Source organism: Curcuma longa, chromosome 7 (assembly GCF_044706935.1).
Source record: "Curcuma longa cultivar G26 ecotype Majalengka, Jawa Barat chromosome 7, ITB_CL_G26_1.1, whole genome shotgun sequence".
NCBI lineage: Eukaryota > Viridiplantae > Streptophyta > Magnoliopsida > Zingiberales > Zingiberaceae > Curcuma > Curcuma longa.
The window spans coordinates 2,561,808-2,626,305 of record NC_133867.1 but is presented as its reverse complement, the minus strand read 5'-3'; the positions used below and the strand labels follow the sequence as shown (position 1 = coordinate 2,626,305).

General features: G+C 37.6%; 2 protein-coding genes and 6 non-coding genes across 8 annotated transcripts; all 8 read left to right on the top strand.

The window, feature by feature from the left end:
- The first annotated feature begins 8,382 nt into the window (after window positions 1–8,382).
- Window positions 8,383–20,608, top strand: LOC141831341 (ABSCISIC ACID-INSENSITIVE 5-like protein 2). Its single transcript, XM_074718698.1, has 3 exons — window positions 8,383–9,027; window positions 9,112–9,183; window positions 20,528–20,608. Exons 1-3 carry the CDS (start codon window positions 8,383–8,385, stop codon window positions 20,606–20,608), a joined length of 798 nt encoding a protein of 265 aa, XP_074574799.1.
- A 6,361-nt stretch (window positions 20,609–26,969) lies between these two features.
- On the top strand, window positions 26,970–27,071 carry LOC141832691 (small nucleolar RNA Z101). The gene has a single exon (XR_012602129.1). It is a non-coding gene; the product is annotated as a small nucleolar RNA Z101 (small nucleolar RNA).
- Window positions 27,072–27,142: 71 nt separating this feature from the next.
- LOC141832692 (small nucleolar RNA Z102/R77) lies at window positions 27,143–27,230 on the top strand. The gene has a single exon (XR_012602130.1). It is a non-coding gene; the product is annotated as a small nucleolar RNA Z102/R77 (small nucleolar RNA).
- A 119-nt stretch (window positions 27,231–27,349) lies between these two features.
- On the top strand, window positions 27,350–27,488 carry LOC141832694 (small nucleolar RNA snoR74). Its single transcript, XR_012602132.1, has one exon. It is a non-coding gene; the product is annotated as a small nucleolar RNA snoR74 (small nucleolar RNA).
- A 7,286-nt stretch (window positions 27,489–34,774) lies between these two features.
- TRNAF-GAA (transfer RNA phenylalanine (anticodon GAA)) lies at window positions 34,775–34,847 on the top strand. Its single transcript has one exon. It is a non-coding gene; the product is annotated as a tRNA-Phe (tRNA).
- A 639-nt stretch (window positions 34,848–35,486) lies between these two features.
- TRNAF-GAA (transfer RNA phenylalanine (anticodon GAA)) lies at window positions 35,487–35,559 on the top strand. The gene has a single exon. It is a non-coding gene; the product is annotated as a tRNA-Phe (tRNA).
- Window positions 35,560–45,928: 10,369 nt separating this feature from the next.
- Window positions 45,929–46,700, top strand: LOC141832436 (calmodulin-binding protein 25-like). The gene has a single exon (XM_074719939.1). It carries the CDS (start codon window positions 45,947–45,949, stop codon window positions 46,547–46,549), a length of 603 nt encoding a protein of 200 aa, XP_074576040.1. The 5' UTR covers window positions 45,929–45,946; the 3' UTR covers window positions 46,550–46,700.
- A 7,591-nt stretch (window positions 46,701–54,291) lies between these two features.
- On the top strand, window positions 54,292–54,364 carry TRNAF-GAA (transfer RNA phenylalanine (anticodon GAA)). Its single transcript has one exon. It is a non-coding gene; the product is annotated as a tRNA-Phe (tRNA).
- Window positions 54,365–64,498: the final 10,134 nt, after the last annotated feature.

Here is a 64,498-nt window from a genome sequence, read left to right as displayed (position 1 = left end):
TCTAGTAATCAATTTAAGTGATTGATTGGGTAGCTTTTAAGTCATCGATTGGTGACCATCAATCGATTGCCATGAATCAACAATCGATTGATGAGTTATATGTTGACACCAAGGGTTTGGTTGATTAGCAAGATTGATTGAACACTCATTAGCACTCATCATTAATCAATAATCTTGAAGTCGCATATAGTAGACTTTCAAATCGATTAAGGTAATCAATTCAGTGTTAATCGATTGCCATATGGTATTAATCGATTGAAAAGTCTAGTGCTTTAAGCTATTAAGGATGATCAAGTGCTTATCTATTCAGTTAAAGTTTCTAAGAATCTTTTTGGGTTTATTTATACACGTGTTACTAAATTAAATTATTATGTCGGCCCAAAAGAAGACACATTAGATAGGTTTAGTGTATTTTGTGTCAATAGATGTATATCTATGCTAAAAATAATTGACCCAAAGAAAAATTACTTTTATATCAAATATATGTTCAAGGTAGCTTACAATTATAGAATAAATTTATTTTGTTCAAATCGTGCACAAATATATCGGCTTAAAAGCATAATGAGTCAGTCCAAAGGAAGGCTCATTATGTGGTTAATTAAAGTTTGAGTTATATTAGAGAGTACCACTAATAAATTATATTTTAGTCTAAAGAGTAAAATACAATGTTATATTTGATATCTCATAAATAATCCATTTATATGCTTTATTTGCATGTTTTATTATATATTTATATATATATATATATTCTTGACATTAATTAAATCGTGATCTTACATTATTTTCTCTCTTTTATTATTTTAGTGCAATCAGTAACTGCTAATCTTAATAACATTCCCACTCTAACTGATTTTAATTTTGCTGAATGGAAAGAGTACATTATCGTAGTCTTGGGTTGTATAGACTTGGGCTATGCATTGAGACATGATCGCCCGCACCCCTAACTAATGCTAGCACCATAGAGCAGAGGGTTGAATTTGAAAAGTGGGAGCGATCAAACCGCATGTGTCTAAGTATCATAAGGCTTTCCATACCGTCACCGATTAAAGGTTCTATTACTGAAGGAGAAGATGCTAGAAGTTTTCTTAGCCAATTAGCAGATCATTTTGTTGCAAATGAAAAGGTCGAGACTACCACACTTCTTTCGAAGTTGGTAACTATGTGGTATAACGATAAAGAAAATATGAAATAATACATTATAAAGATGTCCAATATCGCCACGTCTAAAAGCACTAAAACTCAAAATGTCTGAGTCTATGTTAGTGTATTTAGTCTTGATGTCTCTGCCTGCACGGTTCACTACTTTTAAGATTTCATATAATACTCAAAAGGATAAGTGGACATTAAATGAACTTATAGCTCAGTGCGTGCAAGAAGAGGAGAGATTGAGGCATGAGACACCTAAAAGTGCTCACTTAGCATCTGGTTCCCAAGGTTCGAGCAAGAAGCGAAAAAGGATCAATAACAAAGGAAAGGGAAAGCAAATTGTAGATTTTGAGAAGTTTTGGCCATAAAGAGCACAAGAAACAAGATATGGAGTCCACTTGTTACTTCTGCAAGAAGAAAGGTCATATGAAGAAAGACTACCCCAAATATGTCAACTGGCGTAAGGTAAACTTTTAAACTTTGTTAGTTCAGAAGTCAATTTGGCTATCATACCCTTTCACACTTGGTGGATAGATATTAGTGCTACTACTTACATAAGTATCACTATGCATGATTGTCTCAGGAATCGTCTTCCGCTTGATGGTAAAAAATACATCTATACGGGGAATGGAGAAAAGGCTAAAGTCGAGTCGATTGGTGTTTTTAGACTTTGTTTAGAAACTTATACTCTTTTGGATTTAGAAAATATATTATTATATCACCTTTTCAATGGAATTTAATTTCAATTTCTTATTTAGACAAATCAGGTTATTCTTGTTCATTTGAAAATAAAATTTTTAATATTTTCTATAATTCAGTGTTGATTGGCAATGATTCCTTAGTTGATAAGCTTTATAAATTAAACACCATAACTTCTATAGTTGACAACGTAATTATACATAGGGTACAAAATGCAAATTGACTAATGAGAATTCATCCATGTTGTGGTATAGGCATTTAGGACATATATCCAGACAACACCTAGAAAGGTTAATGTCATATGGAATTCTCAATTCCCTTAACATGACAAACTTTGATGTCTACATTGAGTGTGTTAAGGGGAAGACAACTAACAAAAGAAATAAGAGGGCAAGTCATTGTAGTGATGTTTTGGAGCTAATACATACAGACATTTGTGGACCATTCCCTAAGGCATCTTGGAATGGACACACATATTTTATTAGTTTCATAGACAATTACTCTCGATTCAGCTATCTGTACCTCATTCATGAGAAGTCACAATCTTTAGACATATTCAAAATTTTCAAAGCCAAAGTTGAAAATCAACTAGGTAAGAAAATTAAAGTCGTCCGATCCGATCATGGAGGTGAATATTACAGTCGATATGATGGATCAGGTGAATAATGTCCAGGACCTTTTACGAATTATATTGTTGAGTGTGAGATTGTGCCTCAATATACCATGTCTAGTACTCCCAGTCAAAATGGTATAGCTGAGCGACGCAATCGTACCCTAAAAGATATGGTAAGAAGTATGATGACTTTCACTTCTTTACCTGAATCTTTGTGGGGTGAGACACTCAAGACTGCGGTTTACCTACTTAACAGAGTACCAAGTAAGGTAGTAACTAAAATCTCATTTGAGATGTGGATGGGTAGAAAGCCTAGTATTAGACATTTACACGTCTGGGGTTGTCTAGCTGAGGCTAGGCCTTACAAGCCTAATGAAAAGAAATTGAACTCAAGAACTGTGAGCTACAATTTTATGGGTTATTTTGAAAAGTATAGAGGGTATAAATTTTATGATCCCTCTAACATATCCCTCTTCAAAATGAGAAATGTCAAATTCATTGAGGACAGTAGGAGTGATAAAGTTAGGAAAATATTTTTTGAGGAAAGCGTAAGCAATCCTCCTATAGTTATTACTAGTGCAATTAATAGTGGTATGGTTACTATCGCACATCATGGATATTGCAAATCCAGAGAGAGTAGTGAACCAAGATATTCCTATGATATCTCCAATACAATTGAAGGGTCCCTCCACTTAAAGTGAGATATTACCACATATTGATGAACAAGTACCTCAACCACCTCAAGAACAAGAGTCTTTAAGGAGATCTACAAGGGAACGGAGATCCACAATTTCTCATGATTATGTTTATCTCTAAGAGTACGAGTTTGACATTGGGATGAAAAGTGATCCTGCATCTTTTCAAGAAGTCAAACAATGCTCTAACCTTGAAAGGTGGATTAACGCCATGCAAGAAGAGTTGAAGTCTATGACAGACAATGGTGTTTAGAAATTTATTGAATTACCCGAAGGTACAAAACTCGTTGGTTGTAAATGAATATTTAAAATCAAGAGGGATTCAAGAGGCAATGTCAAAAAGTATAAGACTCATCTTATTGTCAAGGGATTCACTCAGAAGGAAGATTTTGATTACAAAGAGACTTTCTCACTTGTATCAACGAAAGACTCTCTTAGGATAATCATAACACTTGTAGCTCATTTTAATTTGGAGCTATATCAAATGGACATAAAGATTGTATTTCTCAATAGAGATATTGAAGAGTCTATATATATATATGGTGCAACCAGAGAACTTTTAGTCTGAAGATTTAAAACACCTAGTATGTAGATTAAGAAGTCCATTTATGATTTAAAATAGACGTCCTATCAATGATATCAAAAATTTGATCAAGTGGTCATCTCATTTGGATTTAGAGAGAACCATGTTAATCAGTATACATATGTCAAGTTCAGTGGGAGTAAGTTTGTTATACTTGCCTTGTATGTGGATGACATATTATTTGTGAGCAATAATAAAGGTCTGCTACATGAAACCAAGTCATTTCTATCCAATCATTTTGAAATGAAAGATCTTGGTGAAGCATCCTTTGTATTAGACATACAGATATGTCGTGATCATTCAAGAGGCATTCTTGGACTTTCACAGAAAAGCATATATTAAAAAGGTGCTTATAAGGTATGACATATAAAACTATGCACTTGATGACACATTAGTATATAGAGGTGACAGATTCAGCCTATAGTAGTCTCCACGGATTGAACTTGAAAGAAAGGAGATGAACTAATTCCCTTATGCATCAGTTGTGGGAAATCTCATGTATGCTCAAGTTTGTACACGACCAGATATAACATTCATAGTAGAGATGTTAGGCAGATATATAAGTAACTCAAGACCATCGCACTAGAAAGCAGTAAAGAGAGTGATGCTAATATTTGCAAAGAACTAAAGGATATATGCTCACGTATTGGAGGTCAGATCACCTGGAGGTGATTGGATATTCAGACTTCTATTTTGCTGTATGCTTGATAGCAGGAGGTCCACTTCAAGCTTTATTTTCATGCTCGATGGAGGGGCTATATCTTGGAAGAGCGTCAAGTAGATACTAGTAGCCACTTCTACTATAGAAGCAAAGTTGATAGCATGTTACAAAGCATCCAATCATGGGATTTGGCTGTGAAATTTCATCACAGCATTGTATATCATTGATAGTATTGATAGGTCATTGAGGATCAACTTGTGATAATAAAGCCATAGAATTTTATGCAAAGAACAACCATAGTTTATCGAAGTTCAAGCACATCGACATCAAGTTTCTAGTAGTTAAAGAAAGAGTTCAGAGTCATCAGGTGATAAAAAAGCACATCAGTATAGATTCCATGTTGGTAGATTCACTCACCAAGGGTTTGGTGCCTAAGGTGTTCCGTGCACATATTATGGATATGAGAGTTCTTTTTATGGAAGAAGAATTCATCTAGTGGGAGTCTATATTTATTTTATTGCTCTATATTTGTTAATAAAGACAGACATTTTGATTTTGATTATTGTATGTACTTAAAGTTTAAAATATTAATGGATATTTATATGTTTGTTTGACACTCTAAAATAAAGTATCATAATTTACTACTACAGTTTAGCATTTGATATTTGTAAATATGATACAAATTCCTTTTAGAATCATAAGGCTAGGATCATGATTTGTTATTGTAATTTAGCATAAAGTATTTATAAATATAATCAAACTATTTTAAGTCATTCAGGACCAATTGAAAATTGACATGTACTGATCACATTTTATATAATTTTTATACTATATATCCACATCTTAATCTATGTTATTAATGACATTAGTATTATCATTATTGTTGGAATTTATTATATGCATATATATAGTAGTTATGACCTCTTTAGTCCTATACCAATAAAATTAATAGATCAGATTATTTATGGGGGTATTTTGTACCTATAGAGTTTGATATTAACTGAAGTTATAGTCGTATATCATATACATATCACATGTAGCTCAAGTGGAAGATTGTTAGATTTAATCTCTTAAGATAGATTTAATTATAATTTACATATGTGGATATGAAACGAAACTCATTTAAGTGATCTAACTAAGATTTATTGGATTTCAGATTATCGGATGTGGATTAAATATGTAGAACCTATTAGCTCGATCCGTTATTATATATGGGCTGATAACATATCAGATTTCTATGCATAGGATTGGTCCCTAAGGGTTTAGATAGGGTTTAAATAGGGTTTACTTGACATCTTACCTTCGTTCCCCATTAACGAAGATTTTATGGTGGTGTCATCCTAATTCCTTTGGAAGATCATCCTTTTGCTTCCGCATTGCACATTCTTCCACAGAGATTGAGCAGTTGATGTTGCAAAACAAAGACAATGACTCTCTAATCATATTTCTTTGTTGTTATTTATGTATTTTAATATGTTGTGTTATGTTAATCGTTGAAATTAGATTTATATTCTTGTATTTTTAATTATCTGAGTTCTTATTCGATTTATAGACTTTATGTGGATTAGGATTTACAAGTTCTATCATACTCAATTAAGAGGATTAAGACTCGAATCTCAACAAATATTCTAGAGGTCGGCTTTTATCTTTTCATCTTATAGGTGTCTATCCATTAAAAAAAAGCATCAATCTAGCTGTGTTGGACACAAGGACTATTGGAACTTGCCATTCGTGGAAAGCGCACCTGACACTTTCTTCATAAAGCACGCTTCTGATCTCTCTGAGTGTACATGTCTCATGGCAGGGATTCCATAGCCAGCCTCGTCCAATAACTAATTAAAAGCCTTGCTATCTGATTAAGAAAACTGAAACTCCCACCTTTGGGAAATATACAAGCAGGGGCAGGGCATACCATTCATCATAACCACCATACGCTTTGGTTCATCACTACCTTTAATTATTCCCTCTGAGGTTAAACTAATCTCCACTACCTTTCATGCACTAGCTTAAAGGAAAGGTTGAAGGGATTAATCTACTGAAGGCATGCAATTCTCTCAGTGACACTTGCCTTATCCCTCCCCCATTAATATTTCCAGCACTACATTTATTTATTAGCATATATGCATTTGTGCTGTCTATGATGTTTAATCTACTATTGCTAACTTTGATCAGACATTAAGCTAGCTAGCTATCTATAATAGAGTTAATTAATTAGTTGCAACTTGACCTAACTAGATTCCTAACTAGCTTCTGGTGTTTTGTTTTTCGACAAATTAGAGGAGCACGAGGACATGCATGGAAACTAAAGAGATCGCAACCATAGTTTAGGAGCACATTGGTGCATAGATAGAGCAAAGAAGATAACGATTATGATGATCGCCTTGCTTGCTTTTATGTCTACACAAGGGACATTGACCAGTGGAATAACTGGAAGCCAGAAATGCTGAATCTGCTGGAGCTGAACTACAACTCTGAAGGAGCCCTTGTTAGATGGGACTTGGAAGGCAAAATCCAATTGGGTGCAATAACGATGAAGACAAAAGGTTTGTGTTTGTCTATGTCAAATTATAGGCGATGTAAGCCAGTCGTTGGGAGTGCTTCGTTCTCCTCGTCTTCCAAGACGAGAGTGTGGTAAAAATTTCGGAAGTATCAAATGATGAGGACAGGAACTTGTTCTTTTCACCTTTCAAGGTTGACCCTCCTTATCTACGAATGAGAGGTTTCTCGAGAATTAGGAAATGGAATTTGATGGCAAAGTTGTACTTGTGTGTTCCTGTTGGAAATTTGAATGGAAAAATAAAATGGTGGAAGGAGGAAGCTCCTTTGTGAATGGGAATTTAGTCCCACATTGGAAGTTTTAAGGTATAATTGTTGGTTTATATTGTTTCACAAGAATGGATGTTGTGAACAAATGCTTAGGGTGTAAATCCAGGGCCCGGATTGCACTACATGCGAGGCAACTTGTGTGCGAGCGCGACCTGCGCACATCGAATGTCGGACCGGTCAGGACAAAATTTGTCCAAGCGAATAAACCAACATTTTGCCACTTGAAAATATTTTTATGCAATTTAATATTGCATGAGCGTTGATGCAATTTTATGCATAAACGTATAAAATGCATTAATGGCATAAAAGTAACGTCTAGCATGAAAGTAACGTCTAGATGAGAGAACCTATATAAGACTCCTAGTCTTAAGCAAAGGAACTCAACTTGAAGTGAATCCACCTCTAGTCCCCTCTTTCTTTCTCTCTGGTGATAGCATTCGGGTACTATCTCAGTTCGCCGCAATCTGCCTGTGCTTGGCAGTTAACGCGGTTCTGTCGTTGTATCCTGGGAAACAGACGTCCGTCGTGACCTCTAAGCACCGCCGGAGGGGACGAATCTGTTTTAAGGAAACTGCGTTGAACGCAGGCCTCGACTTGACTCTCAGCACTTAGCCTCTTGTCTCGGCTCTCGGCGACTTAGTCGACTCGGCTCTCAGCACTTGGCATCTCGCCCGATTCGGCACTCGACGACTCAACCATTCGGTTGATTTAGCACCGGTGATCGGGACACACCAACCCTTGTTGGCAGCTTGAAATTATCAGTTCAAGTCATCTCTACAGATAAGTTGAATTGTATTGTAATTCAATAAAATATAAATCTCTCCGGCAAAGATTGTCCAACAGTTCCCACCTAAGCCATATACGAGCCAATAATCTACACTTCCTCTCTCTTGGGACTCCACCCACCAATTAGCACATTTAGTGCCTACCAAGTGGTTTTCCATTGGGAAGATGGCTGCTTCTTGTTTCGCTTTGTTGCTGCTGCTAGATTCTGATCTGGCACCGTCAGGTGTGCCATACTTCTCGTTTCTAGCTTGATTCCTCCTAGACAGAGTAGTGAAATTGCACTGGAAAGTACTGTTATCTTGTGGGAAAATTTTAAAATCCTCAGTTGCAACTTAGACCAGGAGGAATCGAGTTATTCGAGCACCGGCATCGAATGGGCATGGCCATGGCAACTCAGGGCGCCGGCGGAGCTCAGCAAGATGCGCAATCCCAGAGCTTGTGCAGGCAGGGCTCAGCCTGCAAGCTCACCCTCGACCAAGTTGAGGACCACCTCGGCGGGCCCTTGCTCAGCATGAACCTCGAAGACCTCCTCCGAAACGTCTTCCCCGCCGACGCCGGCGCCGGCGCTATGAGAAAGAAGGCGGTGGACGAGGTGTGGAGGCACATCCAACGGGGGAAAGAGAAGGAGAGGCAGCAACCACGTCTAGGTGAGATGACCCTGGAGGACTTCTTGTGCAGGGCCGGAGTGGCCAGAGACGAGACAAAGGAGGGCGGTGGCAGTCAGATTGTGTTGGCGCCGAAGACGCACTGGTTGCACCACTGTCATCCTCAGCAGCAGCAGCAGAAGGAGGAGCAGACCACCACGGGAAGCAGCTACGTGTGTCAGCCGCCTGCGCCCCAGCCACAGGCTGCCGTCAACGAGGGAAAAGGAGCCAACTCCTCGACGTTTGATCAGCAAACGCCGAGGAGGCGTAAAAGGGGGCAGTCGGAAGATGTGGTCAAGAAGAAGGCGGAGCGAAGGCAGAAGAGAATGATCAAGAACCGGGAGTCAGCTGCCCGTTCTCGAGCTAGGAAGCAGGCAAGACTGCAAAATTATGCGTCGATCGTTAATATCTTTTGTATCCATCGCATCGTTAATGCTTTCATCTATTTTCACTCTCAGGCTTACACCAATGAATTGGAGAAGAAAGTTTCCAGCCTCGAAGAAGAAAATCAAAGGTTGAGGCAGCGAAAGGTAAGTCGTACAGTTGCTATGTAAAGGTTGATCTTGATGGTTTAGGAAGTAGTAATTGGTTCTGTCGGTTTGAGATCATGTGTGAATCTTGTCTAGATTGAGTTTGGCTCGATTTGGATTCAGTTTGATTGAGTTAGAGATAAACCAAGTTAGATGATTTGGGTCTAATTAGGTGTGTCCTTGAGTTAGTTGGTGGTCTACAGTTGGGATTTATTTATATGCTATGCTTCCCTATCCATCGCATGTGCTCACGCCTTGTCTCGGTTCTCGTTTTTGGGTTTTTTTCTCTCTCTTGATCTCCCTCTACGAATCTTCTCTCTCGAGCTCTCCCTCTTTCACTCGATTTCTCATTTGCAAATGCCACTGTGATCGAGCCATTGTGCCTCCTTAATGTAATAGGGAAGGGTGTCCTTCCTGGGGCTTTGATATAGTAGTCATGATTATTCGATTCTCAACTATACAGATTTATCAAAAAACATAAATACAGAAAAATCTTATCAACAAACACCAATTGAGTTGACTATTCCAACATTCAATCAATCCAAACGTCTAAAACAACAAGCTTATTTATCAATAACTTGTTTGTTAATCAACTAAGAACCTCTCTAGACAACGTCTCAAATCATTTCTAGTTAATTCCAACAATCATGATAGCAAGTTTATCCTCTAACTATAGTTTTCAATTAATTGAAGTCTTCTTTAGTCACTTTAAGATTACCTGATCAACTAAATAGCTTTAGATAATTAATTGCTTTCTCTAGTCAAATAAAACTTTTCTATTTCTTAGCAGAATGTTTACCATTGACTCTTGAGTTAACTCAACATTTCAGTTGATTGAGAATGACCTTCAATCAATTGAGTCTACTTGAATATTCCAACTTAACTTGAGATCAAGCTGAAATATCAATTACGACCCAAAATCCATTGTTCCTTAGTCGTACAAGCCATTAGGTTAGTCATGTTAGAATCAATCCAATGATATAGTTGGCTACTAGAGGGGTTGAACTCTCAAAGAGCATATGGATGAGATATCATAAAAAAAATTGAGACGTGGCCAAATCAAGTTTAACGTTCTTTAGATCCCAAGTCCGACTCCACAACCTATCAAGCATGGAAAACCTACTATAAACGAGTCTACTTCGTAGGTGAAAAAATCTCGTACAACAAAATTACTTCTCTACAAGAAATATACAATGAAGATGTGAGAGAGATGTTTTATCTTCTGCAAAGAAAGGTGGAATCCGCCACCTTAGCGGCCCCACACGATCGGTCCCACGACCATTTGTGAGGAGGTAAATCGAGAAACTACAGTTAGTCATGATGCAGGAGGGTATTGCCTGACTTCACCAGAGAGAGATGTTTTATCAAAGCCTATAGAAGAGGCCTTCTATAGTCCTTAGTGACTAAAATGTTTGTTCACAAATTTTGAGAATAAGTACAATCATTGCTTATATAAACAATTCTCAAATTGTTGCACAAAAGGTTACATTTCAAATTGCTTTAGTAAGCTAAAATCAACTTTGGTCAACTGAAATTGAAAATAAGGAGTCATTGTAAACATCTCTATGACTTTGTCTACTTGCCTAAAAGCCTCACTTTGGTGGCTTTCAATGCCTAAAGGCAAAACCTCCAAGACTTCCTCTGCTAGCCCAAAAGCTTCATTTTGGGATTTCATCATTTTCCCAAAAGCTTTGCCCCTAGGATTTTCGGTCCATCAAATATCTCATACCATCTTTCGTTAATATCAACTAAATTATGTATGTAAATTATCAAGTTCTTGCAAACTCAATGCACATATAGACTCATAAACAAATCTAATTTAAATCCTTTGTCATCTATTAATACATCTCAGTCAACTTGACAATTTAAGGCATGATTGCACCGATAAATCCTATTCAAAAGTACAACTCTATGAAATGATTTTTTTCATTTCAGAAGTACAATATTTCCTATTTTATTTTTTTCACTTATGAATTTCCTTGTAGCACATTCTCCCTGAAATTATATCCTTGCTTCATGTTTAGATGTTTTATTAAGGATTCAGTCTATTTGTTTTCTTATATATATTAGTTATATCTGAATTTCCAACCTTTAGCATTCTTTTGTAGCACCTTCAAGGAATTGTGTTATCTTATTGTGGAATTCTTTTCCCTTTTCAATCATACAATAGAATTTCATCTAGACCTCAGTGCTAAACATAGTAGCAATGCATTAGTTAATCTTTTTGCTCAGTCCTCACTATGTTTAGAACATAGGAATATGTACAAGTTGAACCTAATTTACTTGGAAAGGCTACTAAAAGTGAAAAGAGGGAAGGGAAAATTTTCAGATCGATGTTTATCCGCATTAGAATCAACCTGATTTTTTAGGATATTACAAGAATAATATCGTTCAGCTAAACCAAGAAGTGGAAGCTTACAATTGTTGTCTTCTGAAATATAGAAATATTATTGGATAGTCTCTTTATTTTAAACAATCTTCTTCAAAGATTCTAAGGGATATTTGTCGGAGTTACAAGAGAATATACTGAATTGAAAAATATAAGAATTCAAATTCAAATTTATCTCCGTTAAGATGGCCTTGTCTAGTCTCCAAATCAGGAAGATTGGAGGCTGACATTGTCACCCGAGTGCAAAATCAGCCAAGTTGCTGCCTGTCCAAAGCTGAGTTGCCGACTGTCGGGCTTCCAAGTGGACTTCCTGAGTTCGAATGGGATGTCGCCAAATGAAGACGAGTGCTCCTAAGTGCCTCTAAGTGTCATGAGGTCCGAGCTATTCGAGTGCTTCTTGAGCTCAAGTGGGAGGCCGAGTACCAAGTCGAGATGTCGAGTGCTGAGTCGATATGTCGAGTGCCAAGTTGAGATGTCGAGTGCCAACCTGGTCGAGTTCCTAGCTAGGCCGAGTTTCAAGCTGGCCAAGTGTTGACTTGGACGAGTGTTGAACTAGGTTGATTGCCGAGTCGATCAAACTGTTGAGTGTCGAGTCGGCTGAGCTGCTGAGTGCTGAGTCGATCGAGCTACCAAGTATTGAGTTGAGAGAGTTGCTAGTTGAGCTATCAACTGGCCAAGTATCGAACTGACTGAGATCAAGATTGAATTGAGATGCCAAGGTATGCATTTGACACAGTTTTCTTAAAACAGATTCATCCCCTCCAACGATGATTCAAGGTCACACTAGACGTTTGTTTCCCAGGATACAATGACACAACTGCATGCACAACCAAGCATTAGTTGTTCATGGAGAACCAAGCATATACCCAAATCCTATCACAAAAGTCTATCGAGCGAAATGATGCACAGTAGAGAAAAAGAAACAAGGGGAGATGAAGGTGGGTTGATTTCTACTTCTGCCTCTCTGTGTCTCTCTTTTTTTAGCCTTTGGTTACAACCTCCTTTTATAGGAACTCAAACCTTTGGCAGCATTAAATGGCCAAATAAAGGTCAATTATCGCCTTTACTTGCTTGGTTTGAAATGTTAATCGTAGACTATCAATGGTGGATCGTTTCACTCAGGCGATTACAGATTCGCTATTAATGTCGATTGTTTCATATTTGCACATTAATTCATCCGTTATACAATCGAATAGGTAGCAAAAACTATTTTGGGTGGCAAAATGTAGGTTGATTCGCTTGAGTAAATTTTACCCCAACCAGTTTAATATTTAACTTGTACAGATAGAGCTCACACAAGAGCCATATGGGGTTAATGCAATCCAGACCTTAGATTTGCACCTCTCCTGTAAGCATGTGCGCGTTCACAACTTCCACAGTTGTGATTCATTATAGATCAGTCTTAATGTCACTTTACTCCTAATGTGGGACTAATATCCCATTTAAAATGGAGTCTCTTTCCATCTATCATTTTTTCCCATTCATATTTTTTCAACAATCCTCCACATGAATGGAAATAGGATATATGATGATAGTATTCAGCAGTTAAGTCCTGTATAGGATAGGTAGGTTTTACCCTTTAAAATATTCCCTTGTGAAGACATGTCTACTTACTGGCTGACCAGTAGACACGATATTTTTGAACTGTTCTGTCATTTGTATAAGTATTTACATATCTCACCTAGGTCTCTCCCTAATAAAGCTCAATTCTCATGGGTGTGTTTGTTCTTGTCCATGAACACGCTTAGTTCTATGAGAAGTTCTAAGAATTGTATCTTTAAATACTCTTCGAAACGGTCTTCCTTCTTTCTCACATAGGTGATCTCAAGAGTAATCCACATTATTTGACTAGATCATTAAAAGTTGTACACTTAACCTCCATCATTTATGATTATCATTTGTCCATTAGGTAGTCCTCCAAAGTAATTTACTTAGTTGGTACAGTTAGATTGTTCTATTGAACCTAGTTCTTGAGATCTCAGATCAGCATAGGATGGGTTTCCTTTGCACCAACATATTCCATAAGCATCACTCCTATTCCTCGTGATGAGATGTAACTACCTCTCTATTTAACTCTTTGGTCAGCAGATCTACTAAGTTATCCTTTGACTTTACATAATCAACAGTGATAACTCCTGTTGAGAGTAGTTGTTTAATGGTATTGTGTCTATGATGTATATGTCTAGACTTACCATTATATAGATGGCTTTGTGCCCCGTCCAATTGCTGATTGACTATCGTAATGTATGCAAATTACTAGCATAATTTTCGACCATTTAGGAATATCTTTTAAGAATTATCGTAGTCATTCAACCTCTTAACTACATTTGTCAAGGGCTACAAATTGATATTCCATCATGGATTTGGTTATTATGATTTGCTTAGAAGATTTTCATGAAATGGCTATACCTCCCAAAGTAAATAAATATTCACTTATAGACTTTGAGTCTTTCATGTCAGATATCCAATTTACATCATTATATCCTTCAATCATAATATGATATATTATATAGTATTGTCTATAATCATGAGTATATCTCAAGTACCTCGATACTCTCGTTATCCCTTTTCAGTGCTCAACATTGGGATTACTCGTGTATATATTTAGTTTACTCACTCGTGGGCTAAGTCTGGCATGTACAACTCTCAAGTACATCAAACTTTCAATCACTTTATAGTACTCTATTTAAGATATACTCTCTTCTCGATGTTTCGATACATATTGACTCATATCTATCGAAGTTTGTGCTAACACAATATCACGATTAGTGAATTTCTCTAGAATCTTATCCATATAATGAGACTGTCTTAGAATAAATCCTTTTGATGTCCTAATAAATTTGATTTCTATAAGTACATCAGTCAGACTCATGTCTTTCATGTCAAATCTTGAGTTCAACATATCTTTAGTGGATTTGATTATTCTATCATTGCTCCCAATAATAAGTATGTTATCTACATAAAATCATAAGATGACATAGTCATACTCTATGTGTTTAACATAAACATATTTGTCACATTCGTTGATCTTAAATCCACTTTCCTTCATGACATTATTAAATTTCTCATGTCACTACTTTAGACCTTGTTTCAAGCCATACGACAACTTCACCAATCTACAAACCTTATTTTCCTGTCTTGGTGCAGAAAACTCTTCAGGTTGCTCTATATATATTTTCTCTTCTAAATCTCCATATAGAAAAGTTATCTTTACATCCATTTGCTGAATTTTCAAATTTCATAGAGCGACGATAGCCAACAATACTCTAATGGAGGTTATTTTCAATACCAAAGACTACATATCAAAGTAATCAAGGCATTCATGTTGTCGGTAACCTTTAATTACCAATCTAGCCTTTTACTTATCAATCGTATCATCTGATTTTTATTTTCTTCTTGAAAATTCACTTACAACATAGTGGTTTACATCTCAAAAGAAGATCCACAAATTTTCAAGTATGATTTTGAAAGATATAGTCAATTTCAAATGCAATTGTCTCTTTTCATTGAGGTCCCTCAAAATAACTTACAACTTTTGAGTATCTTTGGTTTTCCAGCATAAATGTGATAAAATCCATTCCGAAGGATTTTCCACCCAAACATTTTTACTTCATCTAAACTTAACCTCAACCAATTCATCTGCTTCTTCTTGTCCTTGTTGTTCCAATGCCCATTTTGAGGAACTTGCTTCCTCTAGAGCTTATAAGAAAACACATGTTCAAAGAATAAGATATTTTATGATTCAATAATAGAGTTTTTGTATATCTTTGGTATTTAAGACTCATATATAAGAAATCGATAAGCACTGCTGGTATGTGCATATTCAATAAATATGCAATCAACAGTTTTTGGTCTTATCTTAATCTTTTGTAGATTAGGTACCTAAATTTTTGCAAGACACCCCACACTCATAAGTATTTGTAGGATGATGGTCTTCCATTTCATAACTCATATGGGTTCTTATCTAATTTTTTTTCAAGATATCTTATTTAAAAGGTAATTAGTTATTAATACTGCTTCCCTCCACATGTACTCTAGCAGTCTAGAGTTTAATAGAAGCAATGGCGTAGTCAGGATCCTTAACTGTCCTGGGCTAAATTATAAAAAAATGCATATATATATATATATATAATAAATATTTAACAAATATATAATATTTAAATACAAATATCCTTTTACACAGTTCAAATTTCTATTGGCCTAAATACAGAAGGAGGTTATAAATCGGAAGTAGAGGATCCAACTGTTGGTTTCAGAGGTATATCACATTGCAATTGATTATCAAATTCAGATTGTTCATCTCTCTTCATAAAAAATGATAATAATATTTTTGACTTTTTATTTGAAGGTTGGTGTTCCATTATAACCTAAGGACAAAAAATAATTAAAAATTAATTATTTATAACTTAAGAAAAAAAATGACTACCAATCAATTATAACAAACTCAAACACAGTAATAAAGCATACTTCAAAACTTGATGCGGCGGCTATAACTGAGAAAATAATTATAAAATAAAACTTGATTGCTAAACTGAAAAAAGAACAGAAAGGATAATCTTGGACCTATGATATTGAACAGCTTGAAAAATAGATCCCAACTGAGCGGCCTCTGTTGTCGTTATGAGACTGAGCGGCTCCTTGATGCGTCAAACGACAAATAAAAGAAAACTCTTTTTTTTCTTTCCATCAAACCATGTAAGTAGGGTTTTTATTAAATTTGAGTTGTATTGGCTTTAATTATTAGGTTGGATTGGACTGTTATATTGGGTTAGATTGTATATACTTGGACTTCGATTATTGGGTATTGGCTCTCGTTGTAGAAAGAAAAAAAAGAGTTCCACAATCAAGGAGCCCATTTTACTAGGTATTGGCTTGGCCACCCTTTTTTTTCCATCATCGGAGCTCGACTCGTATTTTTTTTCTTTCCATGTTACTAAGTATTAGCTCTTAATGTTAGTAGCTCTTAATGTTAGTAGTGACCTCATTGTGGAGCTGCACTGGGCTGCAGCCCAGTGCAGCCCAGCCTTGCCTACGCCTCTGAATAGAAGAGTATTTATTATCTTTTTTAGAGTGTGATTCTTTCGCTCAAGGATATTATTTTATTGAGGAGTATAGGGAGCTATTGTTTCATGTCTAATCCTATGTTCAGCACACAACTCAGCGAATGATAATACATATTCACTGCATCAGTCACTTCGCATCACTTTAATCTTCTTATTAAGATGATTTTCAACCTCATTCTTATAGAAAATAAATTTCTCTGTAGCTTCATCCTTACGTTTGAGAAGATACTCACAATAATATTTTGTGTTATCATTTACAAAGGTGATGAAGTATTATTCCCACCACGTGTCGATACCTCTTTTAGGTCCTATATGTCAGTGTGGATTAGGTTGAGTGGTTTATTTTCTTTCAACATGTTGAAAGGATGATCTTTTCATTTTTCACTTCAACACAAGTCTCACATTTGTGTTGCAAGTCAAGGTGGAATATAGATATGCTTTACATGTTAATTAATATATGCAACACATCATAGTTAATTTGTTATAGTCTACCATGCCATAGAAATGAACACTCAAGATATAAATAGAAGAACTTTCTTTTTTTATTAATCTTAGGCATAATGCCCATTACACTAAGCTTGAATAGCCCGTCAATTACATAGCATTTTCCTATAAATATTTCATTTTTGGATAGAATAATTCTATCTGACTTGCCAAACAATGTGAAAGTTATGCTTGCTCAAAAGTGATCTTAATATCATATTCTTTTGAATCTCTAAAACATATAACACATTATTCAGAGTCAACTCCTTTCTTAAGGTCATCTTCAACACCACTTTTCTTTTGTCCTTGATGTCTGAGGTTGCTGAGTTCCACCAATCTTTGAATCCATCAATGTCTTAGGTTTAAATCCATCAGGTTCACTTCAGAGACTACAACGGAAAGGTCCACTAGGTTGGCCTCGCGCTTCTTCCTCGGCTTCTTGCATTCCAAGAACTTGTAACCAAGTTGGTCATAGCTATAGTATTTCCTAGAGAATTTCTTCCTGATGCTTCCTTTGGGTCCCACTTTAGCCAGTTTGGAAGATTTGAGGTTCTTCCATTTCAAGTTTTGATTGTGCTCGTCCACATTAGCTTTCACAGTAGCCTAACAGAATAATTTCTTCTCTGAACTTTGTTGTCTTCATCAATGTAAAGTCTAACAATGAGTTCCTCCACATATATTCATCATCTTTTGCTTGTGCTTCAAGTAGTTCTTGACGTCCTTCTAACCGAGAGGCAGCTTTTCGATGATAGCTACCACATAAAAGGTTTCACTTAGCATCATGTCTTCCAAGTGAATCTTGTACAAGATCACCTAAAGCTCCTGGACTTGGTTGATCACCGGCTTAGAGTCGACCATGCATCTTATAGTTCAAGAATCGACCCATAATAAACCTTTTAGCCCATGCATCCTCTATCTTATATTTTTTTATCCAAGGACTCCTATAATTCCTTAGTTGTTCTCTTTGTGTTATACACAATGTACAACGAGTCGGGAAGGCAGTTGAGGATATAGTTTTGACATAGAAACTCTGCATGGTTCCACACTTTCACTATATTAATGGTCTGAACATTAGCAGCATCCTCAGTCGGCTTGGGAGGTTCCTCCGTCAAGAATCGAGCTAGATTCAATGTAGTCAAGTAGAAGAGAATCTTCTGCTACCACCGCTTGAGTTCAACCTAGTGAACTTCTCTGGCTTTTCTTCATGATTGATTGAAACATTTTAGATCGAGGTAGAGGGGCCTTCACGTGTTGAACATCTTGTTGGACAATCTTGGAGATATTTGCCAAAGTTACAAGGGAATATACTAAATTAAAAATATAGGAATTCAAATTCAAACTTATCTCTGTTAGGATGGCCTTGTCGAGTCTCCAGATTGAGAAGACTGGAGGCTGGTCTTGTCACCCAAGTGTTAAGTGTAGAGTTGGTCGAGTTGCTAATTGCCTAGAGCCGAGTCACCGACTGTTGGGCTTCCGAGTGGACTTCTCGAGTCTGAGTGTTGTCGAACGACGTCGAGTGCTCTCGAATGCTTTCGAGTCCGCGAGGTCCGAGCGGCCCGAGTGCTTCCCGAGTGCGAATGGGAAGTTGAGTGTCTAGTTGGGACACCGAATGTAGAGTCGAGACACCGAGTGTCAAGTTAGGATGTCAAGTGCCGACCTGGTCAAGTTCTGAGCTAGACCAAGTTCTGAGTTGGCCAAGTGTTGACCTAATCAAGTGTCGAGCTAGGACGAGTGTCGAATTGGTCGAGTTGTTGAGTACTGAGTTGGCCGAGTCAAAAGAGTTGCCAAGTTGAACTATTGACTGGTCGAGTACCGACCTGGTCGAGTACCGACCTGGTCGAGTGACCTGAAATTGAGACAGTGAGAAATTGAGACACGAGGTTTGTGTTTGATGCAGTTTCTGTAAAATAAATTTTCTATGGTTATCTCAATAAAATAAATCTATTTTAGGACTGTTGGACAATCTTGGAAATATTTGCCAGAGTTACAAGGGAATATACTGAATTGAAAATATAGGAATTCAAATTCAAACTTATCTCTGTTAAGATAGCCTTGTCGAGTCTCCAGACTGAGAAGACCGGAGGCTAGTCTTGTCGCCGAGTGTCGAGTGTAGAGTCGGCCGAGTTGCTGATTGCTTAGAGTCAAGTTGTCGACTGTTGGACTTCCAAGTGGACTTCTTGAGTCCGAGTGTCTTCGGACGAAGTTGAGTGCTCTCGATTGCTTCCGAGTGTTGCAAGGTCCGAGCAGCCTAAGTGCTTCCCGAGCTTGAATGGGACGCTAAGTGTCGAGTTGGGACGCCGAGTGTAGAGTTAGGATACTGAGTGTCGAGCTAGGACATCAAGTGCCGACCTGGCCGAGTTATGAGCTAGACCAAGCTTCAAGTTGGCCAAGTGCTGACCTGACCGAGTGCTGAGCTAGGCCAAGTGTCAAGTGTTGAGTCACCCGAGTCAGGAGAGTTGCCAAGTTGAACTATTGACTGGGCGAGCACTGACCTAGCCGAGATCGAGTGGGAAATTGAGATGTCAAGGTTTGCATTTGATGCAGTTTCCTTAAAATAAATTTGTCCCCTCTAACGGTCCTTCGAGGTCACGTTAGATGTTTATTTCTCAAGATATAACGTCACAACCATGTGCATAGCCAAGCATTGATATTCGTGGCAAACCGAACATGTACCCAAATGTTATCACAAAAGTATGCCGAGCGAATTGATGCATGACAGAGAGAAAGAAATGAGGGGGGACAAAAGTGGATTAATTTCTGCTTCTGCCTCTATGTGTGTCTCTTTTTTCTGCTTTTGATCGCAACCTCCTTATATAGGAGCTCAAACCCTTGGCAATATTAAATGGTCAAATAAAGATCATTTATCACCTTTACTCGTCCGATTTGAAATGTCAACCGTCAACCATTAATGGTCGGTCATTTAACTTTAGCATTATGGATTCGCTGTTAACATCAACCGTTTTAGATTTTCACATTAATGCATCTGTTGCAAAATCAAGCAAGTAGCAAAACTTATTTCAGATGATAAAACATAAGTTGATCCGCTTGGGTAAATTTTGCACCGATCGGTCCGGTATTCAACACTTACAGGTAGCACTCACACAAGATTCATCTGGGGATTAGTATAATTTGGGCTCTAGATTTTCTCCTTTCCGATTGTCTTAGTATGGTTCAGTTGGCATGAAAGACTCATACACAAGGAACAAAATCAAAAGGAAATATTTTGCAGAGTGAAATTCTTGCATAAACTCATTTAAGTTAAAACTGCATTCCTTCATTTTACAACCTTTATTTTTCCCCCCTTGGAGTGAACGAGAAGAACAATGCTTCAGGAATATATCGATGATATCAAAAACTCAAATATTTAAATCAGGGATAAAGTTAATCTTCTTTCTAAATGCATGTACAGGAGTTGGATGCTATGATCCAGTATATTCCTCAGCCTTACCCGAAGCAACAACTACGTCGAACAAGTTCCGCACCTGTCTGATCCATTCAGGGAGGTAGTTGCGAGATTCAGCTTCTTGAATTTGTATGGAGAATACTTGTTTGCATGCTGAATCAGTTACAGACCTGACTTTGTATGAAATGTTGGATTGCAACAATCTGATGTTGCTTCTTCCCTAAATCTGTTAGTTTTCGGAGTTCTGTTTCTTCCATTTTAGTCTAAGCCACTTAATTCGATAAAGAGCATGACAGAGTATTTCAAGATAGGACATGCATCTTTTGTTCTGCAACACTTAATCATTTACATGCTCAGAGGTGGATTAGTTCTTTTACAGCTTGACTCAGAGTTCCTATCAGCCTGAGGCTTAATTCTGAGCTATTTTCTTACAAAGCTCCATGGCAATGGAGACTTATGGCTTAAGATACTGAAGCCGTGGAAAGTTAGATATTCTCCTCCTCCTTTTTGACCTTGTAAGCTTCATGTTCAGCACATGATTTGTAGCCTGGCTAGTCTTTGTAGCCAATATTTCTTTTGTCACTGGCCTTCTTCCATGATTATTGGGTCCTTAGATCAGAGCCTCAAATGTTATTGCCATCATTGGCTTGTAGCCAAGGTTATTCAAGGTAGTATTGGCTTACTAGCCATGATTCTTTTGAGTTGTTTAATTTCTCTACTTACCTTATTCCATATTCTCCTTTTGAGCCTGCCTAATAGAGGCAGTTTTGGTTCTTTAATTTTTGAATGAAGAATGGTAGGGATAGAAAGGTTAAGAGGGTATACCTTTTTCCCCTTGTTATTCTTGTTTTTGAGGCCTTCATTCACAACAACTTCATTTCCTTGAGAATTTCTTTGTCAATATTTTGTTCCTTCGCAGTTGATGGGACTTGTGAGTCACAATTCATTCGATTTAATCGCATCAAGTTAATCATATCAACTCAACCACACTAAGTCATAATAAGCTCCAAATATTTCATGTGTTATATGTCAAATCTCTACATATTTGATGTATACATCAGTATCATAAACAATCTTAACTTAAATCTTTTGTCAAACACATCAAAATAATTTAGTCAAATCAAATTATTAGGAGCATTATTGCACCAATAGATATGTTACATTTATATGTTATGTTTGATGATTACATGATTTGAGTGGCGAGATATAGAAAAATCAAAATATGATTTTCACTACTTGTAATGCACAATTGTCACACTTAGACATGATTTGACACTATCACAACATTGTTCAATCAAGCCTTAGACATAAAATTTAATATACATGTAATCAAATTGATAGAAGTTAACAATTCACTATGATGATCATATGATGCACAGCTTAAATTTTAATATAGAGAAATTTTTGAACATTCTAAACATGCACCAAAATTATGATCTATAGTATTTTTGCATGAAAAATTATTTTCCTAAGAAGAGGAAAATATATTTGCAAATATATATATATATATATATATATATATATATATATATATATATATATATATATATATAACAAACTTTTAAAATTAAAGTTCTATAAAATAAATTTTTAGTGTCGACCAGAGCAAGTTTCCGATTGACTAGAATAATAGTATTAGACTAGTGTGAAGTTTTTAGTAATTAGCCAAACTTCAATCATATAATTTTAACATGCTTAGACTTATTTTGAATATTTGGCACATAGATACGTGGTATTGATACTTTAAACATTGCTAGAAAGTTGCAATTTGATCACATGATGAACATTTATAATTTATTAATCCTAGGTTGCTTATCATAATTAATGAAAAACTTTCCTATTTTTTGTTTTAAAAATTTGTATGTCTTTTATGTTTACACCTTATGAATGAGAAAATATGCAAATGTTTGATGATAAAGTGAATCACATGAACTTAGAAAATGATTAAGTGCCTAAATGCTTGCCTATGTGATCACCATGCTTATTTTACATTATTTTGATATGCATGTATATTTTTTATATATCACATTGTATTTTTTTTATTGTGCGTGTGTAGCAAAAAAAGAAGAAATATTGATGTTTAAGTTTGTAATCCTCCCATATGGAATACAAAGGTCACTTTAGAGATAACTTAAATTAAGGGAGAGATTAAGATTGAGACAGAAGTTTGAGTTTCTAATTACCTTGATGCATGTTAATGCTTCTTTGCAACCCTTACATGAATAAATTATCAGATATAAAAAAAAGAGACTGATTTTTAGAAAGACAATTCCCCCCTTTGTTTATGCTTAACCATATTATTAATTTTAATTATTAATGCAATCAATTTCAAATCAAGATTGATTAAGTTAACTGAGCTCAATTGATCAAGTTTGAAAAGATTTGAAGTTGGATTTAGATATTTGATCAATATGTTAGTTGGTTGAACAAGAGTCAAGTTGGTCAAGATTAACCAAAAACTTGACAAGAAGTGAAAAGATCAACGGGGAATTGACATGAGACGAGAAAAATCAAGTAGGTCAAGGTTGATCAAAGACTTGATAAAAGTAAAAAAGACCAATAGAAAATTGACAAGAGAAATCCAAATGAGTCACGATTGACCAGATACCTGGTATCGAAAGTCTAATAGAAAGTTGATAAAATGAGAAATCCAAGTGGTTCATGGTTGACTGAACACTTAGTGATAAAGTCCAATAAGGGAGTTGATAAGAGGAAAGTTCAAGTAGGTCATGAAGGGTCGGACACTTGGCATGAGTATGGAAGCTTAAACAGGTTAAGGAAAATCAGATGTTTGGCATAAGAGAAGTCCTGACAGATCAATAGTGGTTGGATGCTAGGCGCGTGAAGTCTTGACATGTCACGATTGATCGGATGTTGGGCAACGGGAAGTCCCAATAGGTCATGGATGACTGGATGCTAAGCAAAGGAAGTTATGGTAGGTTGAGTTCAATCGAATACCAGACAAGACAAGAATTCAACCTTAAAAAGGCTGAAATAGGGTTATCAATTGATTGCTAGGTAGTAACAATCAATTGGTAAACCCTAAACCCCGAATCCAAGGATTTAAAAGGGGTTTACTGCTTAAGCAATCGATTGGTAAAACGTGTTGGGAAATAGAAGCTTCTCAAATCGATTGGTCAGTTCAACTAGAAGTAAACAATCGATTGTTGTGGCTCAGCAATGGATTAGTAAGATAAAACTAATTGTTCTGCAAGTTTAAATGATTGAATTTTAATAAGGCAATCGATTGATAAAGATAAGCAATCGACTGCTAAGTGAAAATCAGCTCAAATACAACCCTATAAAAGAGAGTTTCGAGATCATTTAAAGTTGTCAGTTCTTGGAGGTTTAAGGACAAAGTGTTAGTACATTTTCAGACTAATAGGAGGCATCCTAAAGCAACCAACAACGATCAAAAATGAGATTCTTGTAAAGTTGTTACTTTGCTTTTGTGTATTTATTTTTTATTGTATTCATTGTGAAAGAATTGTAAGAGGTTTTTCCATCTCCGAAAGATATCCGAGAAGGAGAAGGATAGTGGAATAGTTATAGGATTAGACCTTGGACGTAGTCACTTTAGGAAGTGGTGAACCAAGTAAAATCTCAGAATTGTGTATATAACATCGATTTTGATTAAGTTTCCACTGCACGTTCTAGTGTTAATGTATTAACAATACAATTTAATTAAGTGTGTGTTTGATATTTATTGCATAAAGTCTAGTTGGACTCAAGGACTAGAGGCCAAGATTGACTAACTTAGAGCTCAAGACGAGTTGATGGACTTGAGGATGACAAACGTGGATCATGGTGATGCTCATACAACTTGAGGGCAAGAAGCCTAGATCAAGAATCTGAAGACTCAAAAACATCTTTGACTTTGAGATTTTTCTTGTTCATCTTTGTCATTTGACTCCAAGTCTTAAACATTCTAATGAGCTTCTAGTGTGTAAGAGGATTTAAAGGACTGCCTAGGTGTTCTGAATTGAGATTTATTTGAATTAGACTCAAGGTCTAGATAAAAAATATTTATATCTGAGCAACAATCAAATATATAATTTTTTTAGTTGACTAAAGGTTTCGACACTCAACTAGAACCAATCGATTAATAATATAGTTGCCAACATCCAACAATTAATTTTGAGTTATCAAGTTGACTAGGTTAGGGTTCTCATCAACTAAGACATATGACAAATGAGTGCTAGAGGGCTTTGACAAACTTAGGTAACCAGTTTGGTTGTAATGATATCGATTTGGTACGAATCTAAGATTTTTAGAGCTGTTAAATACTTTTAACCCAAAGTGATCGATGTTCCTCGATTACTCAATTCTAAAAAATATATAAACAGACTCAAGGACTACTAAGAGTTCGGTGATGCCCATTTAACACATATTTGAAGCATTGAAGGCCATCAAGCAACTTGTTGTTGCTATTTTTTTTTATTTTTCTTGCTAAAAGTATTTAATGATGGTAAAAAGCTCAAAGTTTGATAAAGAAAAAATAGCATGGACAGACTTAGGAGATTACTAAGAGTACAACATTGTTCATTTGACATTAACTTAAACCTTTAAAGTCGTAAATACTTTGATTAAAAATATTTGATGATTAGTGGATTTTAAATTTAAAAAGAAGAATACGGATAGACTCAAGGCAACACTAGCAGTACAATAATATCCACTTAATGTAATCTTTAGAATCATCACATCCATACTTTTAAACAAAAATGCTCAATCACCTTTGAGAGATAATATGAACAAACTTAAAAAATAGTAAGAGTTTAATAGTGCTCATTTAGTATGAATTTGAGATTAAAGATCATCAAGTACATACTTTTGACCAAAAGTTTCTGAGGTGCTAAAGGTTTTAAAATTTGAAAAAAAATTGATAACTCAAAATAACATCAACAGTACAATAATATCTATCGGGCAAAGAAAGCTTTTATCATATGATTTTTTTTTTAAAATAAAAAAATCAGAATATTTGGACACCATTACAGTATTTTGCTTGATGTAAATTATTTTATGTTGCAATTTTCAAATGTAATATGGTTGGTGCATTTTGTTAAGTTTAATACATCTAAAGTATTTTGGGATGAAAATGCAAGTGCATCTAGTGATGTAAATTGGATTAAGCTTAGAGTTATCAAACGAATTAACCCATGATAGGATAGGTCAATCCATAATGGGACAGCCAACCTCATCATATGACGAGGGTGCGGTGGAGTGGACTGGCCTACCAACTTAACAAGTTGAAAAATCTCCAACCGAATCCAATCCAAGACGGATTGCGAATTAGGTAGGTCAACATACGGTTCTGTTAAAAATATAAAAAAGTATAGAAGATATTAAAAATTTTAAATTTGATTACAGTTTAAAATCAAGTTAAAAATTTTAAATTTGGATTGCGATTTAGACAGGTTAGTCCACTAGTCTATTGAATTTTTTATTTTAATTTTAATTTTTTTAAAAAAATTAAAATTTCTCATCCGCGAATCAATCCAAGCCCTTCACGGGTCACGGGCCTAAGTAGAACAATTCATCTAAACTCTTCTTGAAATGAGATTAATAAAATTTTAATCTTCAATCCGTAGACCAATCCAAACCCTTTACAAATTGTGGGCCTAGGTGAATCGGTCTATTTCAATTTATTTTAAAATAAATTGATAAAATTTTAATTTAATCTATTTAAAATATTTAATCGGATAGATCAATCATCGTGACGAGTCCAACTCAAATTGTTGACTCTAGTTAGAATCATGTCTTATTTAATTTGAGTTGGCGTAGATTGTGTCATGTTTGGCTTAGGTATATTACGAATTTTAACATCGAACGTAGTCAATCTAACTGTACTGTTCAATTTTAAAAGATTTATTAAAAGAAATTTATTTAAGAACAATCTTTTCTTAAAAAATATATTTTTAAATTTGTATTAAAAAATTTTAAATAAGTAATGTTGTTTGGCATGATCCAATTTATACTTGCTATCAAAACTTTTAAATACTTTTTATATAAATAATAAATCATGAGAAAAGCGGAAATTTTCTCTTTTTTTTCTTTTTTAAAAAGGTATATACCGGCAATCTTATATGACGTACGCGTGACACTGACGAACGGCTCAGATCGTCGCAAGTCGACGGAACTCTAACCCTAACTTTCTACTCTCTATATATTTGGACAACGCATCTCGCACGCCTAAATAATGGAAGAAGAAGGTCGGCAAACCACCGGACGCCGCAAGGCACTCCCAGGCCACCTCTCTGTCTCTTGCTTTTTTTTTTTTTCTTCCACATAGGGATCTTATTTTGTTCTTTTTGTTTCTCTCATTGATCGATGTACAGCTTAAAATGGGTGATGAGAGTCTTTGGTTTTGACAGATATCTTCTTCGGCGTCTCTTTCATGTTCGGTATTTTCTTCGATCTATTCTATTCTTTTATGTATACATATTTGTGAGCTGGGCGGATGATGATTCATTGATTTTAATGGGTAATTTGCGTCTGAAGCATGTATTCATGATGTTACCTATCATATCACCTTGGAGATCTGATGCCCGATTTCCGTTTTTGCCTTTTATCGCCTTTGGTTTTCTGATTTCAAAATGGTTTGCGTGATAGTCTATGCATTGGAGATGAGATGATGATGGATTATCTAGTTTCCCTATTGGTTTGATGGCCGATATGATGGCTAAAATGTATTAGCTCTATCTGATCTCCCCGGGCATTTACTGTTTATATGACCTTTTGAATCTATGTGGTTTTTTTTATAGTTTTCACTATGATTTAGGATTACATTGATCGGAATATTTTGAACAAAAAACAGCTGTTAACCTAAATATACAACCAGGGGCTTGTTCTTTTTTCACTCATAGCAAGCTTCTCGAAAAATTTTAGGAATATCGATCTCATTGTTATTGGGTGAACCTTCAGAGATTTTTCTTCCATGAAAGAAGGTTCAATAAACAATGGCATAACTTTTCTCTCAAATTAACCTTAGCTATTGCAATTTATTATGATCATTATCGGTTGTTTAAAGCACGATGGACGCTTGAAAATTGCAACCATGTTTGATTGTATATTTGGTTTTATTGGCATTTATGCTTTAAATTGTTGTATAATTTTTATGCAACACGACCTGGAAAAAAAATTTATGTTGTAACACCTTTTGCTTCTTGATTGATCGAATGGCTGTTTTGCATAGCTAATATTATAGTCATGTGATTGAATTGCTGACCGATATCGTATTTATTTCAAGGAATGTTTAATTTAACAAGTTTGTATTTTTTTTGGTATTTTAATTTTATTAAGTTAAAGTTGTAGTAAATTGATCAGAGTGCTCGCTCAAATATTTTTAAAGGCTTAATTTAAAGTTGGGGTTGTCTGATTGTAGTGCTGAAGATTGTGTTTTTCGTTGAGCTAAATTTTAATTGGTGGGGCGTAGGTGTGCTATTTTTTGACACATCTCTTCAATTGTTAGGCACCTTTATTATAGCTGTTAAGTTGGGTTAGATCTGTCTGATTGACTTGTCTTGTTAAAAAATTCAGGGGGTTGGGTTGAAATTTTATCAACTTATTTTAACATGGGTTGAATGGATTGGTCCGTTTAGGTCTACAAACTGGTGGTTAGATCCGGTTAACCGATGGGTTGGTCTGCGTGTTGAAAAAGTTTATTTATTTATTTTAAATTTTAAAATTAAAGTGTAAAATTTAATGAATTAATAGATTTTATCTATTTAAAATATAATTTAAATTTAAAAATTATAATTTAAATTTAAAATTTTTTAATTAATTTAAATTATATTTTAAATTTTTAATATTTTTAATATTTTTTTATTTTTTAATAGTTCGTAGGTTGGTTTGTTTAATTGTTGAGTTGACGGTTTTAAATCGTTGAATTGTCGATTCTGAATCCGTGGTTGGTGGGTTAGTAGTGCTGTTCCACTGTATGATGTTTCATTATCGTTGTATGCTTTTCATGGTTGGTCTGTTTGATCTGTTTGACAATTCTAACTTTTATTTTGGTAGTATTCTCTTGTATTTATAAATGTTGGTCACTGACTTAATAATGTAAATTTGTGCATCATCTTTATAAATTGCCAATGATGATATTGTCCCAAGCCAATATTAATAAACCGATGACCACTCTTGATTTGGCTTTTTAATTTTTTAGAACATTTTAAATTAATTGAGTCATTTAAATATACTAATTTGAAGGTAGACATTTTTTGTGATAGATGACTTCTAATGAGGTGTTATAATACACTAATGAGGTGTTATAATACTACATTGTTATACTAATTTTAATTAAATATTTTTATGATGATTTTTTATTTTAAAATTGAATTAATTAAAATATATTATGAAATTTAATTAAAATTAAGTTAATTAATTTAATAAGTTTTAATTTAAATATATATAAATTTAAAAAAGAAATTAATAAATTATATTTATTAATTTAATAAATTATTTTATTAAAATAATTATTTTAATGGATTATTAAATTTATTTTAAATTTAACAAATATAAATAAATTATATTTATTTTTTATATATTATCACTTTATTATTATTATTAATCTAATCTATGAGCTATTGCAATTGAGAAATTTGATTGATGATAGAACATCAAAATAGCATAATAGGAACAAAAGTTAGACATTAAAAGACTATAAAAGGAAGACCACTAGAAGCATTTGAGGGCAAGCATTTAAACTTTATTGTATTCAATACAAATGTATAGACTAGTAATAAAGTTACGGCTAAAATATTTTTTTGTTTGTTAATTTTTATGATATGGAATGCAACAAAAAAAACTAAGCATAAATAAATAAGAAACGACAATAACAAATATTTTAATATGGTGAAACTCTTTTACCCTATTCCACAACTTACTATTTCATTAAGTGCTCTTGGAAAACTACTATGAGATTTTACTCCACCACTTACTAATTCATTACGTTTTCTCAATTAATATGTACAGTCTTATATTACCTAATTAAAATTTTTATCGATCATTTAATTATATATTCATATTATTTTAAATATGTCTTGCTCTATTTACTGCAGAGCACAGATGTCAAAAGAAGATTAATTACACATGAATTGATGCATTATTCCTTCTTTATTTATACAAAAAAGATAGACGGACAGATTTTGAATTCATCTGCAGATCACATTTTGTGTATTTTCTCATCCACCCAAATTTAGATGGAACTAACTTTCCATCCGTCATCTCTACTTTCAAATTACTAACTTGATGACGACGATCGTTAAAATTGTGAAACGGATCAATCCATGACAGATTGAGTCAATCCATCACAAATTTATCATATGATGGGACGAGTTGTGCCAACTTATTAATTTAGTGGATTGTAAAATCTTCAATCCAATTTAATCCAAGACGGATTACGAGTTAAACAGATCAACCAACTGGACCTCTCAAAAAATAAAAAAATTTTAAATTTGAATTACAATTTAAATAAATTAAGTTGAAATTTTTAAATTTGGATTACAATTTAGACGGGTTAAAATCATTAGTTTATTGAGTTTTCTATTTTAATTTTAAATGTAAAAAAATAAATAAATTTTCCCAACCAGCGAGCCAACCCAAGCCCGTCACAGGCCAACCCATGCGGACCGTGGGCCAAGGCGGGTCAATCCACTTTAACCTATCTCAAAATAAATTGATAAAATTTCAATTCAACATATCTAAATTATTTGACGAAATGGATCAACCCGACAGATCGAATTCAAATTAACGGCTCTAGTTGTCATGACCTCGCCTAAGACGCCTCGTCGTACTTGCGTGTGACGTGAAGGATCTTCCTCGATAACTCCGCTACCACGAGCCTCAACCGATCATTGTGGAAGTCGAGGCTAGTGGCGACAATAGTGGCATTGCGGGGTGACATGACAGATCCTGAGTGGTCTTACATGACATGAGAAATCAAGAGTCAATATGATGTGACAAGACAGGGTCAAGGGATCAGCCCCTTTTGACTAGTTGACCCAATCACAGCCGCATCCGACCCGACTCCCACCAACTCGACCCGGTTTCCAAGGGTCTTCCAACCGACCCGAAGGTCATTCCAACAGCTCGGCCATGCTTGGCCACTCTGTTAGTTCGGTCATGTTGGTATTGTTGCATTTGCTAGAGGGGGGGGGGGGGTGAATATCAACTTTTTGATCTTGCCTACAAATTGTTAGCGGAAGCACAAGACAAGAACAAAGAATAATATTGAGAATAATAAAAGCAATGCTAACCCCTTGATTTACTTGGTATCCACCTCCTCGAGGTGACTAATCCAAGGATCTACACACCACCAAAATTCTTCACTATGAACTTGCTCCTTCTCAAAACAACTTTGAAGGTGGAGAAACCTTAACACTTGATCTCTTCCTCTTACAAAACTTTACAGAACTTTGAGAGTTTTACATAACTTGAAGATCTTACAACGAATCACATTTGGTCAATATTTGCATTGTGTTGGGAGTTTTTATGCAAGTGTCCATTTAATCTATATTGTAGATAAACATGGTGTGCGGAGTCACACACAGAAGACCATGTTATCAGTTCCTTATAGATTATAAACAGTGCTCACAACCAAGATGGACTGGACAAACCATTGGAGTGGTTGTAGTGTTCTTAGTCTGTCTTGACTATAGAATTACACTAATACACTAAGTGTGTATTGAGCTGGACCATCTGAGGATTGTTCGATTTATACTGACTATATAATCGAACTAAACCTCTGTTACTATAGTTGTACATGCTCTTAATCCCGATATAATAACAAACACATGTGCTTAGTATGTACTTCTTTAATTCATCAAAGGGTGAGATTTAGATCGATAGATCAATAGGCCCGATGAGTTGGGAAGTAGTATTATGTACATGGTGTGTTGTTGATTATAGAAGGAAACTGTGTCCTATAATCTAGGCTGATGATGTCCCCTTGAGGAGCTCATAAGGATTATCATGTAAACCCTGCAGGTGGACCTTGTCCGCATGATAATAAGGTTGAGTGGTACTACTCTTGGAATAGATGTCGATTAAATTCGAGTTGTCAGTAACTCATTTAATTGACGGACATACGATATCTTAAACACAGGGAGATTAATGTACTTATAGTAAGAAGGAGCCCATACTATAATATGGGATTGGTGCGGTAGTGCAATAATAACTCTCTAGTGGAATGAGTTATTATTGATGGGCTTGAAGTTGGGTGTTCAGGGAGAACACAGGAAGCCCAAGTCCATCAGGAGGCCAAAACCAATTTCTCCTCTAGGTCCCTGCTGTAGCCTCTGGATAAAACCTCGTATCCACTTAAGAAAATTATATGAAATTTCGGATAGGAAATTTTAAGAATTTCTGAAATTATTTTTCTGGAGAAAAATTTTGTTAAGAAATTCTGATTAAAATTTCCGTTACGAAATTATTAATTTTCTTCCGCAGAGAAAATTAATTATGATTTTTCTAATCAAATCTAGATGAGATTTGATTTGATAAGAATCAAATCTGGATAAGATTTGATTTGATTAGAATCAAATCTGAATGAGATTTGATTAGAATCAAATCTGGATAATTAGATTTGATTTGATTAGAATCAAATCTGGATGAGATTTGATTTGATTAGAATCATAATTTTATCTCTTCCGCAGACAAAATTGGTTATGATTTTTCTAATCAAATCTGGATAAGAAGATTTGATTTGATTATAATTATACCAAGTTTATGATTTAAATCATACCATATTTATGATAGAAATCATACCATATTTGGGAGATGGCTAGGCTATAAAAGAAGGGGCTTGGCAAGGGTTGAAGAGACACGAGATAATACTCTTGGTGGCCGAGACTCTCTTGGCAGCCAACCCCTTCTTCTTCTTCTCTTTTCTCCAGACAAAGAGAAGGAAGCTAGCCATCGGAGCGGAGAATTCTGGTGGAGAAATTCTCGAAGGATCGTTGCCCACACAACGTTCGAGAAGAGGAGAGGGATACAGCAGAAGATCAAGAGGTCTTCGGGTACAAACTTCATCCTTCACAACCGTCCGGAGAAAGGTATAATTTAATGTTTCCGCATAAGTTAAATTATTCCTTTATATTGGATCCTGTAAACCAAACACAAGAGCCCAATGATCTAAACGAGTCGATCAAACTTCGTTTGATCGACTATGGGGCAACTTGAGATCGTTTTCGGAAAATTTTTGTTCTGCAAGAATCTACCGGAACGGTTTTTCAAGACTTTCCCATCATGAAGGGAGTCGCTCAGAAACCGTTCCGTTGATTTCCCTTGTACGAAAATTTTTCATACAAAGGACGAAACTTTCCAAGAGGCCCCGCGGATCGCTGGCTTCTTGTGTTTGTTTTCAGGTTCCATACAACTAAAAATTGCAGCGGAAATAAATTTTAGTTGTACCTTTCACCTTAGGATTGTGTGGATGAAGTTTGTACCCGAAGACCTCTTGATCTTCTGCTGTATTCCTCTCCTCTTCTCGAACGTTGTGTGGGCAACGATCCTTCGAGAATTTCTCCACCAGAATTCTCCTCTCCGATGGCTTAGCAAACTTTCCTTCCTTCTCTGGAAAAGAGAAGAGGAAAAGGGGTTGGCTGCCGAGACTCTCGGCCACCAAAAGCTTGTTGTCGTGTGTTCTTCTAAGCCTTTGCAAGCCCCTTCTTTTATAGCCTAGCCATCTCCCAAACATGGTATGATTTGTATCATAAATATGGTATGATTTAGATCATAAACATGGTATGATTGGATTTAATCCGATCAGAGAATTTGGTATGATTTCGGAAGTTTCCTATTCGAACCCAGGTGTTTAATCGATCAAGGAATCGATTAAACATCGCTAATTTTTCTCATCAACGCTGGTAATCGATCAGGTGATCGATTATCGATTACCAGGCTGGTAATCGATCAACTGATCGATTACCAGTCGATCTCCCACGGAGCTTGGTAATCGATCAGCTGATCGATTACCAAGGTGTGTAATCGATCAGCTGATCGATTACACCACTTAGCATGGGTTCGAATGCCTGGTTTCTTCACGAATTCTTCCAATGTGGATTTGAGGATTCCCAGAGGCTACAGCAGGGACCTAGAGGAGGAATTGGTTTTGGTCTCCTGATGAACTTAAGCTTCCCATGCTCTTCACCGAACACACAGCTTAAGTCTATCAATAATAACTCATTCCACTAGAGAGTTATTATTGCACTACCGCACCAATCCCATATTATAATATGGGCTCCTTCTTACTATAAGTACATTAGTCTCCCTGTGTTTAAGATATCGTATGTCCGTCAATTAAATGAGTTACTGACAACTCGAATTTAATCAACTTCTAATCCAAGAGTAGTACCACTCAACCTTATTATCATGCGGACAAGGTCCACCTACAGGGTTTACATGATAATCCTTATGAGCTCCTCAAGGGGACATCATCAACCTAGATTATAGGACACAATTTCCTTCTATAATTAACAACACACCATGTACATAATACTACTTCCCAACTCATCGGGCCTTTTGATCTATCGATCTAAATCTCACCCTTTGATGAATTAAATAAGTACATACTAAGCACATGTGTTTGTTATTATATCGGGATTAAGAGCATGTACATCTATAGTAACAGAGGTTTAGTTCGATTATATAGTCAGCATAAATCGAATAATCCTCAGATGGTCCTGCTCAATACACACTTAGTGTACTAGTGTAATTCTATAGTCAAGACAAACTAAGACCAAATTACACTATAACCACTCCAATGGTTTGTCCAATCCATTTTGGTTGTGAACATTGTTTATAATCTACAAGGGACTGATAACATGATCTTCTGTGTGTGACTCCGCACACCATGCTTATCTACAATATAAATTAAATGGGCACTTGTAAATTTTGACCAAATATGATTCTTATTTCAGAATGCTTATTTACATAGTTAGGATTCTGGTATACATCCCAACAACTTAGTGCTCCTTGCACCAAGAGTGACTTCCTCTTTATCTGATATCTAATCAACTTTGACTTGCTAGGACTTTATTATGGCATCTGATCAACTTTGACCTATTGAGATTTTCTTGATGCTTGACATCCGGTCAACCTTGACCTGCTGAGACTTCCTTGTTACTTGACATCGAATCAACCTTGACATGTCAGGACTTTCTCATTGTCTAACATCCAATTAACTTTAACATGTTAGTTTAATTTCAATCAAATAATAAATTGATATAAATGTTGTTTAAAAATTTATTTATATCAGCGGGGATAGCTCAGTTGGGAGAGCGTCAGACTGAAGATCTGAAGGTCGCGTGTTCGATCCACGTTCACCGCATTATTTTTTCTTACTATTTTTTAGAATGGTTTGATTATTTTTTCTTACTTTTTTTTAGAATGGTTCGATCCCAGAATTTGATACATAGGGCTCCTGATTTAGAGATTTAATATCTACTTAGACTTTTCCTTACCTAACCTCTAGTTAGGACTTCCTGTCCAGCTTCACTCATCAAGACTTTTTGCCCAGTTTCACTCATCAGGTCTTCCTCTACCTAGCCTCCAACTATGACTTCTCCTACCTAGCCTCTAGCTAGGACTTCTCCTGCCTAGTCTCTAACTATGACTTTTTATCCGGTCTAACTAACTAAGGCTTCTTACCCGGTCCAATTGACTAGGACTTTTCACTAGTCTCCTTGCACCAATAGTAACTTCCTCTTTTTTTGATATCTAATCAACTTTGACTTGCTAGGACTTCATTATGGCATTCGATCAACTTTGACCTATTGAGTTTTTCTTGTTGCTTGACATCCGGTCAACCTTGACCTGTTGAGACTTCCTTATTACCTGACATCTAATCAACCTTGACATGTCGGGACTTTCTCATTATCTGACATCCAATTAACTTTAACCTATATTAGTTTAATTTCAATCAAATAATAAATTGATATAAATGTTGTTTAAAAGTTTATTTATATCAGCAGGGATAGCTTAGTTGGGAGAGCGTCAGACTGAAGATCTGAAGGTCGCGTGTTCGATCCACGCTCACCGCATTATTTTTTCTTACTTTTTTTAGAACGGTTTGATTATTTTTTCTTACTTTTTTTTAGAATGGTTCGATTTCAGAATTTGATACATAGGACTCCTGATTTAGAGATTTAAGATCTACTTAGACTTTTCCTTACCTAACCTCTAGTTAGGACTTCCTGTCCAGCTTCACTCACCAAGACTTTCTACCCAGTTTTACTCATCAGGTCTTCCTCTACCTAGCCTCCAACTAGGATTTCTCCTACCTAGCCTATAGCTAGGACTTCTCTTGTCTAGCCTCAAATTATGACTTTTTGTCCGGTCTAACTAACTAAGGCTTTTTGTCCGGTTCAATTGACTATGACTTTTCACTAGTCTTCTAGTCAACTTTGACCTAACTAGACTTCACTCATATCCAAATATCAGATCTTATTTGGATCAACCCTTGGTCAAACTAACCAGACCTAGTTATATTACTAAACATTGAAACTCTGGGGACAAACTTAGTGCTTCTTGCACCAATAGGGACTTCCTCTTTGCTTGATATCTAATCCACCTTAACTTGTCAGGACTTCATTATTGCCTAGCATCCGATTAACTTTAACCTACTGGGACTTCCTCATTGTTTAACATCCGGTCAACCTTGACCTGCTGAGACTTCCTTGTTGCCTAACATTTAATCAACCTTGACGTGTCAGGACTTTCTCATTGTCTAACATCCAATCAACCTTGACCTACTGAAACTTCCTCATCTCGTGCCAACTCCATATTGGACTTTCAACTGCTAAGTGTTCGATCAACCGTTATCCACTTAGACTTTTCTCTTACCAACTACTTGTTGCACTTTCAATCATCAAGTGTCCAGTCAACTGTGATCCACTTGGACTTTCTGTCTCATACCAATTCCATATTGGACTTCAACAGCTAAGTATCCGGTAAATTATGATCCACTTGGACTTTTCATATCTTGTCAAGTATCCGATCAACCTGACCTACTTGACTTTTCATTCAACTAACTTAACATATTGATGGACTATTAAATATCCGATCAACTTTGACTTACTTGATGTCTCAATTACCAATTAATATATTGATCAAATATCGAAATTCCAATTTGATTCAACTCGATCTTGGTCAACGTTGATCAGGGGTTGATTGCACCAACATATAATTCTGTCATCCAACCCTTTAAGGACATGGCTCTTGCACGAGAAATATTTGTTTTCCTTGCAATCAATTCTCCCTTAAGCTTAAGCTCATCATTAGATGCATTCGAGACATCTTTTGTTAATAACCTTGAGAGGTAGAATTTAATATACTATCTTTTCCTACCACCGCCTAAAGACAATTTTGAAAATTTTCTTTGGTTTCTCTCTAGTAGAAATGGGATCCACGGTTGCTATAATCCACAAATATCATCTTAAGATTATTGTTGGAAAGAGTCAATATTGATCCAATAGTCTGTGTTAGATTAGTCAGCTCATTGATAAGTCAACAGCTTAAATCATTAGAGCTTGGTATGACAACGTAGATCTAGACCCCTTTATATTCTCGACGTACATTTCTCGATATCATTGTCACCAACTTGATCTTGTCAATGACTGACTTAATAGCATTAGTCATCAAGTTATTCCTTCATATATTGACACATGCAACCCTATAAGCTAATCTCTTTGAACAAGAATTTTAGGATCAAAGTGAAGGCTAAGCCTTCTTTTATTAAGATGATATTGTCCTACCTAGGTATTTATGGTTTATTGGAAATCGTCTCCTACTATATAATGACCTACAACTCAAAATATTAACATCCTAAATTTTAAGCCTTGGTGAACTTTCAAAACCTTAAAACTTTTTTAGAGAAGAAAAAATGAAGAAAGCTCAAATTGATTAATTACTTAATTAAGTGATTAATTTATAATTAATTTTTCTATTATAGCCACACACACATTAATATTAGGACCCGTGCAAGTTAGAGGAGGATGAATAGCTTCGATCATGTTAAGTTAATTGCACAATGAAAATATGAACAAATTGGCAACACAATGCAAACAAGGTTGGTTTCACTTGGTTCATCACCTCCCAGGTGACTACGTCTAAAGTCTAGTTTTAATGACTACCACCACTATCTTTCTCCTTCTCAGATACCTTCTGGAGGTGAAGAAACCTTTTACAACTTAGTTCTGCAACAAATACAAGAATACAAATGAAATCAAAGGAAATCGGAACAAACATGTTTACATAATTGTGAACTTTGCTTTGGATGCTTCTTGTTGCTTTGAATTGCCTCATGTAGGTCCATAAATGCAGCAACACTTTGTCCTCAAACTCCCAAGAATCGGCTCCTTCAATCTTCCTCAAAATTCTTTTTTATAGTGTTGTTGTTGGACTGATTTTCGGTCTATTAGTCAACTGATCTTACCCATTAGTCGATTGATTCACTGTAGATTCAAACGTTACTCTGACCTGTCAACTCAATGCCTCCATTTACCTCAACATCAGTCGATTGTTGCCTAATCAATCAAATCTCATAGTAGAATTCTGAACATTCTATTAGCTTGAATAATGACATCAATCAACTACCCATTACCATCAGTCGACTGTTGCCTAATCAGTTGAATCTCGTAGTCAAGTTCTGAAGTTTCTATTCACTTGAACAGTGACATTAGTTGATTGATATACTCTATAAAAACACCTTAAATCTCAATTTTAGGGTTTAGCTTCTATCGGTCAATCGATACACCTTATTAATCAACTAACATTTATGTTTCAACCTTACCAAGGTTGAATTCTCGTCTTACCTAGTATTTTATTGACCTTAGTATACTAGGACTTCCTTTGTTCGACATCTAGTCAATTTTGATATGCCAAGACTCTAGTCTTCCTTGACCTGTTGGACTTCTCTTTTAATGTCTAACATCTAGTCAACCATAATCTGTTAGGTATTCCACACTCATGCCAAGTGTCCAATTTTTCATGATGCACTTGAATTTCCGTCATCTATGATCACCAAGTATTCGGTCATCCATAATCCACTTGGATTTTCATCATCTTCGATCACCAAGTGTCTAGTCAACCATAACTCACTTTGACTTTTCTCATCTCTGACTAATATATTAATCGACTGTTAAGTATCTAGTTAACCTTGACCTATTTGACATCCAACTAACATACACTACAAAATAATATGTAATTAGCGAAGAATTTTAGCAACTAATAAAATTCATCGCAAATTGGCAATAATATTTGCGACAAAAAATGCAATTATCGCAAATCAGGAACGAAATTTGCGATGAAATAATTTTGTCATATATTTCACAACAAAAGCTCTTTCGTCGCCAAATTCGTCACTAATCTAGGATTCGTCGCTAATTTAGCGACGAATCTTGGATTCGTCTCCAAATTTGGGATGAATCCAGGATTTGTCGCAAAAATTGGCGACGAATCCAGGATTCGTCCCAAATTTGGAGACGAATCCAAGATTTATCGTAAAATTGACGATGAATTCTGGATTTGTCCCAAATATTGCCGACGAATCCAGGATTCATCCCAAATTTGGGGACGAATCCAAGATTTATCGCAAAATTGGCGACAATATTAAAATTGGTCGTCAAATTGGGATGAATTCAGAATTCCTCACCAAAATTGACAAATCTATTGTCCAAAATTCATTACAAATTTAGCGACGAATTCTGGATTCATCCCAAAAATTAGGGACGAATTAAGAATTCGTCGCTAAATTTGTGATGAATTTTGGATGGTAAATTTGTCAATTTTTGCAATGAATTTTGAATTCGTCCCAATTTGACAACAAATGTTAATATTTGTCTCAAAAACAACCCTAAAAATCACTCCCCTCTATCTTTTCGGTCCCCCCTTCTTTCCCACCGCGAACCCTAATTCCCTCCTCTCGATCTCGATCTTCTCTCCATCAGCTTCGATCCCTCCTCCGTTGGCCCCTCCGATTCTCTCCTCTGTCGGCCTCGTTGATTCTCTCCGTCAATATAAGGTTAATATTTTTCCTCTCCTCTACTTTTCTTTTCCCTTTCCTCTCCGACTGGATACGGAGCTCAGAGGAGCGACGGTCGCTCCTCGAGAATAGATAATCGAAACCACGCCTCAGGTCATCCTCGAACACGCACAACTTATCCTCGACTATCCTCCCAATCGCCATGGTCTGGCTCCTTGGAACCACCGGCGGCGTCACCAACGATGTCCTCTTTGCATCCATGATGAGGTCACAGAAGTCCTTGTCGCCTGAGATGCTGGACCTCCCAGACTGGACGTTGAAGCTTAGGGGAAGCATGGGTGTGGCCTGCTGGCCGAACCCAACCACGCCGTCGTAGCTCATCTTGGTCCCGCAGTTGGTGATGTCATCCACGTACAACACATCTACGCTGTCTGGAAATGGCTGGTGCATGTCCGTCCCCGTTTCCGAAATGCTGGGAAACGTTTCCATCCGTGGAAACTTACCAGAAACGGCTGGTCCAGCGTAACCAGCGAAGTTGCGGCGGTGCATGACGGCGCCAACGGCGCCGGAGGCGGAGAGGACGAGCGCGAGCACTAATGTGTAGTAGGCAGCAGGTTGGCCCCGGAAGAGCACCGATGGGACTTGGCCGCCTCCCCCTCCCAGAAGCTCCTCGTATGGTAGACGTGTGAGGGCGAACTCGGCGAGAATAACGACCCAAAGGAGCAAGGCTTCAAGGGAGACGCTCGCCATGGCCGATCGAAAGCGCACCGAGGAACGGGGTAAAGCAAAAGCCGAATACCGTTGCGTAATCTGGAAGCTTCTCGACGCAAGCTTTAAAATAAGTGCTCACGGATCGGACGGACAGGATGACCTTGATCGATAACCAAATAATATTCATATAATATCTAAATATTCTATTAATTATAATTATATTTATATATATATTATAATTTAATAATGGATATGAATAAAATTTTATAGATCCATCCTTAAATATGAATTTAAAATTTTTCATATTTTATTATTTATTTGGATTAAAAAATCTTTTTATACCCTCCAATGTGGCTCGTTCACATTATTTGATGAGGTCTTTGACGTTTTCAAAATCTGAAAACTTCAATTATTGCCGTTTTCCGTTTCCGTTTCTGCGTTTTCCGTTTCTTGTCTCCAAGTTTCCAGACAGCATAGCAGCACATGCACCGGTTATGAACCTGCTCGCCATGGTGCCGCTTTGCTTGCTCAGCATGGTGGCGGTCGACTCGAATGGATTGATCAAAATCTATGAATTAAGAAGATGGAGAAGGAAAATGTACGGCAATTCATCTAAGGGTAATTCTAGGACTTCTACATGTTCCTTTAATCTTACATTTTCAATAACCAAAATTTCAAAATTTTTGAGTTAGAATTTTCTAATTTATTTTCCAAAGTAGTAGTATTTTTTTAATCTAAGTATGTATTTTTAATTTAGCATAAAGATTTAGAAAGTATTTTAATTGCATACTATAATTGCTCAAGTGGTGAGTCATGTAGCTTCCTATGTCGTTAAAACCCTAAGGTGTGGCTTCCCCTTCACTGTTGCTTTCATGATCTTCATTAGATGAGGTGCTGATCTAATCACTCACTCCATTGTGGATTGCCTTAAAAGGCAATTCCTGCTTTGTATTTGATCCCTCCTTATTCTTCTAACAAGGATAAGGGTTTTTTCCCATGTCGGTTTCAAATTTCTCACCTTGGTTTTTGTCCTTCATGTGCCCTTCATCACAGTGAAAACTTTTGATCTTTCTCTTGTCCATTTTCTTCCTTAGTAATAAATTTGATTTTTAAAATTTTCATTTATTTTCCTTACATAATAAGCTTCTTGATTGCTATCCATTGAAGAAGAGCGTGATAGTGATCCTGGATCATTCTTCTTTTATACTATCAAGGCCAGATTATCTCTCCTATAACCCCTTCTTTGTTTGCCCAAGCTGTAAATTAAATCTAGATTTTGCAATTCCATAATAGTGAAAAAAAATCATCTAGTGTATTTATTTTTAAGTCCTTTAACATATATAGTACGACTCTACCATAAAGACTCGTTCTGATGACTAAAAATCATCTAAGGAAGGCGGTAAAGTAAATCTTTACATATTATAGTTATCTTGTACAAAAATGATACTTTTTATTTTTTATTTTCTGATGTAGAAAAGAAGAATGACGAAAGGAGAAGAAAGTATATGTCGAGGATGATGATGCTGAAGAGGACGGTGATATTTTTTGTATCTTGTTGTTTTGAGACTATTTGGTATGAATGTTTTTATTTGGATATGTGTGATGTCTTGATTGGATTGGATTGTATATATTGTCATTTTGAGACTTGTTTTTTAATGATGATAACTTGTTTCTTGGATTGTGATTTCTTGTATGATTGTTTATATGTTGGATTGAATAGGAGTGTTGAAATGTTATATGTGATATTGAGTATTGTGTTTATTTGTTATATGTTGAATTGAGTATTGTGTTAATTGGAATGTTTGATTGAGTATTGTGTTGGAATGTTGAATTGAGTATTATATTTGAGTATTATGTTTAAGCGTTGGATTGAATATTATGTTTGTAAAATTGATTGAAAAAGAAAAATAGGAATTGCTAGAAAAAATTTTGACAGTTTGCGAATTTTACAATGAATCTGATTTCGTTGTAAATTTATTGAAATAATGTTGTACAAATCTGCAACGAAAGCCTATTGTCGTAGTAAATTTGGCGACGAAAATGATTTTTGTGGCCAAATCTTCGACGAAAAAAGATTTCGTCGTAAAATCATTAATTTGGCAACGAATCTTCTTTCGCTGTCAAATCTACGATGAACATTTTTTTATCGCAAATTTGCGACGTAAATAGATTTTCGTTGCAAAATGGGCGACGAAAAATTTATTCGGATATCATCAATTAGTGAAGTTTGCGACGAAAAATTTTTTTGTCGCAAAATAGCAACGAATTTAATGATGAAAAATTAATTGGTTGTCAAATTAGGGATGAATTTATACATTTTCGTCGCAGAATTTGGCGACAAGCTATTACCCACGAAAAAAAATTTATCCCAAATTTCGTCGTAAAATATTTTTGTGATGAATTATTTTTTAAAATTCATCATAAAATTCACAAAAGGTCTATTTTTTTTAGTGATATTGATCAAACATCAAAACTCAATCCGAACCTAGTCAACCCAATCAACCTTGACTAGAGATTGATTGCATTAATAATTAATTAGATAATTAATCTTTTAATTAATCGGCTAATTAATCTCAATTAATTAAGTGCGGCACATTTCATTTAATCTTATAATTAATTAAGTAATTAATTTTTAATGATTAATTTTTCTCAATTTATTTTATAATAAAATTAATTTCCATCAATTTCTTATCCTCTTAAATGGTTCTACGTGATATTCATACATACTCAAATTAGTACTTGTGTATTTGTGTCTATGCACATAATGTGTATGCGAGTTAATATTTTCATCCAATCATAACCGATCAACCCTTCATTACTCAAATAATTTTATATATTAATTTTTCATTCACTCGATAAATTAATTTATAATGATCTACTCGTGAGATACTTTCGTCCATGTTTATATCTAATTTATGGGTTACAAAATTAATTTTCCAACCTAACTTTCAATGTCTCTCATCAAAAATTGATCTTAGCATTTAGCATTTATTCCTTCAAGTGTATCGTTGACTAAAACAATACTACCTACAAACTCCATGCACCATAATAACGGTAGTTGAAACAAGTTGTTGAAATACCAAGTTTAAAATGAACTAAGCCTAAGTTGTTAAAACAGTCATCAAGTTTAACTTATTTTTTTAAAAAAGCTTGAACATAGTTCAAGCTTAACTTAAACTTAGTTCATTTAAGTATTATTTGAGATTTTTATATTTTAAAATTTTTTATTCATTTAAAGAATTTTTATTTATTTATAAAAGTTGTTGTTTATGAACCGGATTTATAAATTTTATCCATAAATATTATTTATGAATATTAACTATATATATTTAAATTTATTTTATTTTATAAATAATAATAATAATAATAATGAACACCAAACTTATTTAAAGGCAAAGTCAAGCACCCAGCGGCCCCACAACTCCGGTCAGTTCTACGATCATCTGTGAGGAGGTAAATCGAGAAACTGCAGTTAGTCACGATAGAGGAGGATATTGCTCGACTTTGTTGAGATTTGAACCCTTGCTCTCGTCTGTAAGTTTGCTCTATCGTAACCAACTCAGTTATGTCCCAGGAGCTTCAATCAAAGTACTTAAATCCTAAGATCGAATCGATCATTTTTAAAATTAATTAAATTATAAAAATTAAAATATTTAATTAAAAATAATAATAATAAATTAAATTATCTGTGAAAACATAGTAAATTTAATTGTACTTGCCAAAAGTAAGTGCACTTGATCGATTTGACTCCTTAGCTTAATTCCCAACTCAAAGTCTATAGCATTTTATAAGCTCAAAGGATCAGTCCACTCCACTTGGCCTCAACCACTCCAAGGCATTCAAATCCAGCTAACAACTCTGCAAATCTTGCATCCCTCTCGCAAGCAAACCTCTTATGTAAAAAAAAAAAGATAAAATGTGTCACTTTAACGGTCTCATACGATCGATCTCACGATCATTTGTAAGAAAATAAATCAAAAAACTACAGTTGATCACGATAGAGAAAGATATTACTCGACTTCATCGAAATTTAAATCTTTACCGTCTTCTATAAATCTACTTCATCATAATCAACTCAACTATACTTCTTCGAAGACCTCTCACACAGACAAACCTTCAATTAGCCAAGTGAGCATCGGAGCACTATCTAAAAATTTATTACATATATATAATTTATTTATCTATATCTTTATTATAGAATAAAATCGATTAGGCTAAATCGCTCAAGAGGAATAAAATCATCTTTTTTTTTTTTAACTTTCTTCAATTAGCCACGTGACTAAGTCAAGCACTGAAATTGTCCTCACGGATTTAATATAATAGTAAAATAAATAAAAAAATTAAATAAAATAAAAAAAATAAAAATTAATCGTTCTTTCAGGAAAAAAAAAACAAAGTCAAGCACTGAAATTGGACTCACGGGAAGAATAGTGGCGTGGGACCTGCCAAATTAAAACCTAATTTGTACTTGTCCGGCAAACCTCCATCACATTTCACATGCAGGTTGCCGAACCCTCGGACAGATGTGCCCACAGACTGGCAGGCAGAGGCAGGTTAGCAAACCAAACCATGTTTTTTAATTATTTTTTCTGAAGAATTTATTTGATCGATTTGATCGATTAAAAGACTGGAGTTGAAGTCTTTTTCCAAGATAATAATAAAGGTTTAAAGATCTGAGTTGATGTAATTACTGGCTTCTAGAATTTGATGCTGTCGTCATTGCTTACCTATTTGTGAAGTCACCTGCAAACTTTTCATTTGGCCCCTCTAAAATTTCATCTTTACCAACATTATTCTAAATATATATGAAAAAAACAAAATTTCTCTTTTCATAAATTTTGAAAATTAACGAGGTTTTTTATATTTTTTTGCCCCGTTAATTAAGCAACTGGAAAAATGATATGCCAAATGCCGATGCGAAAGAATCGAGTGACAGCTACAGGTTGGAATTAATTAATGATGGGAATAATTAAGCATATTCAATACAAATTTAATGCGTTAATGGAGAACCTGGCAGGGCCACCTTTCCCTCGTGAGATAAAATAATAGAAGAAAAGAAAGAAAGAAAAAGCTTCTTTTTGATCAATGTGTCCACAACTTATAAATACAAAATTATCTAAATCTTCCATAAAGAGATCTATAAGATTGATATATCCAAATCATCTTTAGATTAATATTTTTTGTATTTTATATCCGTATTAAATATAAGATTTATCGGGTCGGGAAGTTTCGCTGTTTCCTGGCGGAATAAAGCAGCAGATCATGCATGCCCCATCGCGACGGACGCAAACCGGCGCCGTCCTGGTGCTTCCATTATAGTGGGCCCCAAGCCCAACTCAGTCGCCCCGGCATCCTCCATCCCCACCCCCCCATACACACGCACGTGACGCATGTGAGTCGAGGAACATCACGCCACTGTCGACCCCCTCCCGTCATCCACGTCATCATGCCGTGGCTGCCGCAACACCATTCTTTTACCGTACTACCCGAATTACTGCCGACTCGTACGGGTCCCACGACCTCAGGCAGCAATCGGCATGGGTCCCACGACCATGCGTCTTGACAGTCAACGTCATATCTACGTGGCACCCACCACCGTAAGAATCCTCCCTTCCAAAGTATTGTTATTTTATTATTACACGTGGCACGATGAGCACGCTCGTTGCCTTATTTAAGCCCCGTTCCCAGCCTGCTCCAATTAATTACTGCACAGGCCGCTTGCCCATCTAGTTGCCATGTTGGAGAACTGCTCGGCGCTGGATCCTTGGCGGTACCGCTCCGACTCGGCCTGGATCAGCCAGGCCTTCGCCAGCGAGAATCAGGCCGTCACCCGAGCCCTGCAGATCTCCCTCTCCGACAACTCCTCCTCCGGCGCCGCCTCTCCGTCCGCCCCCTTCCTGCTCCACCACCGCCAGTACAGTCGCACCCCCGCCACCCACCCCTTCCGGCCGCTCGGCCCCGGCCCTTTGGGCCGCGTCTCCAAGCGCAGGTCGCGCGCGCCCAACCGCTCGCCCACCACCTACATCAACGCCGACCCGGCCAACTTCAGGGAGATGGTGCAGCGGGTCACTGGCTTCCAGGTCGACTGCGGGATGCTGGCTGCGGAGCCGATGGTGAAGTCGGAGCCGGTGCGGCCAGCGGTGGGCGACCGCGCCGCTCTGCGGCAGGTCTGCCTGTCCACCCTCGATACCTCGGCGCTGTTGCTGGACTGCGTCGCGGTCACACCGGACGACGATGGGGCGTCCGTCGGTTTGCCTGACGATATACCGGATTTCGACCTTGACGGACTAATCTTGCCGGCTGCCTTCCCGACCTTGGAGTCGTGGGACGCTATATGACGCGCGGCCGCTACATTTTGTTCATCTCTTTTTCCTTTCTCCTTGTTTAACCTCCATCAAATACAAGTCCTTAGTATCTGTCGCTGTGGCATACCTATTGTATTTACCATGAGGAAATTAATAAGTTGATCCACAGTAGTTTTATTTGGCACATACATGGTCAGGTCATCCCCAAATCTTCTAAGAGCATCCGCAACGTTCGTGACGTTATAACGCCTTTAATCAGTGGTCGATTGGGTCCACTTAATACGTGATTGAGTGGTGGTCGATCACCATTGGTCGACCACCACTCACAATCTGCACCCTTGGTGGTCGACCACGTGGTCGATCACCATATGGTGGTCGACCACCACTCACACTATGCAACCTCTACGAACGCATTAACATTAAAAAAATAAAAATAAAAAGCACGGGCCCACCTATTAACGCGTTCAGAACTCTGAACGCGTTCAATACCTCACTCCTCTCTCACTCCTCCCTCACTCTTCCACATCCTTCCTTCACTCTTCCACGTCTGCTATTAACGTCCGATTAACAGCGCGTTGCGGATGCTCTAATAAACAAAAGCGAAGGAGGCAATCACTTATTAAATTAAAAATTTTTCATCTTTTTGTCATCGTCTTCGTCGACCATACAGTACAGGTCGAAACTTTTATCTTAGTAATTGTTGGTGCAAGACGGTAGAAGCCGTAAGACGTGATGTAGATTTGTTGAGAGTTGGATTTGTTGATTGAGTTGATTATTAACAGATAGATTTATTGTAATAGATAAAAGATAAATTTTGATGAAATTAAAATAATATTTTTTAAATATTCATAATAGTTAATTATAATATTTTTAATTTATCTTTTCACAAATGACTATTAAATTGATCGTGTCAAATTTTTGAAATGATGAATTCTATTTTTTATGATAATAAAACGTGATGCAAATTGTATCACAACTCAAGGTTAAGGACATTTGAAATTTGAACATTAATATACTAAAATGTATTATATTAATACATTCTTTTTATTAACACAACATTCACGTCCATTTTAATATTAATAATTATGATTTTTGAATAATATTTATTTATTTTATCTTTATTTTTATTTTATATTAAATAAATAAATATAGTCATTCCTATTAATTATAAATTAATTATTGTGTTTAAAGAATTGAATATTAATATGTATGTGAATATTATAATACTCATCTACATTAATTGTAATATCATTTGAATGTTATAACACTAGTATATTAACATCAATGTGGATATTCTAAGATCACACAAAAACATAAATTTGAAAATTAAGCAAAATAAGGTTCAAAAGGATCCAATGGATTAAAGAAGAGGATGCAAATTTTCAGAACACACACACGAGGTGGAGAATCTATCGATGGTATATATGTCAAGCATGGCTATGGTGCTTTTGGAAGAAAGGAACAACCAAAAATTTCAAAAGTAATAAAGATGTACTCCTAGTAACGCCACGTCATCAATGATTCAATAATGTTGTTACGGCAGATATCCACGATGACGTCAGCATGAGCTATAGTCTGATCCGGGTCTGACTTGAATCTCGCCCAGAGACCTGATAAACCCTGTACAAATCTCCCTTGGTCTGATAAGCCTTGGCCGAATCCCCATTCGGCCGAACCCATCGCCGAATCCCGCCATTCGGCCGTAGCCTTAGCCGAATCCCATTCTCTCGGCCACACCCATCGCCGAATCCCCATTCGGTTGTTGCCTTAGCCGAATCCCCACTCGGCCACACCCATCGCCGAATCCCCATTCGGTTGTAGCCTTAGCCGAATCCCCACTCGGCCACACCCATCGCCGAGTCACCCGGCAAAGCCTGGGCCCACCTCATCATGACCTCTGACAAGCCCACGCCCCATTTAATTAATGATATCTCTCTGATGCCTGTACGCAGACGATTAACAAGGTGATACGTTTACGGCGATGGGACAGGGAACTCGATGGTTCCTGACATCTCATTAACCACGATGAGACACTCCTGAATGATGACGTGACACGTGCGCACGCTCATCCCTTCCTTTAAAAGACCACTCCGTCGGACAGGTATGGGGGGCCGGACTCTCTAACTTTTACACGCTCAAGCCTTTACTGTTCATCTTCTTCTTCTCCGTTTTCTCCATTGACTTGAGCGTCGGAGTGGTCGCGCCGGAGCCACCTCCGGCCGTCCTACTGACGTTTGCTGTGCCTGCAGGTCCTGTGGCCCTCGAGCTTCTTCTTCTCCTGCTCTTCTTCCCCATCGGTTCCACCTCACGGCGAGCTAGGTCCGGTGACGTGTCTCGACGCACTTCTCAACCGGAACATAATTTGGCGCCATCTATGGGAACACATTTCTGCCCGGATTTGAGATGCCGACGGACGAACCTCCTCAGCCTCGCCTCACGCCATGATAGAGGAAGATTTCAACAGGGCGGTCGCCACGGCCGTCCTAGCAATTTCTGGACAACAACCTCAGGTACAAGCTGGCCCTTCGAGACCTCCATCTCTCGCCGACGAGGCTCGCACCACCGGTGCGCCAGTTGTCCGGGTCCACAGAGGCCCGCTATGGGCCCACGGAGGCCCACTATTCTCGAGTCCAGAATCCTCAAGTCCTTCAAGCCCCAACATCATCAGGCCCATTAGGCCCATCAAGATCAAGACCCATCAGGCCCACCAGGCCCCGGCCCACCAAGATCCGGTTCTTCAAGCTTCAAGTTATCGAGCTCCAGCCCCTCAGGCCCATCAGGCCCATTAGGCCTACCAGGCCCCGGCCCACCAGGCTCAGGCCCAGGCCCGGTCCTACATCGACGCTACGCATCTCAGACCGATGCAGAGGGCAAAGACTTAACCAGGCCATGGAATGCTATGCATCTCCAGCTTTACCGCATTTAGCGGTCAAGAACACTAAGTACCATGGTACGTACTTTACTTCCCTACACTTGAATAACGGGGATACTTCCGCAGGTCCTCTCCACGATAAGGCTTTTCAGCCCTTCGACATCACTCTCCCGACTCGGACATAGTCGGGATCGAGCTGTCTCCACCGACATAATTAGGTCTCGGACCTACTCCATCAGCAATTGCCCTTTTCAAGGTTCAACCTCCCTTCGGCTCGGACATAGCCAAGGTCGAGCTCAAATTAGGTCTCGGACCTATACTCCATCAGCAATTGCCCTTTTCAGGCTTCAACCTCCCTTCGGCTCGGACATAGCCAAGGTCGAGCTCAAATTAGGTCTCGGACCTACTCCATCAGCAATTGCCCTTTTCAGGGTTCAACCTCGCTTCGGCTCGGACATAGCCAAGGTCGAGCTCAAATTAGGTCTCGGACCTACTCCATCAGCAATTGCCCTTTTCAGGGTTCAACCTCCCTTCGGCTCGGACATAGCCAAGGTCGAGCTCAATTCTGGTGGTCTCGGACCACTAGCTCCATCAGCAAATGTCCTTGTCAGGGCTCAACCTCCCCTCATAGTCAGGGTCGAGCTTACTCCCGGTGGTCACGGACCACTAGCGCCCGCCACATCAAAGTCTGGTAAATTTCATAACACTTGCTATCTTTTCATGCTTAACTCCCCCGCGCTTCGCACAGCCGGGGTCGAGCTGAATCGCGGAATCGGACCCGCTACAGCGTCCGTCACCGCCATCTACTACAATTCTCAAACTCCCCCGCGCTCCTGCAGCCGGGGTCGAGCTCGCCTTGGCAACCGAGTCGTACTACCGGCGTGGGGTCAACTCACGCGGTTCTCTTGTTAAGCGGTTTTCATCTAGGCTTTTAGCCATTCATCCCAGGCTCCTCAGCCCTTCATTCAGGCTTCTCAGCCATTCATCCCAGGCTTCTCAGCCCTTCCTCTGGCTTTCAGTCATTCGTCCGGGCTTCAGCCATCCAATCTGCTCAGTCAGTTGGCCATTCCGCTCAGTCAGTTGGCCATTCCGCTCAGCCAGTTGGCCATGCTGCTCAGTCAGTCGGTCACTCTGCTTAGTCAGTCGGCCAGTCAGCTCGGCCGGTAGAACTCTCATTGACTCCCTCAACTCCGTCTGCTCAGTCAGAACTCCCTCTGACTCGTTCAACCCGGTCAACGCTCTCACTGACTCGACTCTGCTTCTCAGCACTTAGCTTCTCAGCTATCCTATTGGTCTCACTCAACGCAGTCAGCACTTCCACTGACTCATTTTTACGAATCGTCCGCAAGCACGGACATTTTACGCATCGTCCGTAAGCACGGACACCCTACGAATCGTCCGCTAGCACAGACACCCTACACTTCCGAATCGTCCGCTAGCACGGACACTCTACACCTTTACGAGTCGTCCGCAAGCCCGGATAATCTACATTGTCGAATCGTCCGCAAGCCCGGACCGTCTACATTGTCGAATCGTCCGCAAGCCCGGACCGTCTACATTGTCGAATCGTCCGCAAGCCCGGACCGTCTTCATTGTCGAATCGTCCGTAAGCCCGGACCGTCTTCATTGTCGAATCGTCTGCAAGCCCGGATCATCTGCGTTTCCGAATCGTCTGCATGCCAGGACTGTCTGCTTTCCTGAATCAGCCGCTAGCTTATCCGCACGCCGAGTCTCACGGGCAGAGCTCCCAGCACCTATCAGCATACCCCACTTGACCTCGCGTAATTTATTCAAGTCGACTCGGATGCAAGGTCTCTCCATTACCTTCTCCTTTATACTAGACAAGGACTTAGGCGTCTCACCGTCTTCTCTCAAAAAGCTAAGTCTTCTTTTGCTTACCCGAGCCGAATCGCGAAAGCCACTTCTTCCGTTTGCCCCGAGCCGAATCGCGCATCTCTCCCCGAGCTGAATCACGGCAACAGGTCGTCGCTGCCTACGCAGAACGGAGCCCGTAACTTCGCCGTCTTCCGAGCCGAATTGCGGCATCTCTCTCGAGCCGAATCGCGAACCGGCACCGGCGCCATCAAACCAGTGTCGACTGGCCCATCTTTTTGCTTCTTGCCCGAGCCATTGCTCGTAGCCCTCACCCGAGACCTCGGCTTCGCTTCGCCGATTCCTTTTCCACAGTTCGGCCGAAACCTCGCACTCTCTTAAGTCCGCACGAGGGCGATCGCTGTGGCAGGTATTATAACCTCCCTCCCGGACTCGGCCGTCTGGGACTCAGTCCACTCGGCACAATTCAGTTCTGCCCAGTCGGCTCGGCACAATTCAGTTCTGCTCATTCGGCCACAGCAGCTCAGCTCTGCCCATTCGGCCATTCAGCAACTCAGCCCTGTCACACAGCAGCTCAGCTCTGCTCATTCGGCCACAACAGCTCAGCTCTTCCCATTCGGCCATTCGGCAGCTCAGCCCTGCCACTCAGCAGCTCAGCTCTGCCACACAGCAGCTCAGCTCTGCTCATTCGGCCACAGCAGCTCAGCTCTGCTCATTCGGCCATTCGGCAGCTCAGCCCTGCCACTTAGCAGCTCAGCCCTGCCACACAGCAGCTCAACTCTGCTCATTCGGCCACAGCAGCTCAGCTCTGCCCATTCGGCCATTCGGCAGCTCAGCCCTGCCACTCAGCAGCTCAGCCCTGCCACACAGCAGCTCAGCTTTGCTCATTTGGCCACAGCAGCTCAGCTCTGCCCATTCGGCCATTCGGTAGCTCAGCCCTTCCACTCAGCAGCTCAGCCCTGCCACACAGCAGCTCAGCTCTGCTCATTCGGCCACATCAGCTCAGCTCAGCCCATTCGACCATTCAGCAGCTCAGCCCTGTCACTCAGCAGCTCAGCCCTGCTCTTTCAGTTCGGCAGCACAGCCCTGCTCCTTCAGCAGCACAGCCCTGCTCCTTCGATTCGGCAGCTCAGCCCTGCCACACAGCAGCTCAGCTCTGCTCATTCGGCCACATCCCTTGCCGAATCCTCCTTCGGCCATAGGCCTCGCCGAATTCTCATTCGGCCGTAGCCTTCGCCGAATCCCCATTCGGCCGTAGCCTTAGCGCGCGTGCCCCGCGCCACGCCGACCGCCATACCGCTTGAACTGATGTGCCCAATCAAACTGAGCCACGTATTCCACCAGAAGTGGCTCCCAAGTAAGCTTGCTTAATGAGATCAGACTCGAGCAAGAAACAAGTCTAGTCAGTTCGACTTGCGCTCCCTTCGACTAGACTAAGGGGGGAGGCTTATGTTACGGCAGATATCCACGATGATGTCAGCATGAGCTCGAGTCTGATCCGGGTCTGACTTGAATCTCGCCCAGAGACCTGATAAACCCTGTACAAATCTCCCTTGGTCTGATAAGCCTTGGCCGAATCCCCATTCGGCCGAACCCATCGCCGAATCCCCATTCAGCCGTAGCCTTAGCCGAATCCCCACTCGGCCACACCCATCGCCGAATCCCCATTCGGTTGTAGCCTTAGCCGAATCCCCACTCGGCCACACCCATCGCCGAATCCCGTTGTAGCCTTAGCCGAATCCCCACTCGGCCACACCCATCGCCGAGTCGCCCGGCAAAGCCTGGGCCCACCTCATCATGACCTCTGACAAGCCCACGCCCCATTTAATTAATGCTATCTCTCTGATGCCTGTACGCAGACGATTAACAAGGTGATACGTTTACGGCGATGGGACAGGGAACTCGATGGTTCCTGACATCTCATTAACCACGATGAGACACTCCTGAATGATGACGTGACACGTGCGCACGCTCATCCCTTCCTTTAAAAGATCACTCCGTCGGACAGGTATGGGGGGCCGGACTCTTACTCTCTTTACACGCTCAAGTTCTCCTTCTACTGTTCATCTTCTTCTTCTCCGTTTTCTCCACTGACTTGAGCGTCGGAGTGGTCGCGCCGGAGCCACCTCTGACCGTCCTACTGACGTTTGCTGTGCCTGCAGGTCCTGTGGCCCTCGAGCTTCTTCTTCTCCTGCTCTTCTTCCCCATCAGTTCCACCTCACGGCGAGCTAGGTCCGGTAACGTATCTCGACGCACTTCTCAACCGGAACAACTGTCAATCTTTAACTTAATATTATCAGTCATGAAATTACCTTTACAATGTTTTCCTTTAGATACAATATTTTAAGATTAATTAAGGTAAGAGTGGACACTCTCTTTTAAGTGAACATTACTACATCTAGGTACTTACACTTTATCAGCACCTGTCTGTCTACTAAGATAGAATGACTTTTGACTCAAAATAGATATGCTTTTAGTTTTGAAATTAAACTATCATCACTTGCAGCTATATATATGATCTACTATTACAAGCATCCTTCAAAGTCCCATTATATCTAATGTCTTGAATCTTGTAGTTTAGTTGTCTCTTTTAAACCATGATATTGGAGTCTTTAGTCAACCTGATTGAATTCGATCAATTAATTCGATCAATTAATTCGATTTAATTGAACTTTTCTTCGTCCTTAATTAATTCTGGAGGTCCATGTATAGAGAGACAAATGTTTCTTTTAATTTGGATATATTTAAAATTCAAATATATACAATATAATACTCTATACAATTTTATAATAATAAATTATAAATTATTTATACTTCATTAAACTTAAAAATATAATTTTTATTTATTAAATGATTGTTTTATTTAAATTACAAGGATAATACTACGATTTATAAGGAAATTAAGCTCAATAAAATTTTTTAATAAATAAATTTGATAAAAATAAAAAAATTTAAATATAATTAAAATTTATTTGAATTCCCTTAATCTTGTGGCTCCTCGTGCTTGTCTAGTTTTATTCGTTTAATTTCAATCAAGTATTAAATAAAAATAAAAAATTTATATATATTAGCGAGGATAGCTCAGTTGGGAGAGCGTCAGACTGAAGATCTGAAGGTCGCGTGTTCGATCCACGCTCACCGCATTTATTTTTCTTACTTTTTAAGAAAAATCTAATATGCAAATTATGTGCATTTAACCCATATATTATGGTTAAAAATAATTTCAAAAGTATTTTAGAAAGTCTTAGTAAAGTCTATTTGTCCATAAAATCACTATTAATCATATTGATACAAAGTCAGAGTGAAACATTAAAACTCCGGGGCATGATTGAGTTAATTACCGTGGGACAAACTTACTGCAGTGGACAAAGGTCGAATCTCATGAGACCTTCCTTGTAATGATTAACTGCATTTTTCTCGATTTACCTCCTTATAGATAGTCGTGGGGCCGATTATATGAGGTCGTTGGAGTGACGAATTCCATCTGTAGAGTGAAACATTAAAGTTTTCAATGATTTTCAACTTTGTATCATTATTTAAAAATAAAATATATTTTTTTAAAAAAATTATTTTCTCTAATATTATTTGACATAGTAATGTATGTATGAAATTTTATAATTTTTTTAAAATTATTAAATTACTTATATATTTCTAAAATTTAGTTTGAAAATTGAAAGTTCATTTTTTTTTATCAATCAACTGCTATCAGTAACTAATCAATTAATTTTTATATTTTTCACTAAAATGGATTTGTTTAAGCTCATTCTAAGTAACTTAACTATTCCTAACTATGTGATATGCTTAGATAAATATTTAAAGGTGATTTTCTAGATGAAAATAAGAAAGGAATGTTAAAAGAAAGAAGATGAGACTTTAAGGAGGAGGTTTAGATTCAATATTAAATTTTTAATCTCATAACTTAGACTTTGAGAGTTCCTAAAGGTTTAAGAACTCCAAAATCATTATTGGTGCAATGATCAAGGTTAGAGCATGCTTTGAGGGAGAAGTTCACTTTAAAGGTATGAATTGGATATGAAAGGATAAGAATGTAGAATTTGAGGATAAGTGAACGAATAAAGGATTGTGTACTCTAGGTTGAACATTTGATGAAATGAAAGGTAGGTAACCTTCATTTGAGAGGATTAGATTGGATAAGATGAATGAATCTTAAGAAAAAAATTTTGATGTGTGTCAAAGGAAGAGAATGTAGGGTTCAAATTACAAAACTCACATTCATGATTTGGTATGAGAAGAATGATGATGAAAGAAGTTGAGCTAATAAGTTAGCCTGACTTAAACCTATTGTCAAAAAATCAAAAAGAGAGAGATTGATAGTGCAATCAACCTCATGTCATAGGTCAAGATTGACCAAGCTCGATTTGACTCGAGTTGAGTTGTAATATTTGATCAATATGTTAGTTAGGTGTCAAGTAGGTCCAGGTTGATCGAATATTTAACGGTAGAAAACCCAAATGGATCATGAAGAATTAGACACTTGGCACGAGATGAGAAGTCCAAGTGGGTCACGAAAGACTAGGCACTTGGTACAAGATAGAAAATCCAAGTGAATCAAGGTTGATCGACACTTAGTAATCGGAAGTCCAACAGGGAAGTTGGCAAGTGGAAAGTCCAAGTGGATCAAGGTTAATCGGACACTTGGTAATTTGAAATCCTAGTAGGTCAAGGTTGATCGAATACTAGCAACAGGAAGTCTTGATAGGTTGATGTCAATCAAATACTATACAATGAGGAAATTTTGGTAGGTCAAGGTTAACCAGATGTCATGCAACGAGGAAGTTCCGATAGGTCAAGGTTGATTGGATATTAGACAACGATAAAGTCTTGGCATGTTAAGGTTGACCAGATGCCAAATAACAAGGAAGTCCCGATAGGTCAAGGTTGACCAGATCTCATGACAACGAGACATCTTGATGGGTCAAGATAATAGGATATCATGCAAAGGAAGTTCGGAAACAATAGAGTAAATTTTCGAAAGTCATAACTTTTGACTTGAATGATGATCTTTGGTGCGAAACAGAGCTTGTTTAGAGATGTATGTTGTTACTCAAATCAATTCAACTGATTTGGATCAGAATTGAACCAAAATAAATTGATTTGACTGATCATGATAATCAGTCGACTGGTGCTGTTTCAGAAGCATACAGAACTGAATCAATTCGTCTGATTGACAAATCGATTCGATAACTATTTAAAAAATAATAAAATTAGATAGGAAGGTTCAAAAACTATTATTTGGTCGTTGACCAAATCAGTCGACTAATAAACGGAAATCAACCTTAACAACAATCGTAGAAATAGGGTTTCACTTGAAGGAGAAGGAGTCAGTTTTTGAGAGTTTGAGGATGAAGTGTTGCTGTACTTCCAAACCAACAAGAGGTTATTCTAAGCAACAAGAAAACATCCAAAGTAAAATCTCATTTATAAAGGTGTTTTTACTTTTATTTGTATTTGTATTCTTGTTTATTATTGTATTATTCTATTCTTGTAAGAACAAGCTTGTAAGAGGCTTTTCCGCCTTCAGAAGGTATCTGAAAAGGAGGAGTTCATAATGGAGATAGATAGCTTGAAGCGGATCCTTGGATTAGTTGTCTCAAGAAGATAGATACCAAGTAAAATTCTGAAATTGTGCATGTGGTCTGCCTTCGCTTCAAGTTTTCGCTGCCCAATCTAATAGACGAAAAGTGATCGAAGCTATTCATTCCTTTTGACTCGCACAAATCCTAACATATAAGACCTACAAAGATCACAATTTTTTTGTTAAAAGTAATAGATATTGAAGCATATTTTAAATAGTTAAAAGTTGTTGGTTCCGGTATCTTCTCGGGGAGGATGCAAACTGATATGGATCGCCGAGGCTAGTGTTCAACACTAACCGTAAACGATATTGCTCCGCTACGGTACTTAATGATAGCAGCAATTTATTCTTAAGATTCAACGATAAACATCTCGAAATAGTAGTGCTTCAAATTCCAAGATCAACGAACCTTCTCGTAAGCTTTTTGGACTCCAAATGTAGAAGATGAGATGAATGCTCAAAGAATAAGAAGAATCGATGAATTTGATGATCTTTCCAGCATCTGGAGGGATCTATTTATACCAAATGAAGAGGTTGAATACCCTTTGGGTGAGAGGATGTGTCCTTTGGACTGGATCAATCTGGATCATCCAATCTGGAGGGTTGTAACCCTTCACATAGCCCACTTAATTTCATCCATCAGATCTGAAGGGTTGTGACCCTCAGATCTCTCCTTTAGTCATCAGCCGTTAGATCTGGATCAAATGATCCATTTGATCTGACACTTCAAATCAAGTTTCATCCCAAGCGGTCAGATCGTGACTCTTCACGATCCAATGCTCAAGATCGCATCACATGTGATCCATTACACCTCTTTGATCAACGGTTGTCATCCGTTTGCCCAGTCAGCAGTCCAATCATCTCTCCATGCCCACGTGGATGTCACATAGGCATTGCCACATCACAAGTGAGCTTGACATGTCACCCAAATATCACGTCATCTGGAACATAAAATTAAGCTCCTCAATGCTCCTCGCCCACATGGATGTCACATAGGCATTGCCACGTCACAAGTGAGCCTGACACATCACCCTGTAACACCCGTATTTTCCTCACTTAAGATTATTGGTTAGATTTAGAATATTTCATAAAGAGATAAGGGTTAATTATAAATTGTAGCGCTTAAAAATTCTCAAAAATAATTTTAGAAATATTCTATGATTTTTCTGGAATTTTAGAATATTTTTCTGGAATTTTTAGATTAGCGGAAGTAGCAAAAATAAATAGGAGCGTAAATGTCCTAGGCGAGATTTGAACCCGCAACCTATAAGAATTTGCAATTCTTAAAATAATAACCAAAAGAGTCAGCAATCTGTTCCGAAAAAAAAAGGAACCGAAATTTAATTATAGTCGAGTTAGTTTAAAAATCAGAAAATGTCCGAGGCTGGATTCGATCCTGCGACCTTTTAAAATTTAGGACTCTTAAGATATTTCCAATAACCAAGTGCCCAGCAAGTCTGTTACAAAAAAAAAGAAACCGAATTTTATTTATCGGCGAATTAGGTCTAGGAATCACTTAATATAAATAGGAGGCTTAAGAGAGGGTTTTCATTATCTTCGAAAACCCTTCCCTCACCTCTCGCCCAGAATGCCGTCGCCCTCCTTTCTCCTCCCTCTCGGCGCCCCAAACCCGAAGAACGAGGAGTCCGTCCCCTAGGATCATAAGGAAGACTTCCGGAGAACTTCTTCTACAAGGACGCTCCTCTCCGCGAGAAGAACGCGTAGACATAGGAAGATCGCCGAGGAGATTTTTTTTTCTCTAACGGAAGAATTGTAAGGAAATTAGCGCAGAAGGTAAGTACATCTCTCACCTGCAGTATGAGTAGTTCCGTTGTTTTCCGTATTTTTCCATAAACATGATTTTGTTAAAGCATATGCATGATTTTGTTAAAGCATATGTAAATAGTAGAATTGCATGATATAAGAAGTAAGATATTGTAATATGAAAGAAAGTACTTTATTTTGATGTTGACAAGTACCGGACCGTGAGGTGTCCAAGGGATGGGCTCCATAAGTTGCCCCTAGGCCGCGAGGTGCCTAGTACGCTCTAATCGGCTTCGGTGGCTAGCTACCCCGGACCGGTTAGGGATGCGCGCATTGGTACTTTGTCAGGGCCCAAATGATGGATGTTTAATATGTTTAATTATTATGAAATAGTATGTTTTGAAAATCCCCTCACATGTTTAGATATGAACATTCATGTTGCATAAATCAGTTATTACGAAGTTTTCTATGGTTTTTGTGAGTTAGATGATGTACTTACTAAGCGTTGCTTATAGTTTGCATTCCTCATATTGCAGATAAATGAAAGGAAAAGTTATAGGAAAGAGGAGGCAGCTGGAGAAGTGTTTGATGTGTGGTGTCGGCGGAACCGCGGAATAAGATCAAGAATTATATAAATGTTTATTTTATGTCCAAGAATTTATATTTATTTCTTTTGCTTCCGCATGTTAAACAGAAAAAGAAAAGTTTATTTGAGTTATTTTATTTAATGAGTAAAAGTTAAGGAAAGTTTAAAGTACGTAACGTCTCCCTATTAGTATAAGAAAGAGGGGGGGCGTTACAAATGGTATCAGAGCAGGTTCCGCCCTTCCGTCACACTCATATCAAGCATCAATCCTACTGCCTTCCAAGTAAGAAAGAATATATGCTTTCTCTTTTTTTTTAGAATAATTATTAAGTTAGACATGCTTATTATGACTAGCATGAAGAATGATTCTTAAGTTAGATATGATTATTATTAGCATAAAGAATGATTCTTAAGTTAAGAGAATTTTTGCATGTTTAACAAATTCTCTGTACAAGAGGTTAAGACTAAGAGAAGAGTTGATTCAACTTCAACGTGCAAGGATAAAGATAGAGTAAGGTTCTTTGTAAGTTGAAAAACTTAAGAAAGAAAATGATTCTTTAAACTAGTAAATAGAATAGCCATTTCTTCCGATATATGTAGGTTTTGGATTTGGGTGAAAGTACTTAAGCGAATAGTAATAGGAAAAATAAAATTTTTTTTCTTACCAGAATATAGATTATGTGTAAAGTTTAAAAGATAATACTTGAGAAATACGTAACTAATTAACGTGTTGATGGTATTGGATATAGATCTAAGAAAAGGTAAGGGCAGAGTCATGTAAGAGAAACATAAGAAATGATTGTAAGACATGAAATTATGATTAAATTATAGGTGATGTTAAACCAACTAATGCAATGGTGTATTTTAGTTTTAATTCGGATGATACATTGATGGAGGCCGAAACTAGGATTCTAGGTTCATTTAAACCATTTAACTGGTAGAGGACTTGATATTAAACTTGGAATAGTAAGGAATTTTGGGAGAAGATCCATTTTTGAAAGTAAATATGGATGACATGAGTAAATGTTTGAGATTAGTAGATTATTATATGTTGGAAAGGTCGAAAATGAGATTTCACTTTAGAGAAATTATTGATGCAATTAACCAATTAAGGTAGCTGTTGACGGAATCAAAGATTCGAAGGAGCAACTCAGGAACGTGAAGAAGATATGAGATAAAAATACACAGGAGTTGTTCTAAGTTTCGAGGACGAAACTTTTATAAGGAAGGGAGATTGTAACACCCGTATTTTCCTCACTTAAGATTATTGGTTAGATTTAGAATATTTCATAAAGAGATAAGGGTTAATTATAAATTGTAGCGCTTAAAAATTCTCAAAAATAATTTTAGAAATATTCTATGATTTTTCAGGAATTTTAGAATATTTTTCTGGAATTTTTAGATTAGCGGAAGTAGCAAAAATAAATAGGAGCGTAAATGTCCTAGATGAGATTTGAACCCGCAACCTTTAAGAATTTGCAATTCTTAAAATAATTTCAATAACCAAAAGAGTCAGCAAGTCTGTTCCGAAAAAAAAGGAACCGAAATTTAATTATAGTCGAGTTAGGTTTAAAAATCGGAAAAAATGTCCGAGGCTGGATTCGAACCTGCGACCTTTTAAAATTTAGGACTCTTAAAATAGTTCCAATAACCAAGTGCCCAGCAAGTCTGTTACGAAAAAAAAAGAAACCGAATTTTATTTATCGGCGAATTAGGTCTAGGAATCACTTAATATAAATAGGAGGCTTAAGAGAGGGTTTTCATTATCTTCGAAAACCCTTCCCTCACCTCTCGCCCAGAATGCCGTCGCCCTCCTTTCTCCTCCCTCTCGGCGCCCCAAACCCGAAGAACGAGGAGTCCGTCCCCTAGGATCATAAGGAAGACTTCCGGAGAACTTCTTCTACAAGGACGCTCCTCTCCGCGAGAAGAACGCGTAGACATAGGAAGATCGCCGAGGAGATTTTTTTTTCTCTAACGGAAGAATTGTAAGGAAATTAGCGCAGAAGGTAAGTACATCTCTCACCTGCAGTATGAGTAGTTCCGTTGTTTTCCGTATTTTTCCATAAACATGATTTTGTTAAAGCATATGCATGATTTTGTTAAAGCATATGTAAATAGTAGAATTGCATGATATAAGAAGTAAGATATTGTAATATGAAAGAAAGTACTTTATTTTGATGTTGACAAGTACCGGACCGTGAGGTGTCCAAGGGATGGGCTCCATAAGTTGCCCCTAGGCCGCGAGGTGCCTAGTACGCTCTAATCGGCTTCGGTGGCTAGCTACCCCGGACCGGTTAGGGATGCGCGCATTGGTACTTTGTCAGGGCCCAAATGATGGATGTTTAATATGTTTAATTATTATGAAATAGTATGTTTTGAAAATCCCCTCACATGTTTAGATATGAACATTCATGTTGCATAAATCAGTTATTACGAAGTTTTCTATGGTTTTTGTGAGTTAGATGATGTACTTACTAAGCGTTGCTTATAGTTTGCATTCCTCATATTGCAGATAAATGAAAGGAAAAGTTATAGGAAAGAGGAGGCAGCTGGAGAAGTGTTTGATGTGTGGTGTCGGCGGAACCGCGGAATAAGATCAAGAATTATATAAATGTTTATTTTATGTCCAAGAATTTATATTTATTTCTTTTGCTTCCGCATTCTAAACAGAAAAAGAAAAGTTTATTTGAGTTATTTTATTTAATGAGTAAAAGTTAAGGAAAGTTTAAATACGTACGTAACGTCTCCCTATTAGTATAAGAAAGAGGGGGGCGTTACAAGTATCCTACCATACTTGTCACGACCTGGGAGGCCATCCAAAAAAATTTCGACAACATCTCCCAAGTATCTATGACAATTTCCTGCATACAATTATACAACAGGGCAACACGGTCGTAACTATGGACCACATGTCCAACGAACACACACTTCTACTCACAACAGACAAGATACAAGGTCGACACGGTCAAAACAACAATATGTAACTTCTCATCAACTACAGACACTATTATAACAACGAAAAACGACCACGGTTATATGAGAAACTCAACGCATACCAAATGCAACAGAAAACATAATGATGACATTCACGGGGAAAGCTATATAACGGATACCCTTAAAAAGAACGCGTGAAGGAAAACCAATTTAGCCTTGCTGTGAGACGGGGCAGTCCGGCAGAACTCCAAGCTTCGTTAGCCTTATCTATAACCTGAGGAGACAAGAAACCCCAGGGTCTGGGTGGTGAGTAAAAATACTCAGTGGATACTAGATAAGAGTGCAGAACATAACAAGGTATCGAATGGATAATAGCATAGATGTCAAAAAGGTATATAGTTCCAACATGATACTTCAGGAGCAATATCAACGTACAATATGAAAATCATGTTATATAAATGCAACAGTCATATAACAACAAGTACATAATCATATAACAACAGGTGCATCAGCTATAAATGCAATAAACAACAATAAATGCATGCCAAAACGCAACAAACAACACAATCAACAACAAGTCACTATCCGCACTCTACACTCCTCAGTCACTCCTAGGGAATGAACTGAGGGGCCAAACAGGACGTAATCCAATGTATGTCACTGCCCGCACTCTACACTCCCCAGTCACCCCCCCTCGGGGCAGTGAACTGAGGGGCCAAACAGGACATAATCAAGTGCAAGTCACTGTCCCCACTCTACACTCCCCAATCACCCCCCCCCCCCTCGGGGCAGTAAACTGAGGGGCCAAAAAGGACATATTGCACAACTCCAACAACCGACCTTTAACAATACTAAGAGCCAACAACTAATAATCAAGCAATGATAGCAGTAAGGTATCAATTAATGAACTAGCATAGATAGCAAGAGTAGCAACATGACAATAACAGGTCCCAATAAAGGTCAACGGGTAAGTATCAAGCAATGATTATCCAAGGTATTGACTGGATAAATGACAAGAGCCGTAAAAGTATCAATAGGATAGATAACAACAATAATAAATCATGCACTACGAAAACGAGACCTGTGTTGACCAAGCACAGGAGTACCCACCTCTTGATGAAATCGTTGCAATAAGAACACTAAGGAAATCCTCCGCGTATGATATTATCAACAGATCAAGGCCCTGTAATTACAATAAGCATCTTCTAAATATTGTATTTACTTTTCAACAAGGTAAATCCTAGTCGATTATAAGGTTACTCCAACTCAATTAAACTTCCAATTAACTCCAATTAACACGACTCGATTATTTTAATTTAAGCTAACTCCATTTCAAATTAACCTAATCAATTCATAATCCTACGGAACCCTCGTTGGGCTATGAATCCTAATGATAGATTCCGATATGTTAATCAACCTATAACGCAATTAATCTATTAATACATCACTTCCCTTATTAATCAATCTAATAACTTAACTAGATTATTAATTAATTAATTAATCCATCCGTATAATTCATGAATTCCTTAATTATAATCTGACTGATAAAGTAAATTTTAATTAATCCCATTTACAACTTAATTACCTCTTTAAATCAATTAGGATCCATTACTTGATTAACCTTAATTAATGAATCGATTAATTTGATCACATCTAAATATCTTAATTACCAATTTAGATGAACAATCTTATTAACCTACCAATCAAATAACATTAAGTACCAATTAATCCACCTTAATCAGCCAAATAATTATACCTAATCTAATTAACTTATTTTAATTATCTTAATTAATCAAATACCATCGTTTAATCAAACAAGCCCTAATCAAATTAACTAATTACTAACCCTTAAGAAATTAGTAAACTTTAATCCCATTACTCGATTAACACCCTTTACCTGTTGTTGGTTGGCAACCGGCTGCAGAGGCGCGGTAGTAGGGCATCGACGGTGGCTCCTTCTGGCGGCCGGCGATCGAGCAGGGGAACGGCGTCGCTGCTGGTCTTCTCCACGCGCGACGACGAAGGAGGATGGCGGTCGAGCTCCGATCTGCAGGGGACGGTGGCGCTGGTCGAAGGAGATGGCGTCGAGGTTGTTGTCTTCGGATGGCGACAAGGCAGTAGCAGAGGAGGGAAGGAATAGAAGCGAGGGAGAAGGGCTAGCGTGAGAAAACTAGGGCTGGCTGCTTCTCCAGGGCGGCGGCGGTCTTGCAGAGCGGCGACGAAGGAGGAGGAAAGGGGCACAGCTAGGCTGAGGAGTTCCCCACCGTGGCCCCCTTTAAAGCCCTCCCCTGTTCCGATTTCTCCGCAGGCGAGCGATGCGGTCTCGCGGCGAAAAGGCGAAACAGGCAGCTAATTTTTTTTTTAACGGCCAATGGGTTAACGGATTCCATACCACCC

What these genes read in the sequence shown, in the direction of transcription:
- LOC141831341 (XM_074718698.1), top strand. Translation starts at nt 8,383, where the DNA reads ATGGGCATGGCCATGGCAACTCAGGGCGCCGGCGGAGCTCAGCAAGAT. An exon ending in GTTCTCGAGCTAGGAAGCAG is followed by an intron (nt 9,028 to 9,111) that starts GCAAGACTGCAA and finishes TTTCACTCTCAG; the next exon opens with GCTTACACCAATGAATTGGA. An exon ending in AAAGGTTGAGGCAGCGAAAG is followed by an intron (nt 9,184 to 20,527) that starts GTAAGTCGTACA and finishes ATGCATGTACAG; the next exon opens with GAGTTGGATGCTATGATCCA.
- LOC141832436 (XM_074719939.1), top strand. Translation starts at nt 45,947, where the DNA reads ATGTTGGAGAACTGCTCGGCGCTGGATCCTTGGCGGTACCGCTCCGAC.